Source organism: Panthera tigris, chromosome B4 (assembly GCF_018350195.1).
Source record: "Panthera tigris isolate Pti1 chromosome B4, P.tigris_Pti1_mat1.1, whole genome shotgun sequence".
Lineage (NCBI taxonomy): Eukaryota > Metazoa > Chordata > Mammalia > Carnivora > Felidae > Panthera > Panthera tigris.
In genome coordinates, this window is record NC_056666.1 from 53351319 (window position 1) to 53414731 (window position 63413).

At 35.1% G+C, this 63413-nt stretch overlaps 1 protein-coding gene and 1 pseudogene across 1 annotated transcript; one reads left to right on the forward strand and one right to left on the reverse strand.

The window, feature by feature from the left end:
* Window positions 1-13365: 13365 nt before the first annotated feature.
* SLCO1B3 (solute carrier organic anion transporter family member 1B3) lies at window positions 13366-53359 on the forward strand. The gene is made up of 13 exons (XM_015536116.2): window positions 13366-13507; window positions 17037-17169; window positions 20383-20504; window positions 21854-22000; window positions 22162-22260; window positions 22528-22770; window positions 23817-23981; window positions 25566-25761; window positions 29463-29628; window positions 31725-31909; window positions 37649-37713; window positions 42225-42342; window positions 52812-53359. Exons 1-13 carry the CDS (start codon window positions 13366-13368, stop codon window positions 53017-53019), a joined length of 1989 nt encoding a protein of 662 aa, XP_015391602.2. The 3' UTR covers window positions 53020-53359.
* LOC102971338 lies at window positions 14219-16946 on the reverse strand (annotated as a pseudogene).
* Window positions 53360-63413: the final 10054 nt, after the last annotated feature.

Below are 63413 nucleotides of genomic sequence, written 5' to 3' on the forward strand. Positions count from 1 at the left end.
TCAAAAATAAATAAACATGAAAAAAATAAAAAAAAAATAAGACACAGACCTTTTTTTTTTTTTTAAAGCATAAGGTTGATACTTAATACTGCTTAAATCTTTAGGTATGGGATGCACTGCCCAATTTATGCATCAGACAAGTGCTTTATAATTTTTTGGTCTATAATATACATCTTTCTAACTCAGTTATAGTATATCTTATAGAGCTTGTAGGCAGGGTCTTGACAGTCAACACTATTCCTATTCTTCTCCCACTGCCAAGAACAATTAATATAAACAGAGAGTGTGAATGGAGTGAAGTTTCAGAAACAGGTCTTATATTCATAAATAGAGAAAAAGGATAAATCAATAAAGGGCTTCCAAATTTCATACATGTTTGGTGTACTGACAAACGTTCACAAACATTTCCATGAATTCAGGAACATAATTTCCTTTCAAACTGAGAGTACTTCTATGAAATAAGTTAAAAGTTATATATTATTCTTGTATGTATGAGGCAACTGAAGTTCAGTGTAACATTTCCATCTTTGTTAGGTTATTAAGTGGGAAAAGGGGCATCTGGATCTAGACTTTGTCATTGCAAAGTAGATTTTGTTTTCTTGCATCACATGCACACCAAGTCCATGGATAGTTTTCTTCTTTTGCCAATAAGAAAACAATGCAAAGAGAAAGAGGTATAAGGAAAAAGAAGGGGGAAAATATGAGATATAGAATCCAGATATGAAATAAAATGAGGTGAAGAGAGAAAGAATGTATCTGAAGCCTAATTTTTCTGAAACACATCAGTATATTGTCCTCGAATCCTAATTGGAAATAGTGTATTAAATTTATAATATTTACATTCAATTCTAAATTAAATTAAAACTTATGGAAGTTGAGAGCTAACAACAAAGACGTTCACAAAGCATTCTAACTAGAAATTCTTTTGCACAGCATGAAGATGAGAGAAAAATAAATTTATTTCACTAAAGCAAATAGCATAATAATTTTACATTATAAATATTTTTGAATTAAGATTAATTTAAAAGCTGTATACCTTGACCTTAAAAGGCAGGAAAAACATTAGATGTAGTTTTCAAGAGATAACTAAAAACAAAAAAAATCAAATAATAATTTGTAGATTTCAACCATGAAAATTTTGGTTTTCAGTAAAACATGCTAAGAGTGCCTTATATCACCGTATTAACATGGAAAATAAACAAGTTTTGAAACATAAGAAATCTAAGAATAAAAATGAAAACATTGAAGGATTAAATTTCAACAAAGATTTAATGAGTGTATACAATCACCCTATTTTCCAATTTTCCACCCCTCCCCCCACCATCCCACCACCTACCTTCTCTGGATCTCTTTATAAGAATCTCCCCCTAACTTTTAGGTGACTGTGGTTAAACTAAACTCTTCTTTCTCATTCTTCAGATTAAAAGGACTATAGGTTTTCAAAAAGAGTTTTAGCTTTGAGGTACTGTGACCTCACCTCAAAGCCATAAGAATGAGAAACTAACCTTAACCATTTTCTTCTTCTAAGTATCATCTCCCATCCAGAATCTGACTGCTTTTGTTTGCCCTCCCCTGTGTTCCTCCAGGTGATTTTGTTTTCCCCTTTGACTTTATAATTGTTATTTGTTGGAGGATTAGGTTAGTGGGAATTTACTGAGGTCTTTTAGAAATGGAAATGGTTATACATATTTAAAAATCACCCTGGCTGTAGTGTGAAAAGAATAACAATGAGGAATGAGAAATACTGCTTAGAAAAGGTGGTAATCTGGGTGAAAGATGATGGTCATTTAAGTAGAAATATAAAGTGAAGTATGTTGAAAAGAGATATTTATAAGGTTACGTTTTTAGCTTTGGGATATTGATTGGAGGTAATCAATAAGAGAGTAGCTCTGGCCTGGGCAGCAGGTTGAATGTGGTGATCCAGGAAAAGGAGGTGAAAAATGAGGAAGAAGACAGTGAGATCTGTGCATAACAATGAAGAGCCTGAATGGAGTTCAAATGTAGGCACTTTGGAAAAGCAATCTAAAACTCAGCAAAAGCAATCTTGGCTCAAGATATAGATTTGGTAATCATCAGCATCTAGGTGGTAACAAAAACAATGGCAATTGTGGAGCTTTCCTAGAGAGAGTATGTGGAGTTAAAAAAAAAAGAGAGAGCCTGAAACAAAACCCTGAAAAAACAAATTGAAAAGTGAGAATAATATAGCCTGCTAAGGATACTTGAGAAGTGATGCAAAAAATAAGATTTGATTTATGCAAATGTAAACAACTCTCACTTTGTAGTGGAAAGGACAGGAATATTTTTAAAAAGGGTATGAGATTTTTTAATGGAATTGATGAAGTTTTGGGGTGATGGTGGGTGGGGTGGTCTGGAGCCCAGAGACAAGAAAGAATTCTTGAAGACATCTTTGGTGCAAAAAGGTCATTTTATTAAAACATGGGAAAAGGCCCTGTGGGCAAGAAGAACTGCGCTGGGGTAGTGACAGGTAACTCATTATATACCCTCAGTTTGGGAGGGGGTTAGGGGTAAAGTAAGTCTCTAAGATATTTTGGAAGCAAGGTTTCCAGGACCTTGAGGGGCTAGGTGTTGCTAGGAAAATGCCATTTATTACCTTTTAATAAAACGTCAATCATGAGACCCTTCAGATGTATATCAGGGGGTCGTAAGTTTGGAGTATGATTGCCAGCACATACCTTGGGACAGTAGAGATACAGGAAGTAGACTTACAAGATACTCAAGGTTGGGATAATGTTAAACTAAGATTCTCTTTTGCCCCTACCAAAGTGTCATCCTTGAAGCAGCTGAGATCCTAGAGGGAGGTCATTCTGAGGGTTTCAAGGACTTGTCATTGGGTTATAGGCAGTAAGGGAATTTAATCTTTTCATTTTTCTTAGTTTTCCACATTACTATGGCAAGCACTTAAACCCCTTTCCTTTGTTTTTGGGTAGCCAGAAGTGTCCGAGGAATATCACACACATTCCACCTGGGGGAGGGTGGTAATGTTAGCCTATGTTTTGCCCTCAGCTTGCCGCAGCGTCCCTCATCAGAATAAACTTGAAAATGGATTATATAGCTATTCCCTAGTAAATCTGCAAAGGACCTCCAGACAAAACTCTCTCTTGAGCCCCAAACCTGCCAGATGTGTCTACTTGATGTATGTTTATTTTTAGGAATCTCAAACTTGATTTGTGACTTCATTGTTTTTAACCCCAAAACCTCTCTTTTTCTCATCCCAAATAGCAATAATAGTTATTTGCTCATAACTATTGCTCATAACATACAGTTATCCAAACTAGAAACCTAGAAAACAAGATCAGAAAACTCATTTTCTATTATTCCCACATCTTATTGATTCTCCTCTTAAACTCCAAAGTGTCTGTGATTTTTTGTTTCCTTCTTTCCAACTCATCTTTATTTTCTGAAATCAGCTTTCAAATAAATTTGTCGTTAAGTACATATTCCACAGGGATATCAGAATTGGCCCTCTAAAATTTGATCTCCTTATGTTACATTTAAAAATACAATTTCATCTCCCAGTGTCTGTGTATTTCTATTTTTATGTTCCACCTAACCGATATTCTTTTTGTTTTTCAAATGATCTGTGTTCTTCCACTGCTCAGATTTTTCATGTGTTTCCTTTTTTGTTTTAAATGTGTTTCTTCTTCAATTTATAAGTTACTATTATCTCTTTTTAAAAAAATTAATGTTTGTTTATTTTTGAGAAAGAGAGAGAGCATGAGCAGGGGAGGGGCAGAAAGAGAGGGAGACACAGAATCTGAAGCAGACTCCAGACTCTGAGCTGTCAGCACAGAGCTCAATGCGGGGCTTATACCCATGAACTGCGAGATCATCACCTGAGCTGAAGTCCTACATTTAACTGACTGAACAACCCAGGCACCCCAGTTTCTATTATCTCCTAAAGACTTAGTTCACATGTCACCACACCTATAGAAACTTTAACCATTATAGACAGAATTAATCATCTTTTCTATGTATTCATAACATTATAAATTTATAGTACTCATTACATTATTATGCTGGAATTATTTATTGTTTTTGTCCCAGGAAATTACTACTTCATTTGGGACATTGATTTCATCTAGTTTTTTCTGCCCTTCTTACTCTGCACCTGTCTCAACTCCAAGATGTAGCAGAGTAATTGCTGTATTGGAGTTGCTCAATAAATGCTAAGTAAATGAATTGAGGTTCAGATGAGTTAGCAGAGTTAATCTTGGCTGTACTTGTAACCAATTGGAAACTTGGAACTGTCTTCATACTTCAGTTCCAGAACTCTTGCCAAAAAGCTAAAGGACTGACTTGCCATGATTGCAGGTAAATATCAACTTGATCTCTTATCTGCATGCCAGTTGTCTCTTTTTATCTGTGATACTTTAAATTCTATTTGATAATTGTGAACATTTATATCTCTATTTTGAAATCTTTCAATCTTAAATTCTCTACCTAATGGCACAGGTGTTTATATGTTTTTCACTCAAGATTTCAGCTTTCTTATTCCTTTTGATTTTTTTTTTTTAAGTTCTAAGAAAATCATCGTGTCATTCTTTCTCTGAACCTCAGTTCTGTGTTAGGAATAGGGTTAAAAATGCCCATCTTATAGGGTTATAGATTAAAAGAAAACCCAATTTGGGGCAACTGGGTGGCTCAGTTAAATGTCCAATTTTGGCTCAGGTCATCATCTCACCATTCATGAATTCAAGCCCTGTATCAAGCTCTGTGCAAACAGCTCAAAGCCTGGAGCCTACTTCGGATTTTGTGTCTCCCTGTCTCTCTGCCCCTCCCCTGTTTATGCTCTCTCGCTCACTCTCGCTCTCGCTCTGTCAAAAATAAATAAACATTAAAAAAATTTTAAAGCTCATTTATAAATCTATCTATATTCATTTCATATCCTTCTAAAATCCCAGCTCGTTGGAGAGATTCTATGATGGCTATGTATTTCCATCTATTACCTTTTTCTTATTTGTAAAAGTAATTTAGAATTATACTGTGAGATTTTTACTTTTTTAGGTCCCTCTCTTATCTTGAGCTAATTTTCCTTTTAAGATTGGAGACATGGACTATACAAAAGTTTTCTCTGAACTTTTAGAAATTCCTTCTTCTACAGGACAGAGTTTGTATTTAGTTATACTTACATATGCTTTAATGATATGTTCCATTACTTTTCTGAAATTTTCTTCTCTGATTTCACAAATGAGAGCTTGACGGTCAGCATTTAAATGAGAGTTCACTTTTGTATTTCTTAAATAATCAATAAATCATATTGTCAATATGCTCATTATTGATTCTGCAGTGCCTATAATAGTGTATGGCATGAAACTGTATTTAGCTAAATGATCATAAATCCTGTTTTGGTCTAAATGAACTTAAACCTAAAAACTGGTTGATGGTAGTTTGCAATGGTAATAAAAACACACTTGTGAGTGCTTTCTGTGTGGCTAGCACTTTCTGCAAGTCAAAAATTTTATGTATGTCTTTTCAATTAATCCTCATTGTTTATTATAATAAACATGTTGTAATAATTGCCATCTAAGAACTGAGGAAACCAAGAAATGAGAGGTTTCATTACATGTTGACCATGTACCAGATTTATAATCTGAATTGGAGGAATAATAATTTTTTCAACAACCCAAAAACATTTATTGAGTATTTGCTCATTATGTGTCAGGCATCTGAGTTTGATGGAGAGCCTGATGACATTTTTTCTATTTATTCATTAGAAGAGAGCTCTAACTTGAAGCTTTCCAGTTCTTCATAGCAGGCTAAGAATAATAAGGCAGAAGCCACCTCTTCCTCCCTCCAATTTTAATAAATAGTCTAAAAGGTATTAAAAGCAACTCATAACTGTGTTAGAAAACAAGAGATATATTCTGTAAATCAGAAACCATGAGGGTTTTCTGAAAGATAATTAGTAAAAAGAATTAGAAAAAAATCCTAGTCTAAGACTTGTGCAGGAGAAGAAAACTGAAAAGCATGGAAGTGGCTCCAAGGGTGCTTCAAGCCACAACACACTGGTGAGAGGTCCCAGGGAAAACTCACAGGTGGTTAGTTAGGGTATCCCACTCAATACATGAAAACATACATCTTTCCTTGTTTAACATGCCTCTCTTTATCATCAACATACCCCCACTTAGTAGGTTGCACATTTTAACTTTGGGTAATACGGACCTTTTAACAATAGCACATCTTCCAGTCTGCTAGCACAGATGTCCCATTTATTTGATCTTTGATTTCTTTAGCAATGTTTTGTAGTTGTCAGTGTACAAGGCTTTCACCATCTTTGTTAAGTGTATTCTTAAATATTTTATTACTTTGATGCTATCATAAATGGTATTCTTTTCTCAATTTTCTCTTCAGATTGATTATTTTCAGTGTATAGAAACACAACTGATTTTTGAGTGTTAATTTTTTATCCTGTATCTTTGTTGTACTTGCTTATTAGTGCTAATAGTTTTTTGTGTGTAGAATCTTTATAGATTCTTACATATAAGATCATGTCATCTGTGAGCAAATAGTAGTAACAGTATAAATTATATAAATTATAAATAAGTAGGAAGTATAATTATAAATAAATAATATAGTAAAAATATGATTTTACTTCTTCTCCAGTTTATATGCCCTTAATTTTTTTTTTCTTGTCTGATTGGTCTGGCTAGACTTTCCAGTATGGCATTGAATAGTAGTGGCTAGAGTTGGCATTCTTGCCTTGTACCTAATCTCAGAGGAAAAGTTTTCAATATTTCCCCATTGAGTCTGTTAGATATGGGCTTTTTATATACAGCTTTCATTCTGTTGAGTTAGTTTGCTTCTATTCCTAGTTTGTTGAGTGCTTTTATCATAAGAGTGTTGAATTTTGTGAAATGCTTTTTCTGTATCTATTGAGATGATTGTGGTTTTATTCTTCATTTTGTTAATGTGATGTATTACATTGATTGATTTTCATATGTTGAGTCAGACTTGCATTCTAATTGTAAATTCCACTTGTTTATGATGTACGATCCTCTTAATGTGCTATTGGACACTGTTTACTAGTATTTTGTTGAGAATTTTTATATCAATATTCTTCAGGGATATTGGTCTGTAGTTTTCTTTCCTTGTGATGTCTTTGTCTGACATTGATATCAGGTAATGTGGCCTCATTTAATGAATTTGTGCCCTCTTCAATTCTTTGGAAGAATCTGAGAAGGATTAGCATTAATTCTTTAAATGTTTGGTAGAATTCTCCAGTGAAACTGTCCTGGGCTTTCTATGTTGGGAGGTTTTTAATTACAGCTTCAGTCTCATCACTAGATATAGGTCTGTTAAAGATTTTTTTTATTTATTCATTATTCAATCCTGGTAAATTGTTTCTCTAATAACTTATCCATTTCTTCTAGGCTACCCAATTTGTTGGCATATAACTGTTCATAGCAGTGTCTTATAATTTATTTTATTCCTGTGATACTATTTGTAATGTCTTCTCTTTTATTTCTAATTTTAGTTATTTGAGCCTCCTCTTTTTTTTTTTTCAGTTAATCTAAGAGTTTGTCAATTTTGGTGATTTCTTCAGAATCCAACTCGTAGTTCCATTGATTTTTTTCTATTGTTTTTCTATTCCTTTTTTCATTTATCTTTCCTCTAATCCTGATTATTTACTTATTTTTGATAACTTTGGGCTTATTTCTTTTTCTAGACCATTGAGGTATAAGTATAGGTTGTTGATTTGAGATCTTTCTGTTTTTTTAATGTTATCATTTATCACTATACACTTATATTTTAGCAGTGCTTTTACTACATCCCGTATGTTTTGGTATGTTGTGTTTTCATTTTCATTTGTCTCCAGATTTTTTCTAAATTCTCTAGTGATTTCTTCTTTGATCTGTTGGTGATGTTGTTTAATTTCTACATATTTATGGATTTTCCTGGTTTCCTTCTGCTATTATTTTTTAATGTCACTCCATGCAGTCAGTGAGAATATATTGTATGATTTCAATTTTATTAAATTTGTTAAGACTGCTTCATTAGCTAACATATGGTCTGTCTTGAAAAATGTTTCATGTACACTTGAGGAGAATGTATATTCTGACAGATGGAGTGTTCTATAAATGTCTGGGTGCAATTGAGTCTAATTGGCTTATGGTGTTGTTCAAGTCTTCTGTTTCCCTGTTGGTTTTTGTCTGGTTGTACTATTGAAAGTGGGGTATTGAATCTCTTATTCTTAATATGTTTCTGTTTCTACTATTAGTTCTGTCAGCGTTTATGTATTTGAGTGCCCTAATGTTAGACACATATTTATAATTGTTATATCTTCCTGATGATTGACCCTTTTCTCATTATATTGTCCTTCTTTGTCTCTTGCAATACTTTTTGGCTTAAAGACTATTTTGTCAGCTAAAAGTATGGTCATCCCTGTTTTCTTTAGGTTTTGTTTGCATAAAATATTGTTTCTCACCTGTGGGGTAACTATAACCAAAAAATCATAGACTGGGTGGCTTAAATAATAATAACTTATTTCTCCTAGTTTTGGAGGTTGGGAAATCCGAGTCTGAGGTATTAGCAGATTAGGTTACTGGAGATGGCTTTTTCCTGATTCACAGATGGCTGTTTTCTCATTGTGTCTTCATATCATGGAAAAAGGGCATGAGAGTCCCCCTGGGGTCTCTTTTTTTAAGGACAGTAATCCTATTCATGGGGGCTCTGCCCTTATGACATAATAACCTCCCAAAGGCCACACTTCTTTATACCATCACTTTGGAGATTAGATTTTCAATATGAATTTTCAAGGGATAGAAACATCCAGGTTATTACAGACCCTTTCATTTTTAGCCTTTTGGTATCCTGGATTGAAAGTGAATCTCTTATAGACAGTATATGGTTGAATCTTATTTTTTAAATAAGTTCAGACATCCTATGTCTTTTAATTGATGCACTTAATCAAGTTACATTTAAAGTAATTGTGGATAGAAAAGAACTATTGCCACTTTGTCAATTGTTTTTCTTCCTTTCTTAAATTTTTTGTTCTCATTTCCTCTCTTGCTGATTTTCTTTCTCTTTCTTTCTTTCTTTCTTTCTTTCTTTCTTTCTTTTTTTGTAATGGCATGTTTTGATTCTCTTCTCATTTCCCTTTATGTATATTCTATAGACATGTTCTTTGTGGGTACCATTGCAACTACGTAAAACAAGTTAAAGTTATAACCATCTGTTTTATTTTTTTAAAATTCTTTTTTACATTTACTTATTTTTGAGAGACAGTGAGGCAGAGCGTGAGCAGAGGAGGGACAGAGAGGGAAGAAGACACAGAATCTGAAGCAGGCTCCAGGCTCTGAGCAATCATTCAGGACAGAGTCCAATATGGGCTCGAGCCATGAGATCGTGACCTGAGCCAAAGTCAGACACTTAACCAACTGAGCCACCCAGGCACCCCATTTTAAAATTTTTTTTTTAATGTTTATTCATTTTCGAGAGACAGAGACAGCATGAATGGGGCAAGGGCAGGGAGAGAGGGAGACAGAATCCAAAGCAGGCTCCAGGCTCTGAGCTATCAGCGCAGAGCCTGATGCAGGGCTCAAACTTGCAGATGGCAAGATCATGACCTGAGCTGAAGTTGGTCGCTTAACCGACTGAGTCACCCAGTTCTCTATTTTAAACTGAGAACAACTGAACTTCAACTGCATATGAAAATTACACTTTTATGTATTTGCCTCCATCCCACTTTGTTGTTAATGACACAATTATCCTTTTTATATTGCATGTCCATTAACATAAATTTACAATGACTCTTTATGCTTTTAAAAATCTAAATTAGATTTATAAGTGATTTACTCACCTACATTACAATAATACGGGAATTTATATTTCCTTTACTAGGGAATATTTCATTTGATATCATTTTGTGTTGCTATTCATCACCCATTCACTTCAACTTGTAGAACCTTCAGTGTTTCTTGTAGGGCATATCCAGTGTGATGAATTCCCTCAGCTTTGACTTATCTGGGTAAGTCTTGATTTCTCCTTGCTCTTAAAGGACAATTTCGCCAGATACAGTATTCTTGGTTGGCAGTCTTTTACTTTCAATATTTTGAATATTATATTATATTCTTTTCTAGACTGAAAGGTTGTTTTGCTGAAAAATCTGACAATAATCTAATGGAAATTGCCTTGTGTGTGATGAGTTACTTTTCTCCTATTCCTTTCAAGATTTTCTTTTTGTCTGTGACTTTTGACAATTTGATTGTGATGTGTCTTGGTGTAGGTCTCATTATATTTTATCCTAGATGAACTTCTTTAAATTCCTAAAATTTCTTCACTGAGATTAGGAAAATTTGGGTCCATTGTCGTCAAATAATTTTCTGCCTCTTTCTCTTTCTTCTTCTGGCATTCTCATAATGCATATACTGTTCTGCTTCATGATGGTGTACCATAGGTCTTTTATATTCTTCATTTTTATTAATTTTTTTCCCCTTGGGTCAGTCTTTGAATTTGTTGATTCTTTTCTGTTTAATTTTGAATCTCTCTAGTGAAGTTTCCATTCAGGCAATATCTTCTTCAGTTCCAGAACTTCTCTTAGGTTCTTCTTTCTAGTTTCTATTTCTTCATTAATAATTTCACTTTGCTTACGCATTGTTTTTCTGATTTCATTTAGAGGTATATTTATTCTGTATTTTAATCCATTGAATATCCCTTTGATGGTAAATTTGAATTCATTTTCTGGCAATTCATATATCTCCATTTCTTTAGGAACAATTTCTGGAGATTTAATTTCTTCTTTTAAATGTGTTGTGGTCCCCTGTTTCTTTATATGTCTTATTATTTCTTGTTGGAATTTTGGCATTTGAAGAATCAGCCAATTCTCTGTGGTTTTGTACAGGGATAAGTTTCACTACTTAGCCAGACTAGAGATTCTCTAGACCTCTCAACTTTTTTCTGGGTGTGTTTCCTCCCTGGGCTATTTGAAGAAGTTTGCTGGTGTCTACTTAGAAGTTCTTCCTGGTGTCTGAGATACTGCAGCCTCCCTGTGTTAGTAAACTACAGTACTGGTTCTCCACCTAGTGTCTATCCATGGTACTGCATGATTCTGGTGCATGGTTTATTGTCTTTGTTCCCAGAGCCTCAAATCTGGCCATCTACTCTTGTCAGTACTTGGATACAAACTGGTCCCTCATGCAGCCCCCTTACAAGTCAGAACATTGGATATAAGTTCTGCTTTAAGTCCCCATAGAGAAGATAGGAGTTGGGGGTTTTGTCCCAATTAGCAAGAAAGTTGACAGTGTCAGATTTTCCTACTGGGCTTGCATGGTTGGCTTTACACTCTCTAGGATGCAAAAATGCTTTAAGTGGGTTCTGGATTTCTCATAGAGATATTTGTTCAGTTGTTGTTGTTAAATCTATGTATCCATGGGGGAAGGTGGGTTGGGGGCTCCTCTGTCATCTTGCTGACATCATTCACATCTACATTTCTTAATTTCTGATGTCAGTAACATGATTATTTTTGGGAAATGATTAGAACCTGAAAATTTTAATTTCTCTTTTACAATGTAAAGACAGTAAATAATTCTACAAGAATTCCTAATTGGCGTTCCTTGAAGAAAATATTCATACAATTTTTTTCTAATCCTGCTCGACAAATTTAATATCTTTGTCCTGTGAGTCTTGTTGTTCCCTTCACCAATTTAGTAAAATTGATTTTGATATCATTCCACCTTTTGTGTTTCACTCTTGGATGACTTCCTATATCTTATATAAGAACACTTAATTATTTCTAATAAGTGGTAACATTTACAACTTTTCTCAAGTCTTTTCAACTTCATCAAAATTCCATATGCAGAATGAAAGTACACACATCTTTCCAGCCATGGAACGGCTGTATTGGGCCTTTTATCTCTTTTTCCAAGCATGACCTCATGCAAGACACATACTAGGTTGTAGTTAGACAAAAGATCAACACAGTTTCATTGAGCAAAACCCTCAAGGATGTGAGGTAGTGAGTGATAGGGACATAACTATGGGGAAGAGTTTTCCTTGTAGGAATAAAAGCAAGAACAAATAACCTGAGGCAAAATAATAAGCCTGGGATGCTCAAGGTACAAGAAGAAGACTAGTGTGGATGGAGAGGAATGAGTAAGAAGTAGAGTAACGGAAGATGAGATCAGAAGAGTAAGAGGGAATACTTGTGGGGAACAGATAGTTGGGGTGGGGAGGACAGATCATTTAGGGTCTTGTAGGCCATTGGAAAAACTAGATATTACTAAGAGTGAGATGGGAAAACAGGGAGTAATGGCATGATCCAATTTTTATTTTGAAAGAATTTTTGTAGTTACCGTGTTGAGAGGGAGGATGAGAGCAGAAGCAGAAAGATTTAATAGGCTGAACATGATGGTGGCTACCCGCAGTGGTGTAGAAGGCAATGAGAAAGACCTGTCTGAATCAGCTTGGGTTACTATAAAGAATATACCACAGACAAGGTGGCTTAAACAACAGAAATTATTTCTCATAGTTCTGGGGGCTGAAAGTCTTAAGATCTGGATACCAGCATTGTTGGGTTCTGGTGGGACACTCTTCCTCATTTTCAGATAGTACCTTCTTGTGTCCTCACAGAGCAGAAAGAGAAAGTAAGCTCTTATAAGGACACTAATCTTATCATGAGGGCTCTACCTTTATGACTTAATTCCTAAAGAACCCATCTCCAAATATTATCACATTAGGGATTAGGATTTTAGCATTTGAATTTGGTGGTGACACAAACATCCAGTCAATAACAAAATAATATTTTAATGCTAGATTTAAAAGGAATTTGCTTATGGGTAAATCAACAAATTTTGTTAAAATTAATTTGAAAATAAAACACCTATAACCACTAGAGTTAAAGTATTTTTTTTAGAACATTGAATACTTTGTTGTTTTCATTTTAATTTGTTCTCCAATAATAGTGATGATTTATAAATTAAAAAAAAAGTTCCATTTCTAGCTGAATTCCTAGAAATGCCACCTTTGAGAATGTCTAGCCACTTCCCTCTCAGTTAGTCTATACTGTTCATGAAGGAATAAAGAATAGCTTATCACCATGGCCATCTCAGACATCATCTAGAAATCTTTAATAATATTAAATAAAAAATAACAGCCTTGACTGTCCTGCTCTAATTACCTGATGTTGTAACCAAATTAGAAAATGATGTTTATCACTGTAGCGATGGTAATGTTAAAGGACTAGGTAATGTTAAAGTACCAATTGGTATAGAGGAAAGGTGGGTATGCTTTTTGTGATAAAAATAATGTTTTTAAGTAAATAAGATAAGCCATTTTTAATTCTATGCATACATAAGCATTATAGTCTTTTTATTAATCATTTTAACTTTTCTTTCTGCTTTTTCATAGATGTTCTTAGTAGCCCTGTCACTCAGCTTTATGTGTAAGGCACTCGGTGGAGTTGTTATGAAAAGTTCCATCACTCAGATAGAAAAGAGATTTGACATATCATCTTCTGTTTCTGGCTTAATTGATGGAGGCTTTGAAATTGGTAATTTTCATTTCTATTTTTATTATTACTTAGTAACCAGATTTGTTGAGGTAAAACTGTTCATAAAAGCTCTACACCATTGATTCTTAGGAGTAAATTCTATCCCGCCCCGGGGGCAATTTGATGATACCTGATGTCACTTTTGGTTGTCATAACTGGGGGGAGGGAGATTGTTATAGACATCTAGTAGTAGAGGGTAAGAGTGCCACTAAAAATCCTACAATGCACAGGACAATCCCCACAAAAAAGAATTAATCTAACTTAGAATGTCAATAATGTAGAGGTTGAGAAATGCTGATTTATACAAACTCATTGCTTGCAGCTAATACTTTTTAGGGCTGTACCTTTCCTCTCTCAAGGTGCCCTAGTGAAAAAAAAAAAATTTTTTTTTTTAAAGTTGGGAGAGAGGATTATGATTCTGATGATTTGAGGAAGGAGGAACAGCTTTGGAGCAACCTCTGTTCTACTGTTTTACTGGGTATAAAATTTGGGGTGAAAGTTTTTTTTTATAGAACATTGAATGTATTGCTTTGTTTTCTTTAATTCAGATATCTCTAATAACAGTGAGGTTTTATATTATTACTGGACAATATTTTCTCTTACTTTGTGAATTCATAGCTTATTACCTTTGTCTTCCTCCCTTCAGAATTTTTTTCATTTTAAATAATATCCAAGTTTATTGAGCAAATATTAAAAAGTATTATAAAATGTTTAACTTTCATCAGCTTCAAGGTTTATGTTGCTCTCGAATTTTGCATGTAATTGAATCTGCTAACACCCACTGAATTAATTCCGTTCCGGATTTTAAGGCATTAGTTTACTTTTGCAAATTTTTCTTTGCTTCTCCTAACATGTCCTGTGTTTCTTCTTGAGGATGACTGGTGAAAATATCACCGATTTGATAAGATATGATTAAGTGGTCATCACCTTATAAGCGTGATGTCCTCACAACAACTTGTAAATTTTACAGTTGTATCTTTTTCACATCTTATTTCTTCCTTCAGCTCTGTGGTTCTACTTGCATTCTGTGCATGTTTGCTCATCTTTTTATTGGTCTTCAAAAGTAACATTGACATCTTCTGCATCCCCCTTCTTCGTGGTGGCCACCGTTTTGGTCCCTTTTTAGACTTCTTAATGATTTGAGGGGACTCAAAAATTATGTATGCTTTATTAATTACAAATATTTTCTATAAGTTTGCTGTTTATCTTTTAAGTTAATTTAAAGTGTATTTAGCTATTGAATAAAGCTATTGTATAAAGAAAGACCCATCTATATTTTTATTATGAATTCCGCTTTTTCATGATTAAGAGGTTATCGACACCTTGCATCCTTCACTCTTCACCTCTGAGATTTAATGAAACCATCTAGAATTTTAGTTTTGGATTATTATTAACTTTAAATTGTAATTTTCTGTGTGTCTCTTTTTATTGAGGAATGGATTCTTAATATTTTTGTTAAACTTTGTAGCTATTCGACAGCAATTATGTGGGCATGGTTTTAGATTTTCCTGGTTTCTTTGCTTACCACTGTTACTTGAATCTTATGACTTCAAATCTCATCTTTAGTTTTTCTGGAGTAGATCTTTAAGTTGTTATTTTTTCCCAGAAATAATTGAACACATAACATATTTCCCAAGCTCTTGCTTGTTGGAAAATGTATTTACCATTGTATTCAAGTAATAATTTGAGTATGGAATTTAAATTTCAAAATCTTTTCCTTGGTACATTTAAAATATTTACCTACTGCCTTTTAACACCCAATATTACATATAAGACATCATTATAAATATCATTGTCATGCACTGATGAGTACCTCCTCTTTATCTCTGAATTTAAGAAATTTTACTAACATATATCAGGGCTGTTTTTTTTTTTTTTATATTACTTCTGGAGAAATGTATCTGAGGGGTTAACTTTAACTGAAGGTCTCCCTTTAACTCAGGGAATTTATTTTCTATTTTTAGATGTGTATCTTTCTCTCTATTATTTATTTTCTTCTGGAACATATATAAGACAGATATTAAATTTCCTCACAGTTTGGTTCCTTTAACTTTTTCTGTCTAAAATTATCTTTGTTTGGAACACCTGGGTGGCTCATTCAGTTAAGCGACCGACTTTAGCATAGGTCATGATATCGCGTTCATAGGTTGGAGCCCCCATGCCAGGGTCTGCATTGAGAGCTCAGAGCCTGGAGCCTGCTTTGGTTTCTGTCTCTCTCTCTGTTCATCCCCCACTTGCTTGTGCGCGCTCTCTCTCTCTCTCTCAAAAATAAATAAGCATTAAAATTCTACTTGTATTGACTTTATTTTCCATCAATCTCTGATGCTGTCTTCTATCTTATTAGGTCCCAATATGTACATTTCTCTATACTATTTAAAATTTTTTTTAATGTTTATTTTTTTGAAGGGGGAGGAGCAGAGAGAGAGAGAGAGAGAGAGATAATCTGAAACAGGCTCTAGGCTCTGAGATGTCAGCACAGAGCCTGACTTGGGGCTCAGACTCACTAGCCGTGAGATCATTACCTGAGCTGAAGTTGGACACTTAACCAATGTAGTTACCCAGACATCCCTTACTATTTTTGATTTACAAAAATTCTTATTATTCTCTATTTTTAGTCTGCCAGTTCTTATTTTATGGATGCACCATACCATAGTACCTCTAGAGATACTAACTGGATTTTTTCAGTTCCTCCTCTTTTTAGTTTCCTTATTTAACTGTTTCTCCATAAGTTACTTTATCTACCAGTTCATTTTGGCACTTTTATTTAATTTTTTTCCCTATCAACTGCTTTAGCAATTCTTGATTTGTGTCTATTTGCTGTTATACATGTAGCTCCAGATAGATTAGGCTGGTCATGACTTCCTCTACTTGGAATACTCTTCTTCCCCTTTTTTAATCTAAATAATTTATACTAGACATTAAATCTCAAATGGCCTCACCTCCAGGAAACTTTCTTGTAACCCCTACTTAATTTAAGCTCTTCTTTTCTGTGATCTAATACCACCTCTGTTCATCTATTTATTTTTATCACTGGTATATATGTTCCTGGAGGACAAATACTATCGTTTATTCCTTTTTTTTTTTTTTTAATTTCTAGCTCTTAACACTATGGCAGGTACTTAATAGGAATTTAAAAAATTATAGGAGTGAATCAATAAATCCCTGAATGAACACCTTTCTCTCAGGTCAGGAAGATTTTATGCATTTTTTTCCAGCCAAAAACAATTCAAACCAATCTAAATTCTTCAGTAAAATTTTATGTCACTAATATTACCTGGTCATTCAAGTGATTTCTTTCCTATCTAAAACTCATTCTTCTTCTTATTAATAACATATAATTTTACAGTGAGTGATTTAATATAAGTGGGTTTCATCTTCTCAATTGAATTACATGACCTTTGGGGGAAGGTACTATGTCTTATGATTTACTTGTATTCATTCTGGGGCTTTCCATTCTACTGGACACACAATTGGACTGTCAGTGTTTGCTATGATTAATCATGTCGAAATAATTTTATTCTCTTTCTAGGAAATTTGTTTGTGATTGTATTTGTGAGTTACTTTGGATCCAAACTACACAGACCAAAGATAATTGGAATTGGTTGCTTCATTATGGGAACTGGAAGTATTTTGACTGCTTTACCACATTTTTTTATGGGCTAGTAAGTGTTAAACAGTTCTGTCCTTAATTATCATTTAACTATAAATTAATGGTAGAATTTCATCTTTTTTCCTTTTAAACAAGCAGTCATCTTTTAAGAGGAATACCCAGTAAGCATGTGTAGAAATGAAGTATATTTTGTATAAGTAACTTATTGCTTTATCAGCCATGGCTTTCATTGACTTTCAGATATGAATAGCACTAAAGAAGGTATACATTTTCATAGGAAGTAAATGAACTTTTTATGGCCTTTTGATACGACATACACTGCATGTATTTGCTTACAAGTTTTTTTTTAATGCTCAATAAGAGTTTATCACCTAACCCACTACCATATCCATTGAGAGTATTCTTCTTAAGGTCATTGTATCATTATGATTAGAGTCAAATACTAATGACAGCAAACCTAAAATAGTGATGGCTTAAATAAGATAGAAACTTATTTTCCACATAAAAAATTAATGTAGCCAGACTAGGCATAATAGATTCATGCTTCTTTTTTATCATATTGCTCTGCCTTTTTTAAAAAAAAATGTTTATTTATTTTGAGAGAGGGAGAAAGACAGCATGAGTGGGTGGGGGCAGAGAGAGAGGGAAAGAGAGAATCCAAAGCAGACTCCGTGCTGTCAGCATAGAGCCTGATGCAGGACTTGATCCCATGAACCCTGAGATCTGACCTGAGCCAAAATCAAGAGTCAGACACTTAACCAACTGAGGCACCCAGGTGCCCCAATATTTCTCTGCCTTGCATGGTGTTAACCTCATGCTCCAAATTGGCAATGTTGTTCCAGGCAACAAGATGAAAGAAGGGAAGAAGAACCAGAAGAAACAGTGCGTGCTGGCTGGGGCTTAAGAAATATTTTCAGAAGTATAACACTTCTCCTAACTTCACATTGGGCAGAACTTTGTTACATTTCATATCCAGATATAAAGACATTGGAAAAAGTAGACTTTATTCCAGGCTACCATGCTCCTAGCTAAAAATCCCACTTACTATTACAATGGAAAGAGAGAAGAATAGATATTGAGAGTTAATGAACAATTTCTGCTAAAGATATTACTTATTCATTGTCAACACAAACAGTCATGTCTTTTGGCATACTAATTCCTTTCCCCACCTTTATTTGACTGTCATAAGAATTGTCTTCTTCCTGGTGCTGCTGCTTCTTATTTTCATTATATTTCTGTTTCTTGATTTATTTTCTATATATGTGGTTTCTTCATCATGCCCATACTTTTATTCTCTTGCTGACACCATAATGTCAGTATCCCCTAACCTCCCTTTTCAGTCTTCTTCATTTTTCATTCTGGATTTTTTGTATGAAGTGTGTGCATTATACGTATCAATCACATATATACATTAATTTTTTCTTACACTTAGTCTCTATATAGTCAACCACTTCATGGGTATCTCCAGCCTAACATCCGATAAGAATTTCCCATTCATATATTCAAAACTAAATTCATCCTTGTGTCAAAACCAGTTCAGATTTTTCACATTCACTCTCTCAATAATGATTAATTTAACCACAGTGGAACTCAAACCAAAGTCAAGGGGCTCATTCTAGATTCTCTATTTTGACACAGATGACAAGTGGCCACCAAATCTTCCTTATTCTACTTCCAATGTGTCAGATTGTCTCCTTCTTTCATCCCTATTTTTCCTAACCTAACTTAAGCTTCCCACATCTCGGGCCTAGAGTTTTTGCCTTCAGTCTCAACTCCATTATAACTCATATTCCATACTATTCATTTTCAAACACAAATCTATTTATTTTATTCCTGCTTAAAATTCCCAATTTCCTACAGCAGTGTTTTTCAAGCTTCAGATTCTGACCCACTAGGGGACCAATTCAGATTATCGAAACCAACAACTTTTGAGAGGATTGGATAGAATAAAATAGAAGAATATACAGTATGAAAACAAATATTGTTCTATGAAACTTTTATTTTGATTGTGTGTGTGTATATATATATATATATATATATATATTTGTGTGTATGTGTGTGCACGCACGCATATGTATATGTTGTTGTGATGCAAAATGTGTTTCTTACTGTTGGTCATAGTTGAAAATGTTGAATGCCTCTTGCCTATGGATTAATATCCAAACTCATTTATATATAACCTGACTATCTTTCTAGCTTCATCTTACACTGCTCCCCAGAGTGGAGAATCATACTCAAGGCTTGTGGTGTTCCCCCATGTGTCATGCATGATAATGTTATACCTTTGTGCATGGTGTTTCTATAGCCTTGCATAATCTTCCTTCTTTGTCTAACTGTTGAGCCCCTATCCTTTTTTAAGGTTTATCTTGCATGTCCTCTTCATTGTGAATTCTTCTTTAGTTTACCACCTTCCCCAATTCAGAGGAAAGATGATTATCCCCTTTTCCTTTATGACAACTCAGGACCTATTATATTAAAATTATCATGTCTTTTATTGTATATGTTTATCTTATAGAGAATAAAATGCCCTCGGTACAAAAGCTGTGTGTTTTATTTCTAGTTCCCTGGAGCTGAGCATAAAGCCCGGCCTGCAGTAGGCTGCCCTTGGAGCTCACAGGACACCTCAGTATTTTGGGATCAACACTGTCCCTATACTAGCTCCATCTCTGTTGTTCTTATTAAGTTCTTCCTCACTCAATTGAAATAGACTAGAATTTTTTAAAACTAAGTTTTGTAGTCAGACATTTGAGTGTGTGGGGGGGAGATGGGGGTACGAATATCTGTGACAGAAGATCAGACAGGTATTGATAAAATATATAGATGAACTGGTATGCATTATAGATTGACTTATAAAACACTAAAGTTTATTAAATGTTATCATAAAGTTTACCAGGAGGTTTAGATTGGGGCCACTTGAGGATAATTCAAATGGGTGGATAGGTATAGTTAGCAGGGGATTTTTTTGTTTCGTTTTTTAACAAAGCATGAAACCAAGATATTGTACCTCTTGAACAGAATACAAGCACTCCTAGAATGATAATCCTCCTTTCCTGGGGAGTATTGAATAATAATTCTTAGTGGGCATTCCCATTCATTTGTACCCATTTCTTCTCCTAAAATACAAGCTGGGAAATTCACAAAAGGGATTCTGATAACTTAGAGAAAAAAACTGTGCAAATAAAGTGGGAAAATTTATCTGTATTTCTGGGGAAGTGAAACTATTCAGTAGATAAGCAAAGCTTTAAATCTGCTGATATTCTTACAGTTACAGGTATTCTACAGAAAGTCTTGTCAATCCATCAGAAAATTTAACAACAAGCTTTTCAACCTGTTCAATTAGTGAAAATTTGTTACTCAATAGTACATCACCTAAGATAGTAGGAAAAGGTAAGAATTGATAATGTCACTAATTCTATAACTGGTCAATTTAATTATATCTGTGAAAATTATTATGAGATTTATTAGCAAAAGTGGTTAAAAATAGGAAAAGTATTTGCATTATTATGTATATATGACAAAACCATGCTAATATATGTTATATATAAGAAGCTTTTAGAAGTAATAAGAAAAGAAGAATATTTTGGGGCACGTGGGTGACAGTCAGTTGGGCCTCTGACTTCGGCTCAGGTCATGATCTTGCAGTCTGTGAGTTCGAGCCCCACGTCGGGCTCTGTGCTGACAGCTCAGAGCCTGGAGCCTACTTCGGATTCTGTGTCTCCTTCTCTTTCTGCCCCTCTGCCTCTCATGCTCTGTCTCTGTCTCTTTCTCTCACTCAAAAATAAATAAACATTAAAAATTTTTTAAAAAAGAATATTTCAGTAGGAAATTGGCAAAGAATATATACATTTAAATTAGGAAAGTGGTATAAATATGTTAAAAATGCGACTTTACTCCTTAGGAAAAACACAATTATTACACCAATTAAAGATTATTTTTACCTATTAAGACACAAATTGTAAATTATAGTTATAATTTTTTTTGCCTATTGGGTGTTTCTACTTATTAGGAAAACATTTCAAAAAAGATTTTTCTACCTGTTTTTATTAAAAATAAAAAGAAATGATATACAGGGAGAAACATTTATGTATTGCTGGGAGTATATAAATTTCTAGATTTTTGAAAGTTAATTTTCAATATAGTAAAGAGCATACATGCTTAAATCAGCAATTCTACTTTTACTGACTTATCTTAAAGAAATAATCAGGAATGTGACTGGATTTATTTACAGTTCTAGCTACGGCATACCTGTTTAACAGAATGAAAACTTCAAAATATTTTGTGAGTAAAAAGTAAGGGATTAATTAATTACAAAACATATTCAGCACACCACCATGCAGTCATTAAAACCCTGATATAAAAGAAATATGAAAAACATGGGGAAATTGACATAACATGGTGTTAAGTGTAAAAGGAGATTATAATATGATCTGGACATTTAAAAATATAATGTACATAAATATTATGCATATTTTTATGTGAACTGAAAATGTGGAAGATACATACAAACATGAGAAGTAGCTCTCTGCATGTGGTGGGATTATAGATAACTTAGTTTTTACTTGTTTACTTTTTGCTTTCCTATATTGTCAAATTTTGTAAAGTAACTATGAATCAGTCTTATAATTCGAAAAAATAAAAAAAAATCTTAAATGGAATAATTAAGGGGTTAAAGCAGTTGAGTTTCTTATATAAATGCTAAAATTAATATTTAAAATAAAACACTCTCGTCTGCATAGGTTGTGAAAAGGAATCTGGATCATATCTATGGATATATGTACTACTGGGTAATATGCTCCGTGGAATTGGGGAAACCCCCATAGTACCCTTGGGGATTTCTTATATTGATGATTTTGCTGAAACAGGACATTCTTCTTTTTATTTAGGTAATGTACAGAAAATATTAGATTTTATGATTACTTTCCCTGGGTCCACCCTTGAAATAATAGTGTTCCTAAATTCATTTTTTTACTTACTAAAAAATTCTTTGGAGACTTGTATAATGTTGTTATTGGCATCTGATAAAATTGTTTTATAATATTTTTAGGTACTTTGCATGCAATATCAATGATTGGTCCAATCATTGGCTTTATACAGGGATCTCTGTTTGCTAAAATGTACGTGGATATTGGATATGTAGATCTCAGTAAGTATAATAAGAACAAGGTAACATAATAATACTTTTCAAGTACAGGACATCATCCTTCCAAATACTGAATCCACTTTTTCAGTAGTTCTTTACTGACTATATGTGTGATGAAGTGTGAACAAAATTAAAAAAATAGTGTCTCAGAATTGATGTAATAGAGTTTAATTTCTGTATCTACGAAGGGTAGCAGTCATTATTATTGCTCAGAATTTATTGCATTTCAAAATGATTTTTTGACTGGCTACTTATAATTCTTTATTCTAGGCAGTATCAGAATTACTCCTAAGGACTCTCGTTGGGTTGGTGCTTGGTGGCTTGGTTTCCTTGTGGCTGGACTATTATCCATTATGTCCTCCATTCCATTCTTTTTCCTGCCCCAAAATCTGGATAAACCACAGAAAGAAAGTAAAGATTTAGTATCTTCGCATCTCCCCAAAAGAAATGAGAAAAGGAGTCAAATAGCTAATGTGACCAACCGTGGGCAAAATATTAGTGAAAATATGACTGGTAAGTATTTCACATTTATAGTCAATTTGGAATTATTAATTTCAAATGAAAGTAGACGAAACTATTTCTTAGTGGCCACTGGGGAGAAAGCATAGTTCTGACTCTGTTTGATAGAAACTTTTAGAGACCTATAGAGCGAGATGTTTCAAGGTCCACGTCATCCATCTCTAAATAACCATACCTGGTCCTGTCTTGCTAGACTCTAACACTTACTACAATTATTTCTAAGAAAGTCCTTCCACTTTTAACATCCGTTACAATTAGTCACCCCTCTAATTATAGACACAGACCACAAAATTCATGCCATGCACCGAAGTTATGAATTTTTCACACACCTGTTTGTAGGCACAGATTGTTCTACTATTGTTGTAATAATGTCACCTGAGACACAACATCATTATTCTCTTCTTCTCCTTGTACCACAAGAAAGGTGATTTATAATACTATATAGTATTTTAAAGCAGAAAAGTTGCATACCAAGAAACAGATCTGAGTCCTGCATTAAATAGAACTTTATAATTTTTTAACTTTGGTCTTCTCATTTCTGTGAACTTTCTACTTAAAGGTAAAATTCTACTTAATAATTGTATTATTAACATAAAAATTAATACTAAGTGCTAACAAATAAGAGACATTGCATGTCTATTCACTTTTGTTTCTTGAGCACATAGCATATTGCCTGGGACCCAGTTGAAAACCAAATATTTGTTGAATGAATGAATAAATGAATTAATGATACATGCAGTTGTATGATAGTGTACTAAGAATAACCAAATATGAAGTGAACTGAGCAAGTTGCAAAACAGCATGTATGTATGATTTCACTTTGGGGTAAAATAAACTAATTGAATAGATATTAATGAACATATGGAAAAATGAAGGAAAATATAAAAACTGTTGACAGTAGAATTGCAGGGTACTCTGATTTTCTATGTTATATATTTAAGTAATTTTCAATCTTATTTAACTTTTATTATATTTACGAAATTAAGATATTAATGTATACTTAAGCTGCATTGTAATATCTTATCTTTATAATTTTATAGATTTTTTCCAGTCCTTGAAAAGCATCCTTACCAATCCCCTATATGTTATATTACTGTTTTCATCATTGCTACTGGCCAGCAGCCATATTGGTGCTATTACTTATGTCTTCAAATACATAGAGCAACAGTATGGTCAGTCAGCATCTGAGGCTAACGTTTTTCTTGGTAAGACACGTTATTTATGTTTGTTTGATAAGCTATATACTACCAAGTAATTGAGTTTCAAGTGACATTTCGTTGTGAAGGCAATTTTATATTTTAGTAAGTATAATTTCTAATTATTTTTTTGCAAATCTTGTTGAATTTGTCTGTCTCATGGTGTCATCATTGTTCTGCATTTGAAGTCACATATCATGCTATTTTTGAGAAGATGAATTCCTAGAAGAAAAGTTGCACGTGAATGAACTATTTAGATATAGTATCTGCATAATTGAATTTTATAGTTTAGTGTTGAGATCCTGAGACAAATCCTTTTGTAATGTAATCATAATTTCATAATTCATTGACTTTAAATCAGAACTCAGCTACCTACAAAAAATAGGAAAGAGAAAACAAACACATCATTGATGTCTACATAATTCAAACAAGTATCATATTTTATGAGTTATTTTGCTATATCTGTTTCCAGTGACATATTGAGACTTGCTTTTGAAGAAAAGGTTTTCTTATATAATTCTTCCCTCACCACCAGTATAAAATGAGATTATTATTATTTTATTTATTTTTGGAAAGAGAGAGAGAGAGCATGAGTTAGGGAGAGGAGCAGAGAGAGAGAGAGAAAGAATCTTAAGCAGTCTTCATGCTCAGTGCAGAGCCCAACACAGGGCTCAATCCCTCGACCTTGGGGTCATGACCTGAGCTGAAATCAAGAGTCAGACCTCAACTGACTGAACCACCCACGTGCCCCAATATGAGATTTTTAAGAGCAGTACATTACCTAGTACAGTACTCAGCACATTGTAGAAACTCAGTAAATATTTGATAAATTAAACTGAACGTCTCAAGTGGCATGTGAGTGATCATAAATAAACAAGAAAATGATAATTCTGCTCAATACTTTTATTGAACTTAAGGTAAAAGTTTAAATGGTAAAAGTTGAGTTTGACTCCCAGTAAGGTTCCCAGCCTGAATTATGTTGTTGTTGTTGTTGTTGTTGTTGTTGTTGTTGTTTGTTATTGTTAGAGGGATCTTTACCTTTAATAACTCTTGTAGGACAATGACATGGAAAAGTTATAATAGGGGTCATTTTTAATACCATATTTAGGCCTATTTATCATTTTAGGGTATATGTGTGTTGGGATGAATAAAGAAGAGATATTAATTCTAGTATTTAATTTTAAAATGATAGACAAATTTAGAATGAGTTTTTAAGGATTGGAACTCTTCATTTTGAGGAGGAGTAAAGGATTTAGATAGTAGAATGCAAGTCTCATAGGCAGGTGATATTTTGTTGCTGTTTTCCAGAAGAAGAAACTCCCTCACAGAAACCATCTGTTCAGATATTCAAATATTCTCAGTCCCCGACTTTTGCTATAGGGGGACCCAAATCCCCAGCACTGGCATCAAGAAGTTATTTTTGTTTCTCCTATGTGGTACACTGGGTCTCCTACCTCCATGCAGGGCTATCGGCTTTCTACTTAAGTCGTAAGATGGGATACATTTGGTTGATGTACTCTGTGTTTCATATTATAACACATTTCAGAATAACCATATTTATATAACAACAATTTTTTTTTCTCTTATTTCTAGGAACCATAACCTTACCAACTGTTGCAACTGGAATATTTACAGGAGGATATATCATTAAAAAATTCAAACTTAGCTTGCTTGGAATTGCCAAATTATCATTTTATACCAGTGCATTGGCCCTCATATTTCAACAATTCAACTTTGCAGTAATTTGTGAAAGCAAATCAGTTGCTGGCCTAACATTGACCTATGATGGGTTTGTATATGTCAATATATTAATTGCACAATGTATAAACTATACAATGTAAAAGACTATAAGTAAAACAGGGAAGATAACAATCTTAGATAAACTTTTTTAATTGAAATTTCAATTTACAAATTCTTAAAACCTCCACTTCCTAAAATCTCAAAAAGTTCTCCTTTTATTCCTTCCTAAAAGAAAAACTACATAAGTTGTAATAATAATAGTTATCTTTTGGGGCTTGTTTATAATGACTGACAGGTACTTTTACCCTCATTTTATAGATAGGGAAAGCAGGGTGTAGAGAAATACACATATTACAAGACTAGCAATGTTAAGATTCTGACTTAAATTGGGGAGTTTTGACTCCAAAACTTTTAGTCTTAACCACTACAATTTTGGATGCATTATAAGAGGAATATAAATAACATTTTCCAAAAGTGACTGAAAAATTCTTATCTACAGTTAACTGTAATGTTTAACAACTATCTATTTTATTTTAAAGTGATAGACAAATTTAGAATGAGTTTTTAAGGATTGGAACTCTTCATTTTGAGGAGGTGTAAAGGATTTAGATGGTAGAATGCAAGTCTCATAGGCAGGCGATATTTTGTTGCTGTTTTCCAGAAGAAGAAACTCCCTCATAGAAACCATCTGTTCAGATATTCAAATATTCTCAGTCCCCGACTTTTGCTATAGGGGGACCCAAATCCCCAGCACTGGCATCAAGAAGTTATTTTTGTTTCTCCCATGTGGTACACTGGGTCTCCTACCTCCATGCAGGGCTATCGGCTTTCTACTTAAGTCGTAGACTTTCTACTTAAGTCTACTTCCTTACATTGTATTGAATTCTCCTTTTCTGCAAGCTAATACTGTTTCTTATGATATTATCTTTATTAGCAGTAGAATTAATAAATATCCTATATATGATTGTATATTAGACCCTGGAAAACCTTTACTTTGTAGTATTATCAAGTATTGTGAAGTATTCCCAGTATGCCAGTCTCTACCCCAAATTAGGGGCACGATTCTGGAGTAGATTTCTTATAATCTCCAGAATATAGCCAAGAATTTAAGCTTGGAAAGGTTCACATTCAGACAACAAGGAAAGATCTTTGGATTATGCTTGTATAACTATGCTACGTAGTGCTGTTTATTGTTGGCTCTGAGCTTCTAAAGTCTCGATCTCATGAGGTGTCAGTTTGAACGTGTCAAATTTCCCCACAACTGCTTACCTAAACACCATCCTATTCTTAGATACTTGTCAACCTGGTCTTGAATTATCTCTCTGCTTCCTCCTAATCCTGACTGTTGGTAATTACTCCTATCCACCCAGCATTACCCACTCCAGTAAATACAGAGTACTTAGAACTTTGATTTTTTTTTTTATTCCAAGCTAGTTAACATATAGTATAATAATGGTTTCAGGAGTAGAATTTAGTGATTTATCACTTACATGTAGCACCCAATGCTCGTCAGAGTAAGTTGGACCCCCCTAATGCCTATTCACCCATTTAGCCCATCCCCCTACCCAACACCCCCTCCAGCAACCCTCAGTTTGTTCTCTGTATTTAAAAGTCTCTTGTGGTTTGCCTCCCTCTCTGTTTGTATCTTATTTTTCCTTCCCTTCCCCTATGTTAAACTGTTTTGCTTCTTAAATTTCACATGAGTGAAATCATACGATATTTGTCTTTCTGTGACTGATGTATTTCACTCATCATAATACATTCTAGAACATTGAACTTTTGAGGTAAAAGAACCTTAGAGGGGCACCTGGGAGGCTCAGTCAGTTAAGCGTCCGACTTCAGCCCAGGTTGTGATCCCATGCTTTGTGGGTTTGAGCCCTGCATCGGGCTCTGTGCTGACAGCTCATAGCCTGGACCCTGGTTTGGATTCTGTGTGACCCTCTCTCTCTGCCCGCCCCCCCCCCCACTCTGTCTCTCAAAATAAATAAACACTTAAAAAATATTTTAAAAAAAGAACCTTAGAGATCATGAAGCTCAAACCTCTTAAATCCTCTTAATTTATTAGTTGAGACCCAGGGGAACCATAACTTATTTGAAGTCACACAATGACTCCAGACTGATGCTATATCACATCAGTAGTTCTAAGGGCTCCCAAGTTGTCAGATATGCGTTAGCCTAAAGCCAGTTTCCTAAAAGCATGTATACTAACTGTGCTATCTATTCAAAAGAAAGCAGCTAGAATTGTGTGGGATTATTTTCCTTCAGTAATTTTACTGAGTGCCTCCTTAAAGATCAAGAAGATTTATAGGATACATCGCTGCCTTCATGAAAATCATAGTTTAATCATAGTAAATAATAGAATAGATATATTCAACATTTATGAAGTGCTAGTAACAGAACTAACTTTTTAAAATATAAATAAGTGCAGAGTTTCTTTGAATGTGGCCTGAGGGTCAATAGGAGTCCCTGAGACCTTATTGAAGTCTCAGCAGATTCTAAACTATTTTTATAATAATACCAGAATGGTATTTGTCTTTCTTATTCTCATTTTCTCATGAGTGTAAAGTGATATTTTCAAAGGCTACAATAATGTAATGATAACATCAGTCTGGTGGCTAATGATGTGTGCTTGTGTATTCTCATGTATTAAACATTTGTAGTATTAATTTCTAATTAGAGTCTATATATACCAATACCAATACATATAACCCACTTGAACAAAAAATCTTTGGGGTCCTCAATACTATGAAGGGCTACTGAGAATAAAAACTTGAGAACTTCCTTATTATTTTTTTTTCCAAAAAGTCCCTATGCGATTGATGTTATTATCTCTGACTTACAAATGGCAAAACTGTTTTAGGAAGAGTAGTCACAAGTATCTTATTCAAAGATAATTCATCAGTTCTCTGTTATCAAGATTTTTATAAAAACCAAAAGCATAATTTTAAAAATCTATAAGCAGATAATTAAATTATACAAATAATCCATTTTATAATTTTAGCCATGTTATGAAATCATATCTTATAAATACAACCATGTTTTATAGTCCATCATTTTAAAGCATGTTGTCATTGCATTTAAAAATTATATGGAGTTTTTCTTGTCTTTTTCGAGTGATTTTATTATTCTTGATTTTTAAAAATTGATCCTTAGGAGTTCTGCTTTGACCATATTGAATTATTTTCTTATGTAGTTGAAATATAGATTTTAAAATTCAAACTAAGTAACACTAACAGATTCATGGGACTTTATAGTAAGCTGGGGAGAACCTTAGTTTATTGCCTTACTTGAAGAGAAACTGAGTCTGAGAAAAATGAAGTGACTTGTTTAATGAATAATTTCTTGGTAGGATCACAAAGATCTCCTATCTAAGTCTTATTGATCTTTTTTTTTTCTTTACGTTTTACTTTTTCTAGGTCATAAATTATGTCTGGGTGAAGATGGGGGTATGTGTTAAGTTAATAAGCAGTATTAAAATGCCATTTTTGCATCATCATTCATCAAATTTCTCTGGTTAAAGCCCAACTGTTTTCCTTGTTTCTCTTCTGCCCTCCCCTGCTTTCTCCTCCCCTGCCCTCCTCATCCTTCTCCCTCTCCCCTCGTGCCCTCCTCTCTTCCTCCCTTCCCTTTGCTTCCCTTTCCTACTCTACCCTTCCTTTCTCTTCTCTTCTCTCTTCCCTCCTTCTCCTATTTCTCCTTCTTCTTTCTCTCTCGCTCTCTTTTTGATATATGTCTACCTTATATTTCCAGAAATAATCCAGTGGCATCTCACATAAATGTACCACTTTCTTATTGCAACTCAGACTGCAATTGTGATGAAAGTCACTGGGAACCTGTCTGTGGAGCCAATGGAGTAACTTACATGTCACCTTGTCTAGCAGGTTGCAAATCTTCAAGTGGCAATAAAAAGTCTATAGTGAGTATTTGTTTTTACTTTCTCTTCTCTCCTTGATCAAAATCATGTATTTGGTTTACCTATTACTTATCAAATCTTTCTGAAAGTGAAGTCTCCAGTAAAAAGATAAAAGAAAAAGACTCCCAGTATTGTCTGTCATTGTGATAGTTGTGGGGTTGTGTAAACAAAAACCTCCAATAAAATCCTGTTTGAAACACAAATGGGTTTTTCTGTTGCTTGAATTCTCATTGAGATTATTCCTACTTTCCCCCTTGAATTTATGAGAATATGACTGTCTGGAATTTAAATGCATTTAAGATCTCTAGGAAGCACTTCATTTGACTAATTAGATTCAATTAGGGTTACTTTATCCTCTACCCTTCAGAAGTTAGGGGAAAGTCCTGACCCAACAATTTGTCAGTACTTTCTGCCTTTCCAGTACAACAATCTATATGCAAAATTGCCTTTAGGCTCACCACCCTTTTGACTTTCCAAAAAATTAATCAAGGCTTCATGCTCACTTGACTATCCAATTCTTGGCTTCCAATTTTCGTATCTCCAAGGGCAGCACTTCTATCCAGTATAACTTAGTCATTTGCCTACCTATTCCAGACAACTTCCATAGAAATACCATATCCTTTTTCATTTAAAATATTCCCTTCCATGCAAACTATGGGTTCTCCCTAATTCTCTGGGTTAATTTCCAGTAGTTGGGGATCAGATATTCTACTTACAATCTACTGAGTACTCACAAAGTTGGGAGCCATTTTCTTATCACCAACATTAGCAATATCATCAGCTTATAATCAATCATTGCCCTCTTCCACACATTTCTGTCTTTGATTTTCAAACTTTTTCCATCTTTTCCTTGTCCATAACCCTACTAATTGTATTATTGAAGGGTATTGAGAATTTGAAGAATAAAGCACCCAGAGTCTGTGAAGCCAGGCCATAAATTAACATCCAAGGACTATACTTAAAAACCCCTATTTTATATTCATGGCTCTAGTGCTTTTCACTGAAAATGCATGTTTAATCCATGGTCCCACTTGGCCCCTTAGTGAAGGCCTGGAAGAGACATGATGTTAGAATCCTAAAGAGAACTCTGTATACTGTGGAGACATTTTCTTAATACTGGCATGACTATAACATTTGGGGACTACTGGGGAGTTCTTTTACCAAATCCTTAGTAAGAAATCATCCCTTCCTAATTACTCAAAATAATGTCCTTTGTACCTGAGTTTGGTTATATTGGTCAATAGGTTTGATACATAAAGGATTCCTCCATATTATTCCTAGTGAAAAAGTAAAGTTTGATCATCAGATAAGTACTGATTCAAATTCTCTTCCAATTCCTTCTTCAATAAATAGTCTAGAGTACTAAGAAGTTTAAGCTTAAGTGAATTGCTTTTTTTAGCCTAGCCTTGAAACAGGATTTATTTAAGCCACCTATATAAATAAACGTCCTGCCGAATCAAATCTCTAAAATCATTTGTTCCTAAGATTTCTTCCCCTGTGCTCTATTCATTAGGGTATTCTGTTGTGTTGAACCTCCCCGGTAATAACATCATCTATCCTCTAATCTGTCATTATGTTCTTGGATGTTGTGTTTGCTGTACAAAGTAGTTCCAGTATGCCTGCATAGTTCCTATTCCCCTAGATTCTGCCCCATTTCTAATGGGTAGCTCCAGGTTTTGCCCCCCACAAAACTATATTTTCTGGATTCTCTGAGTAGCCTCTCCCCAGAAGATGTTTCTGACACTTAGTAGGATTGTTAAGGAGAGTAACTAGATGTTTTATAGAAAGTAAAATTGACTGGGAGAAAATTATTTAAAAGAATTTATATTAATGAGAAATTATTTACAGTTTCAAACATTAATTTTTCTATTCTTTTCTAATTTTTAAATTAGTAATGAGTTAAATGTTAATAGTGAATTGTTTTTTTTCTAGAGTAATAGAGGAAACAATTTTGCCTTTCATCTATTAAACAACTGTATGTTTTAAAAACTAAACATTTTAGCTTGATGGGTGAGACTTTTTTAGCTATAATGAAATGATTTATAACCCAGTCATAATTTACAAATATATTCTGTAATATCTCAACAACTATTTTTTAGGTGTTTTATAACTGTAGTTGTGTGGAAGTAACTGGTGTCCAGAACAAAAATAATTCAGTGAATTTGGGTGAATGCCCAAGAGACAATCATTGTACAAAAAAATTTTATATTTATGTACTGGTGCAAGTCTTGAATTATTTTTTCTCTTCATTGGGAAGCACCCCAACTATCATGCTGGTTTTTAAGTAAGTATGACTTTTTAATGCACTTTAATGTATATTTAGACAATAAACACACCTAATAATGTACATATTTTCCATAATATATTAGGAACATGAATTTATATTTTGTTACATTTTAATTTTCTAAGAATGCATTTTCTTAGGATTATTGTGATACTCCAATGCCATAATGAATGATAACAAGATTTCATATTTTCTCCTCTTATGAAGAATTTTGTGACATGGAGTGACTGAAAATCACTTCAATTCTGAAAAAAAAATCCATGTTGTAATTCTAAAAGAACTTCTAATTTTGAGATGCCTTACACCAGGATAAGCCTGTCAGAGTGAATCAACCATTGATTTAATTGAAAGAAAACATTTGGGAGCCAGAGTGTGTAATGTAAACCATCTACAATATTCTAAAGTTTTCATATACCATCAAAATTGCTTTTGACTTGGTCTCTCAATTACCCTCATAGATAAGAAAAAAATATATGAGCAGAATTCATTCCTTTTTTCACTCATTAGACTAATACTTACACCATGCTTAAAGAATATTCCATGGTGAATAAAACAGATACACATTAGATTATTACAGGAAATAATGATGTAAGAAAAATAAGTTTAAAAATATATACATAATTAGAAACTGTCATTAGTACTAGTAAGGAAAAAGAACAACATTAAAGAAAATAAAGAGGAAAACCTAATTGAGGATTGAAGTGAAGAGCAGTGAGAAGAGGACTCAGAGACTTCTCAAAAAAAGCAACATTGAATCCTAAAGTCTAAAGAATAGGTTAACATTAGCCAAATGAAGAACTTTATAGAAAAAGAGCATCAGTGCCAATTCTTCCAGACCAGAAAGAACTGGAGTGTTTGAGTTGGTTGGAACATCATGAGTGAGAGGTCTATGACATAAGATAAGATTGGAGAGTTAGGAAGGGAGAAGATCACACAGACCATGTTGATGAGGTTAATTGTTCAGTTACCTAAAACTGAAAACATATTAAAACTTGCATGCATATCTCAAAAATATACAGGTGTAAATATGGTAACCTGGGTTAACATCCAAATTATACTTTTAGGACCTAGGTAGTTAACCACAAGTTCACTGTCAGCCAACAACATGACATGGAAGGGAAAGAAAACAAATGTGATAAGTTGTGTTAAAATGAATATACATGAGCAGACAGAGTCTATAATTGTTTAAATTTTATTCTTACTCCAAATCTTGTTAAATTATTTATGCTAATTTATTCTACAGCTATGTCTCCACCTTAATATAAAATGTCTACTCAAAAACAGAACTCTTCCATATTTGCCAAATTACACATTAATAATCAGAAAAAAAAAAACTCCCTCAAAATTCTGCATTAGCTTTATCTAAGTCTTAGCTTTTTTAAAAAAATGTTTTAGTACTTTATTTTTTATTTTTTAAAAAATGTTTATTTATTTTGCAGAGAGAGAAAGAGCAGGGGGAGGGGCAGAGAGAGAGGGAGACACAGAATCTGAAGCAGGCTCCAGGCGCTGAGCTGTCAGCACAGAGCCTGATGCGGGGCTCTAACCCACGAACCATGAGATCATGACCTGAGCTGAAGTCGGACACTTAACTGACTGAGCCACCCAGGTGCCCCTAAGTCTTAGCTTTTTAATTTAAAATATTTGCAGAGTGAATAGAGGGTTTTAGAGAACACTGTTTCATCATTGATGACATTTATATTTTACCTTATTAAGTGGTTAAGATAAACATTACCATCAAAAACATTTACTGATCTCTCACCAGCCTTTAATTTTAATGAAAGAAAACTTTTGTGAAGCAGACTATAGAATAAAAATATGAACTTCAGTCTATTAATGATTTTCCAATGCTTACATCATAAGGCTATTATTAAAACTAGACTAAGCAGGAATGATGATACTCACTCATTCATTATATTCATTTTATGTGTCAGACACAATTCTAGGAGCTGAGACAGAACTATGAACATAAGTGATAAAGTCTCCTCTTTTACTAGCTTCCAGTGAGGGTGAAAGACTGGATGAGCATAAAAGAAGAAACAATAAATAAGCAAGTAAATATGTAAAATAGAAGTATTAAGCACTAGGAAGAAAAATAACTCAGACTAAGAATATAGAAGTGGGGCAAATAAATGATAATAATTCAAATATTGTGCATTGGAAGTCACTTGATAAGAGAGCGCAATAAAAAATGAGGGTATAAGCTATGCTGATCTGGGTACAAGGGAAGAGCATGGTCCAGATAAAACATACCCTGTGGGTCACAGAAACAACTTTGGAATTTATTCTAATTGTATTAAGAAGCCAGCAGAGCCATTAGGCATTAAAATTATATACCTGACTTATCCAATTGTAAGATGACTCTGGCTGTTGTGTGGAGATCAAGTTTTTGGGACTCAAGGATGGAATCAGGGAGAATGGAAGGCTTTGATAGTTCTTCACAGGATGGGAATTTGATTGAGGATAGTGATGGTAAAGGAATTAGAAAGTGATATGAGTTTGTCTTTGATCTGTTTTTAAAACCAAGTCAATAGTATTTGCTGATGGATTGAATGTGGCATGTAAGAAGAAAAATCTAAGGATGATTTCAAGGTTCTGGCTCAGCTCTGAGAAGATGGTACTTTCAACAAACTGAGGCAGACTAAGGAAGGGTAGTTGAAGATAGTGGATAAGCAAGAATTTGTTCTATCCCTGTAAGTCTGAGATGCCTATTGATGAAATATTGGAGCAGGAGACATTAAATTTGGAATGAATAACACACAGATGTTATTTACAATCTTGGCAATGTTGAGACCTTCTAAAGATTGAATACAGATAGAAATAAGATTTTAGAACCAAGACCCAGGCACTCTAATCTCATAAACCAAGAATAGGAGGAGAATCCATTGAAGGAAACTAGGAAAGAGATTCCATGAGATTGGAGAGAAACCAAGAAGGTGTATCATGGCAGTTAAAGATTAGGGAGTAATTGTTGGATTTCATTATGTACTTGTCACTAGATTTAACAAAAGTAATGCATAAAGATGGGAGGAAAGAAGGGCTGTTTTGCAAAGAACCAAGAGAAAATGCAAGAAGGGGAAGTGAAGATACTCAGGGAAAATCCTTCATATTAGTAATGTTATATAAAAAATCAGAGAAGAGATGTGGTAAGTTAGCAAGGGTGTGGTGTCAAGATTTCTGTTTATGTTAGATATTATAGCATGCTTGTGTACTGATGAGAATTATCCAGTAGAGTTTAAGGAAATTGATGGTACAGGAAAGAAAGGGAACATGACAGGGGAAGGTGAAAGGGGATATGAACAAGTGCATGGAGTTTATTCTATAACAGAAAGGAATGTCTTCTATGTGAGTAAAAAAAAAAGAGTTACATGTTTAGCTTTACTCATACAAGTGTATTGAAAGTCTGTTCTGATTGCTTCTACTTTTTCTGCTAAATAAAATGCAAGGCAATCAACTAAGAGAGAGGAGGAAAAAGAAGTGGCTTGAAATGAGATCAGAAAGTGGGAACTAATAATCTTTAAGGTTGGGAGAATAAACTGGGAAAGTGGGCTAGTAAAATACAGTAGGATTGTACCAGAGGCCCTTGGGGGTTGTACTTATGAATTTAAAATGAGCTTAGTCAGAATGTTTGAATGATTTCCTCAAGTCAGCACAGCTCTGGAGGGGTCTAATGAAAAAGGTAGGGGTTGGATGAAAGCATTTTTGCTTGCCTGGGACAATAATGGATGAGAGGGACATGAAGTTTAAGGTATATGAAAGGAAGGATGGTAATGAGAGAACATGGTAGGAAAGAAATGAGGTGGTGAAAACGGAGATGGGTGGGGACAAGGTGGAGGGTGGCAAGGTCCTGAAGAGCCCTGTGGGTCTGAACTTTGTTGGAGATGGTTTAGTGGATACAGTGAAGTTAAGAGGTGTTATGAAGAAGGGAGCTCAAAGCTGATAATTAGGGAAGTATGTACTGATTAGCATGACCATGCAGTGGGTGAGATAACCCCAAATGGGTGAAGAGGTCAAGAAACATGTAGGCCAGAGCTTTGAGAGGATGGTTTACATGGATTATTAAAATAACTATGAAGAGTGGCAGATATAGTTTTGGGAAAAAAATCACAGCCTAGTACTAAAATTGCCAAGGAATGATGGGGGGGGGGGCAGGGAGTGTTGTGCTAGTCCATAGATATTTCAGCAAGTTAGAGAATGATATATTAGAATGGCACAATACTTGAGGGAAGTTAGAGGTCTTTCAGAGGAGGCACTAGGGTCTGCAGGTAGTAAAAAAATAAGTAAAGGAAAAGGCAAGAAGGACATCTATTCTTGAGGCCCAGTGAGACTGCAGGCTATGGGAGAAAAACAGCCCCCACTTGAAAGATTTGCATAGAAAGAGAACCATCAGGGGGAAGCCAGGCTTTGTTAGAACAAGAAAGTGAAAACTTTCCTAAGAACATATGATCTAAAGATTTTCCTGGTAACAAGGGATATAATGGAAGAGTTTGAGTGCTGTAAGAACAAGAGACTGGGTGTGATTAAAGAATGAACTAAACCATGTAGGAACCCAGGGACTCAGGAATATGGAAACTGATACTAAGAGAGGTTACATGATTTCTCCAAGTCACTTATTCAATATGAACCACCATTATTTCCTTATTCAAGAACAAGAACTAGCATGGAATGTCATAGGAGACACTTAGACATCTGTTGAATGACTAAATCTGCTTATCTCTATGAACAAATACAGTCATCCAAACAGTTCAAATAAAAAAAAAAACACCTTTGTATTAGTTAATCAAGTATTTCCATAGAAATGTTCCATAGAAACAGTCAACTCCTCCCTATCCTGCCATTACTGCTGGATAATTCATTTCACTTGAAATGTATTAGGCTATCACAGGTATGGTAGTGTCATCATCTCATTGGACACAGAAAAATGGAATGGTGGAAAGAAATTTCTAAATGGAAGAGTGAGTTAATTTCTAAAAGAGAGGATACAAATGTGCTTGCTCCCTTTAAAATGCCATTTACATACATTAGACACTAGAATACACAGGAATCTTTTTTGACCCTCTTGGTTATATTCCATGGTTTATGAATCATATTAGTGAACTTTGCTTTTAGCAGAAATGACAGAAATAGGATGGTAAAAGAGTTCTCCTCACACCAAGACCTCAATAAAAGCATCTGCTGTATCACGTGGCCTGTGTCAACTGAATGGGTCACAGGAGATCTGTTTCTTTGTAGGCATAATAAAGTCTGTTCCAATCACAAACTGATAGGATTTCAAAGGATCAAATGTGAAAATGCTAAACTGTCTTGAAATCTCAACATATTGAAAAATAAGAGAATAATAATTGTTATCACTCATATGTTCCCATTTTAAAACAACTGAAAGACAACTTGAAATGTCAGCCATTCACTTGAGGGTTTTCATTTGATCATGAAGAACAATGCCACTGAGTGTTTGTTTGTTTGTTTGTTTGTTTGTTTGTTTATGAAAGAGTAAATAGGGGCAGAGAGAGAGAGGAAGGGAGGGAGGAAGGGAGGGGAAGAATCTTAAGCAGGCTCCATGCTCACCATGGAGCCTGATGCGGGGCTTGATCCCATGTCCCTGGGGTCACGACCTGAGCTGAAATCAAGAGTCAGATGCTTAACTCACTGAGCCACCCAGGAGCCCCAAGAAATGTTTAAGTATTGAACTTGGTTTGGTATTTTGGAGATGTTTAATGTTTCTTTGCCCTTATTTTATTTCAGAAATGTTCAACCTCAGCTGAAATCCCTTGCAGTGGGTTTCCATTCACTAACTATACGAGCATTAGGTATGCTAAATATAGAGATTAAAAATTTAAGATACAAATTTTCATGCCAAAGCTCACAGACTGAATATAATTAATTTCCAATTATAAGAAATGTTTAGAAGTTACAATTCAAAATAATTTCTATTTTTGTTGTAAATAAAAAATGAGAGGAAAACTAAGTAACTTAAAAGAGAATTTCTTTTTTTTTTAATATATGAAATTTATTGTCAAGTTGGTTTCCATACAACACCCAGTGCTCATCCCAAAAGGTGCCCTCCTCAATACCCATCACCCATCCTCCCCTCCCTCCCACCCCCCATCAACCATCAGTTTGTTCTCAGTTTTTAACAGTCTCTTATGCTTTGGCTCTCTCCCACTCTAACCTCTTTTTTTTTTCCTTCCCCTCCCCCATGGGTTTCTGTTAAGTTTCTCAGGATCCACATAAGAGTGAAACCATATGGTATCTGTCTTTCTCTGTATGGCTTATTTCACTTAGCATCACACTCTCCAGTTCCACCCACGTTGCTACAAAGGGCCATATTTCACTCTTTCTCATTGCCACGTAGTATTCCATTGTGTATATAAACCACAATTTCTTTATCCATTCATCAGTTGATGGACATTTAGGCTCTTTCCATAATTTGGCTATTGTTGAGAGTGCTGCTATAAACATTGGGGTACAAGTGCCCCTCTGCATCAGTACTCCTGTATCCCTTGGATAAATTCCTAGCAGTGCTATTGCTGGGCCATAGGGTAGGTCTATTTTTAATTTTCTGAGGAACCTCCACACTGCTTTCCACAGCGGCTGCACCAGTTTGCATTCCCACCAACAGTGCAAGAGGGTTCCCGTTTCTCCACATCCTCTCCAGCATCTATAGTCTCCTGATTTCTTCATTTTGGCCACTCTGACTGGCGTGAGGTGATATCTGAGTGTGGTTTTGATTTGTATTTCCCTGATAAGGAGTGACGTTGAACATCTTTTCATGTGCCTGTTGGCCATCCGGATGTCTTCTTTAGAGAAGTGTCTCTTCATGTTTTCTGCCCATTTCTTCACTGGGTTATTTGTTTTTCGGGTGTGGAGTTTGGTGAGCTCTTTCCAGACTTTAGCCTCTACTACAAAGCTGTAATCATCAAGACAGCATGGTATTGGCACAAAAACAGACACATAGACCAATGGAATAGAATAGAAACCCCAGAACTAGACCCACAAACATATGGCCAACTCATCTTTGACAAAGCAGGAAAGAACATCCAATGGAAAAAAGACAGTCTCTTTAACAAATGGTGCTGGGAGAACTGGAGAGCAACATGCAGAAGGTTGAAACTAGACCACTTTCTCACACCATTCACAAAAATAAACTCAAAATGGATAAAGGACCTGAATGTGAGACAGGAAACCATCAAAAGCTTAGAGGAGAAAGCAGGAAAAGACCTCTCTGACCTCAGCCGTAGCAATCTCTTACTCGACACATCCCCAAAGGCAAGGGAATTAAAAGCAAAAGTGAATTACTGGGACCTTATGAAGGTAAAAAGCTTCTGCACAGCAAAGGAAACAACCAACAAAACTAAAAGGCAACCAACGGAATGGGAAAAGATATTTCCAAATGACATATTGGACAAAGGGCTAGTATCCAAAATCTATTAAAAGAGAATTTGATTGTTCATTCTAGTTAACGTCAAGGTTTAACTAGAACAAAGAGTCATCATATTTGTTTTATACTCTTTTTAACACAAAGATAAGTGATCCTCCAAGTTTCTCTACTTTTAGAATTAGGAATATTACTTCCCATAGGCAAAGTGGAGGGCCTTCCTTCTACACAAAGACGTTAATGCCCAAAACAGCTTGGAAGTACTGGGTATCCGGTCAGGCTGAGATTGTGTGAAACAACAGGAGCAGACTTTTTGCTGTCCCTCTTCTCTAAGGCTGGGGACCCTAACCTTTATCAGAAGTTAAAAATGAGAGAGGAAATGGGAACTAAATGGTAGGACTGAACATCTGGGACTAAAGGAGTGTTCTGAACGAAAGAAAGCTCAGGAAGTAATGTTTTATGTTGTTAAAGAGTAGGGCTGTAGACTCCAGAGGTTAGAGTCCTATTTCTAAATATTCGAATGCGGTGATTAGTACAAGATATAGGATATCGCCCTTTTTCCCTTGTTGTCATTTGCCATTTATACCACACAGATTTCCCTTGCTAGCTCAACAACTCCTAACTTAACTCCTGTGCAAGCCCCTTTGTAAGATGTATTAACATAGTATGCTTATTCCTGGGAAGTAGGAAAAGAGCACCATTCCTGTAGGGATTGGGGTAGAAGACTGACCAGGCCTGGAGGCAGCCACTGATGGCAGAAGGAAAAGTAAGCGAGAGGGGCCAGTCCCTGGGATCCGTGCAAGCAAAAGGAAGAAACATAACTCTATGGCTAATTGCACTGGAGAAGTTGTACAGGAAGTATATTTGAGAAGGCCACAGATCCTTAAAGGTAGAAAGAGGAAATACAAAACACATGGAGAGAAGAAGATGGAGGTGCTGCAGGATTCCACTTAGTTCTCGACCCAGCCTTCCTTCTGTTCTTCTCTAATCTCACAGCTCTGTCTGTCCTAGAAGCTTCCTGCCTCCAGATATGATGGAGATGCCTCACTCCTAGAAGCTAAGCCATAGAAGCTAGCAGATGAAATAGAATGTGGAAGCAAGCACTCCTCCTTAGATTCTGAAATAAGATTGAGACTAGAGGAAATTATTCTAATGCCATAAAACAGAAAGCAAGGAATTTTACCATCCTAATTGAGCACATTATTTTGATGTGTCCGATATATGGTGCATAGAACCTAACTGCTTTTATGGGGAGAAAAAAAGTGCATCCTGAGTAGTGAACTTTCACAAATAATTTTCTTGAATACAAAATATGTGTAAATTGTGAGGAGTCCATAGAGAATCATTAAACTGAAAAGGATAATCAAAAAATAATTTGAAGTTTTAAAATTCTAGTAATGACTTAAGACCAAGGTTGTTACCTAAAACATTTAATGCATTAAGTTTGGTCAGTTTGGTCAGACTGGTGGTATTATATGGGGAAAATAAATTATTGGCATGCATTTTTCATTTTTCAAAGGGTGGCTGTGATTTGTGGAAAGCTGCAAATTTTTCACCCATTTTCTCAGTACCAGTTTTCCTCAGATATGTTTAGCCCAGACACCAGACTTTTGTCATGTCCAATTTTTCACTCTCAGAAAATTGAGACTAATTAAAAGTAAATGGAATTAATAAAATTTGTGAAATATGAATCACTACCACTTTTATGTAACAAAATAAAAATTGTCAGCCACTCATCAAAATACAAAAAGAACAAAGTAAAAACATGGCCACTTCAGTTCCACCATATGCAATATAGATCTCTACTGGCATGTCCCTAAAATTTTATTCAAATTACTAGTCCTTTGAACTAGGAGTTTATCTCAGAGTTTATTAAAATAGCAGTAGGAATAGATGGGCACTTCTTCTATAAGGCAGCATATGTATTTCTAAAAAGCTTTACATTCTGTAAAACTGTACACTACAAATAAAACCTGGGTTAGGCACAGACCACTAGACACCTAGGCATCATTTTCATCAGAACATTAACAGAAACAAAATTCAGCCACCAGCCCTAACTTGAACAGCCCATGCTCCTTCAGGAGATTTTAAAAATGTGCACAATCAATGGAGAGAAAATGCAGGATTGTGGGCTTTAATGACACCAACAAAGTGGAAGGGGAGCTCTAAGCCAAGAAAGGACAACCTGCCAAGATGCCTAGAATTCTGTGAAGCTGAGCCTGTGCTTGTCTGTGGAGGAAGAGCTAGTGTTGGCATTTACCTTCTAATTTTTTGTTTGTTTATTTCGTTTTGAGAAATTGAGCATGAGCCGTGGAGGTACAGAGAGAAAGAGAGAAAGAATCCCAAGCAGGCTCTACACTCTGTGCGGAGCCTGACACAGGGCTTGAATTGTGAGATCATGATCTGAGCAGAAATCAAGAGCTGGACGCTCAACTAATTGAGCCACCCAGGTGCCCCTACCTTCTAATTTTCTTAAAAATAGCGTACAAGACTCTCCTGACTTTGCAGTAATTGAGTTGAGAACATTTACATTTCCCTGTGAAGTTATAATTCTACTCCCATCCCTCAGCTTTCCTTGCCTAAGAAAAATTATGTACGAACCAACGTAACTTTCATGTTTTACTCACAACATTCTCCTTTTCACCAGTCAGGCTTAAGTTACTTGGGAATCATAAGAACAGAGTGTACATGCGTTTAATGTTCCATCTTCTCTTCCCTATGTGTGGCGGGTGAGGTAGATAACAGATATATGCTATTATATGTGATTTGAGCCTTTGAGATTCCTAACAGTCTCAATTATTGAGTAAATTTAGGTCAAAACAATGGAAGAGTGCTTTAAAATTTTTAACTTTTACTTAATCTAAAATGTATCAGTGTGGAATATCACATAGTTATGTTTGAAACATGTTCCTTGAATTGACCTTTTCTCATCTCATGTTGCAGGAGGAATTCCAGCTCCTATATATTTTGGGGCTCTGATTGATAAAGCATGTATGAAGTGGTCTACCAGCAGCTGTGGGAAACGAGGGTTTTGCAGGTTGTATAACTCCAGATTATATGGGTAAGATGTCATAAATATATTTCTTGAATTGATTTTTTCCTTTGACTATATTAATGCCTAAAAGATGACATGTCATTTTCGGTATAATAATGATTATAAACACCATTTAATGAACTTTGTATTCATGTTGTATCAGGCAGCATGGTATCTCATTTTAATACTCTTAGCAACTGTAGGAAATGGATTTTTTTCCTTTTTCCTTAAATATGAAGAAATAAAGACTCAAAAAGAATAAGTAATTTGTTCAAAATCATACAGTAAATAACAATAAGATCTGGGATTTGTACTCAGGTTTTTGTTGTTGTTGTTTCTAAAATCTCTCCTAATACTAAAGAAAACTATTTTCAGTGACATTCTGGCTTCTCTAAGATGATATAAAATTATCAGCTGGAGCTCTGGTCATAGGTCTGGAAAAAAAAGGAAAAATGTTGTTTCTACAATCTTCTACTCATGGGGAAACAACTGGATGGTCATCTAGAAAAAAAATAGTTGCAATAGTACTTTAACCTTACATAAAAAATAAATGCACATTAATCAAACACATATATTTACAATATGAAACTACAAGTATTAGAAAAAAAACTCTGGTAGAAATACTTTTAATTATCTAGGAAGCAGGAATGTGTTGCTCAGTATGATCCTAGCCCCTAAAACCACAGTAGAAAAAACAAAACAAAACTCTGTGTCCCAAAACTGAAGCAAAGTTCAAAGACAAAAGGTAAATTGGAAAAAGAAGGTGTAACTTATAACCAGACACAAGGCAAATGTCCTGAATATATAAAGAGCTCCTAAAAAATAAAAAATAAACAGTTCCAAATGCTGGCAAAGATATGGAACAATGGGAAATCTTTTGCTTTGCTGGTGGAAATGCAAAATGGTACAGACACTTTAGAAGAGTCTGACAGTTTCTTTTAAAGCTAAACATAGGCTTGCTATATGGTCAGGTAATTGTGCTTCTAAGGTATTTACCCAAATAAGCTGAAAACTTACACTCATACAAAATCTGTATGCAAATATTTATGGCAGTTTCATTCATAATTGACAAAAAAAAAATGAAGCAACTAAGATGGTCTTCCATGGTAAATGGATAAACAAACTATGGCACATTCATGCAACAGAATACTGTTCAACCATAAGAAGAAATGAGCTATTAAGCTACAGAAAGGCAAGGCAGAATCTTTTGCCCAGTGTGGAGCCCCACAGAGACTTGAACTCATCACCTTGAGATCAAGACCTGAACTGAAATCAAGAGTCAGACGCTTAACTAACTGAGCCACCCAGGTACCCTGAGACAGGAAGGATCTTTTTTTTTTTTGATGGAAAAGATTTTTATTTTTATTTTCTTATGAATATATTTTCAAATTGGCTTACATACAACACCCAGCGCTCATCCCAACAAGTGCCCTCCTCAGTGCCCATCACCCATTTTCCCTCTCTCCCATCCCCCCATCCACCCTTAGTTTGTTCTCTGTATTTAATAGTCTCTTGTGGTTTGTCTCCCTTCCTCTCTGTATCCATTTTTCCCCCTTCCCCTTCCCCCATGGTCTTCTGTTCAGTTTCTCAAGATCTACATATGAGTGAAAGCATATAATATCTGTCCTTCTTTGACTTATTTCACTCAGCATAATACCTTCCAGTTCCATCCACGTTGCTGCAAATGGCACGATTTCATTCTTTCTCATTGCCAAGTAGTATTCCATCGAATATATAAACCACATCTTTATCCATTCATCAGTTGATGGACATTTAGGCTCTTTCCATAATTCGGCTATTGTTGAAAGTGCTTCTATAAACATTGGGGTACAAGTGCCCCTATGCATCAGCACTCTGTATCCCTTGGGTAAATTCCTAGTAGTGCTATTGCTGGGCCATAGGGTAGATCTATTTTTAATTTTTTGAAGAACCTCCACACTGGTTTCCAGAGAGGCTGCACCAGTTTGCATTCCCACCAACAGTGCAAGAGGGTTCCCGTTTCTCCACATCCTCTCCAGCATCTATAATCTCCTGATTTGTTCATTTTGGCCACTCTGACTGGCGTGAGGTGATATCTGAGTGTGGTTTTGATTTGTATTTCCCTGATGAGGAGTGACATTGAGCATCTTTTCATGTGTCTGTTGGCCATCTGGATATCTCCTTTGGAAAAGTGTCTATTCATGTTTTCTGCCCATTTCTTCACTGGATTTCTTGTTTTTTGGGTGTTAAGTTTGGTAAGTTCTTTATAGATTTTTGATACTAGCCCTTTACCCGATGTCATTTGCAAATATCTTTTCCCATTCTGTCGGTTGCCTTGTAGTTTTGTTGGTTGTTTCCTTTGCAGTGCAAAAGCTTCTTATCTTGATGAGGTCCCAATAGTTCATTTTTACTAGTAATTTAATTCCCTTGCCTTTGGAGATGTGTCAAGTAAGAAATTGCTGCAGCTGAGGTCAAAGAGGTTGTTCCCTGCTTTTTCCTCTAGGGTTTTAATGGTTTCCTGTCTCACATTCAGGTCTTTCATCCATTTTGAGTTTATTTTTGTGTATGGTGTAAGAAGGTGGTCTAGTTTCAATCTTCTGCATGTTGCTGTCCATTGTCCCAGCACCATTTGCTAAAGAGACTGTCTTTTTTCCATTGGATGCTCTTTCTTGCCTTGTAAAAGATTAGTTGGCCATACATTTTTTGGTCCAATTCTGGGTTCTCTATTCTATTCCAATGGTTTATGTGTCTGTTTTTGTACCAATACCATACTGTCTTGATTACACCTTTGTAGTAGAGGGTAAAGTCTGGGATTGTGATGCCTCCTGCTTTGGTCTTCTTCTTCAATATTACTTTGGGTATTCAGGGTCTTTTGTGGTTCCATAACAATTTTAGGATCATTTGTTCTAGGTTTGAGAAGAATGCTGGTGCAATTTTGACTGGCATTGCATTGAATGTATAGATTGCTTTGGGTACTATCGACATTTTAACAATGTTTGTTCTTCCAATCCATAAGCAGGAAATCTTTTTCCATTTCTTTGTGTCTTCTTCAAATTCCTTCATAAGCTTTCTATAGTTTTCAGCATACAGGTCTTTTATATCTTTGGTTAGGTTTATTCCTAGGTATTTTATGGTTTTTGGTGCAATTGTAAGTGGGATCAGTTTCTTTATTTCTCTTTCTGTTGCTTCATTATTGGTGTACAGAAATGCAACTGATTTCTGTACATTGATTTTGTACCCTGCAGCTTTGCTGAATTCATGTATCAGTTCTAGGAGTCTTTTGGTGAAGTCTTTTTGGGTTTTCCTATGTAGAGTATCATGTGGTCTGTGAAAAGTGAAAGTTTGACTTCTTCTTTGCTGATTTTGATGGATTTTATTTCATTTTGTTGTCTGATTGCTAATGCTAAGACTTCCAACACTATGTTAAACAACAGTGTTGAGAGTGGACATTCCTGTCGTGTACCTGATCTCAGGGGGGAAGCTCTCAGTTTTTCCCCATTGAGGATGATATTAGCTGAGGGCTTTTCATATATGGCTTTTATGATGTTTAAGTATGTTCCTTCTATCCCAACTTTTTTAGGGTTTTTATTAAGAAACCATGCTGTATTTTGTCAAATGCATTTTCTGCATCTATTGACAGGATCGTATGGTTCTTATCATTTCTTTTATTAATGTGATATATCACATTGATTGATTTGTGAATATTGAACCAGCCCTGCAGCCCTGGAAAGAATCCCACTTGATCATGGTGAATAATATTTTTTATATGCTGTTGAATTCAGTTTGATAGTATCTTGTTGGGAATTTTTGCATCTATGTTCATCGGGGGTATTGGCCTGTAGTTCTCCTTTTTTGTGGGGTCTCTGTCTGGTTTAGGCATTAAGGTAACAGTGGCTTCATATAATGAGTCCGGAAGTTTTCTTTCTATTTCCATTTTCTGGAACAGCTTGAGAAGGATAGGTATTAACTCTGTTTTAAATATCTGGTAGAATTCCCCAGGGAATCCATCTGGTCCAGGACTCTTATTTTCTGGGAGATTTTTGATAACTGATTCAATTGCTTCACTAGTTATGGGTCTGTTCAAATTTTATGTTTCTTCCCATATGAGTTTTGGTAGTGTGTGGGTGTCTAGGAAATTGTCCATTTCTTCCAGGTTTTCCTATTTGTTGGCATATAGCTTTTCATAGTATTCTCTGATAATTCCTCATATTTCTGAGGGATTGGTTGTGATAAATCCATTTTCATTCATGATTTTATCTATTTGGGTCTTCTCTCTTTTCTTTTTAGAACTCTGGCAAGGGGTTTATCAATTTTGCTTATTTTTCTTTTTAAAAAATTTTTAAAATGTTTTTATATTTTTGAGACACAGAGACAGAGCATGAGCAGGAAGGGGCAGAGAGAGAGGGAGACATAGAATCCGAAGCAGGCTCCAGGCTCTGAGCTGTCAGCACAGAGACTGATGCAGGGCTTGAACTCATGGACTGGTAGATCATGACCTGAGCTGAAGTCGAATGCTTAACCGACTGAGCCACCCAGGTGCCCCGCTTATTTTTTTTAAAAAAAACAACTGTTTCATTGATCTGTTCTACAGTTTTTTGGGTTTTTTTTTGGATTCCGTATTGTTTATTTCTGCTCTGATCTTTATTATTTCTCTTTTTCTATTGGGTTTGGGGTTTCTTTGTTGTTCTGCTTCTAGTTCCTTTAGGTATGCTGTTAGATTTTGTATTTGGGATTTTTCTTGTTTCTTGAGATAGGCCTGGATTGCAATGTATTTTCCTCTTAGGACTGCCTTAGTTGCATCCCAAAGGGTTTGGATTGTTTTGTTTTCATTTTCATTTGTTTCCATATATTTTTAAATTTCTTCTTTAATTGCCTTGTTGACCCATTCATTCTTTAGTAGGATGTTGTTTAACCTCCATGCATTTGGAGGTTTTCCAAACTTTTTCCTGTGGTTAATTTCAAGTTTCGTAGCATTGTCATCTGAAAGTGTGCATGGTATGATCTCAATTATTTTATATTTACTGAGGGCTGTTTTGTGACCCACTATGTAATCTATCTTGGAAAATGTTCCATGTGCACTTGAGAAGAATGTATATTCTGCTGCTTTAGGATGAAAAGTTCTATATATATCCGTCAAGTCCATCTGGTCCAGTGTACTAGTCAGGGACATTGTTTATTCACTGATTCTCTGTAGAGATGATCTGCCCATTGTTGTAAATGGAATATTAAAGTCCCTGCAATTACCACATTCTTACCAATAAGGTTGCTTATGTTTGTGATTAATTGTTTTATATATTTGGGTGCTCCTGTATTCCGTGCATAAACATTTATAATTGTTAGCTCTTCTTGATGGATAGACCCTGTAATTATGATATAATGCCCTTTTTCCTCTCTTGTTAGAGTCTTTAGTTTAAAATCTATTTTTTTTCAGATATAAGTATGACTATTCTAGCTTTCTTTTGACTTGCAATAGCATGATAGATGGTTCTTCATCCCCTCACTTTCAATATGAAGATGTCCTCAGGTCTAAAATGGGTCTCTTGTAGACAGTAATTAGATGGGTCTTTTTTTTATCCATTCTGATACCCTGTGTTTTTTGATTAGAGCATTTAGTCCATTTACATTCAGTGTTATTATTGAAAGATTGGGTTTAGAGTCATTGTGTTATCTGTAGGTTTCATGCTTATAGTGATGTCTCTGGTGCTTTACAGTCTTTACAACACTCACAGAGCCCCCCTTAAGATCTCTTGTAGTGCTGGTTTAGTGGTGATGAATTCCTTCAGGTTTGTTTGTTAGGGAAAACCTTTATCTGTCCTTCTATTCTGAATGACAGACTTGCTGAATAAAGGATTCTTGGCTGCATATTTTTCCTATTCAGCACATTGAAAATTTCCTGCCACTCCTTTCTGGCCTGCCAAGTTTCAGTAGATAGGTCTGCTACTACCCTTATGTGTCTATCCTTGTAGGTTAACGCCTGTTTATCCTTAGCTGCTTTCAGAATTCTTTCTTCATCTTTGTATTTTGCCAGTTTCACCATGATATGTCATGCAGAAGATCAATTCAAGTTATGTCTGAAGGTAGTTCTCTGTGCCTCCTGGATTTCAGTGTCTGTTTCCTTCCCCTGATTGGGGAAGTTCTCAGCTATGATTTGTTCAAGCACACCTTTGGCCCCTTTCTCTCTCTTCCTCTTCTGGAACTCCTATGATACATATATTGTTCCATTTCATTGAATCCCTTAGTTCTCTAATTCTCCCCTTGTGATCCAGAATTTTTTTATATCTCTTTTTCTCAGCTTCATCTTTTTCCATAATTTTATCTTCTATTTCACCAGTCTCCCCCTCTGCCTCTTCAATTCTCGCTGTCATCACCTCTAGTTTATTTTGCACCACATTTACAGCATTTTTAATTCATCATGACTATTTTTTAGTTCCTTGATCTCTGCAGCAATAGATTCTCTGCTGTCTTCTATGCTTTTTTCAAGTCCAGAGATTAATCTTATGACTGTTTTTCTAAATTATTATTCAGTTATACTGTTTACATCTGTTTTGAGCAATTCTTTAGCTGTCCTTTCTTCCTGGAATTTCTTTTGAGGAGAATTCTTCTGTTTCATCATTTTGGCTAGTTTTATGTCCCTTATGTGTTTTAAAAGCTTGTTATGTGTCTTGTGCCTCTGAGAACTACTATATTAAAGAGGGGTAATACACTGTCCAGGGCCTGGCCCTTCAGGAGGTGTTTTTTGGAGAGTGTACTTGCTGTCTTTTGTTGTGAGTTTGGTTACTTTATCTCCCTACTCATAGTGATGTTTTGAACTCTTCACTAGGTGTGCTTTGATTTGTTCCTTGAAGTATCCCCAGAAAGGAAAACAAACAAACAAAAAAACACACAGAAAACAAAAACACTCAAACACACGCATAAACAAAAAAACAAAAACAAAAAAAACCAAACATGAGCTACAAGTAAATAAAAGGGTGGAGGAGGTACTGATGGAAGAGGCCTTATCCCATACAAAGAGAGAAATGACAGGGGAGGGGAAAAATAAAGAATAAAAATTGACCAGAAAAACTATATGGCTTAATCCAGAGAGAAAGAGTAAGAAAAATAAAGAAGGAGTAAAGGAAAAAGAAAAAGAAAATAAAGTTATCCATACAAAGAAACTGTAGGGCTTAATCCAGAGAGAGAGAAAGGAGAATAAAGAAAGAGATGTGGAACATGTATCAAGAGAATGGATTAAATATGTCTGTTTAAACAAGCCCACAACCAGAGTAACCAGCTAGAGGAGGGAAGAGATAAGAAGGAGAAAAGGAAAGAAGAATGTATCTATATAATAAGAATTGTCTGAGAATTAAATCAGGCAATGTGACAGCGCTGGTCTGGAGTAGGGGCCATCTGCTTCATCAGTATCAATCTCACTCCAGTAGATACACAGTTATCAGGTGCAGAGGGGCGTGGCATGGTGTGCACTGGCCTTGCCTCCACTGTGCCCCACCCCCGGGTCTCCGTTGCTGAAGTCCCACCTTGTTGGTGATGAGGAGAAAATGGTGACACCCCAGTCTCTCCTCCATGGGCCAGGTGTCCCAAACCACTCTGTTTGAGCTGTCCTCACTGTGCTTCGGCTGCAAATGAGGCGGTTTGTCTTGCTCCGCCAACTCCAGTGTCCTGGTGCTTGGCTGGAATTCAAACTCCCACTCTCTGCGCCCAGTACTGGGGAAGCAGCACTCCATGCTGCCCAATAGGTGGTTCCTAACTGGTGGGCACAGGCCAGGCAGCTGACCCCAGTCCCAGTCCGGAGAAAGCCCCTCAGTTAGAGATTGCCTCTTTCTCTGTCCCAGTCTGTGATTTTTCTTGTCTAGATACAGACCTATGCTTCCCCAGCTGCTTCTTCTCTTCCCTTTGTCTCTCTGCAGAAGGGGATCCCTCCCCTCGGTTCATTTTGTCTCTTCCAGTTCACAGTCACACACCTATGACCCATCAGGTTGTCCTGGTGGGTCCCTGGAAGCCACAGTCTCTTTTCCTTCTGGACTATTGGAGTTCAAAGTCCTTTAGCTTCAACACTACTTTGTGAGACGAGGGACCTTTGGATCCCCCTACTTCTCCACAATGTTGGCCCCCCCTCCTAGGAAGAATCTTAAATGCACATTGCCAAGTGAAAGAAGGCAGTCTAAGAAAGCTACTACTTTCTGTCATGAAGTTTGCAATATTGCAACCAGCTGGAGATAACTAACCCTCTTTAGAACTCTTAACACTTTGAAGCTCACTCAAGGGCCTTATCACTTTCCTTTTGGTCAGTTGTGTTCATTGCCTAAAGTACTTTGAAAAGTACTGCCTAGACATTGTCTAAAGTGGAATTTTAAAAAAGCAGTGTGTTCCCCAGTGAAGAAACAGCAAAACCTAGTCACCTTATGATTTTTTTTGGATTTAATATTTGAGGTAACCAGATAATGTTCATTCATTTTATCTAGCATAAAAATAATGTAAACAATTCCTACTCCAAGAAGTAGAAATCTACATTATGATATCAATCCCTAACCTAAACCCAGTTTACTCAAGTTTTCTTAGCAACAGTTACATAACCAGAAACACATAGTAATTTTTCTCAGTAACAATAGAAATTCTGAAAAGTTTAACATTGTTGTAGAACTACTTGACATAACCCAAGGATGAGACAAATATATTTGAAGGTTTAAAATATTTCTTTTGTTATATGTGGGACACCACAACATTCTATTGTAATTTTAATAAATTTAAGCTTATATGGCTCAAAATTCTATAAATCCATTCAGCTTCAATTAAGCCTAATAATTGTTCAAATATTTTTTGTGTGTAAAGCTTGTCAATTAGTTAACAATGTCATGAGGCCAGTGAGTGTTTCCTAACCTACTAGGTCAGTGACAATCAGTCTTTCTTGTTCATTATAATCACCTGAGGAGCTTTAAAAACTGCAAATATCTGTGTCCCATCTTCAGAAATTTTTATTTAATTGTTCAGGGACTGTGGCATGGGCATGGGATTTAAAAAAATCTCCTGGTATAATTCTAATGTGCAACCAAAGCTGAGAATCATAAGAATCGACCATGTGTGCAAGATAATTTAATGTAGCTTTGTTAAAAACTTCCAGTAGGTGGGCTAGATTCCAAAATCTATAAAGAACTCACTAAACTCCACATCCAAAAAACAAATAATCCAGTGAAGAAATGGGCAGAAAACACGAATAGACACTTCTCTAAAGAAGATATCCAGATGGCCAACAGGCACATGAGAAGATGCGCCACGTCACTCCTCATCAGGGAAATACAAATCAAAACCATAATGAAATGTCACCTCATGCCAGTCAGGGTGGCTAAAATGAACAAATCAGGAAACTATAGATACTGGGGAGGATGTGGAGAAACGGGAACCCTCTTGCACTGTTGGTGGGAATGCAAACTGGTGCAGCTGCTCTGGAAACCAGTGCGGAGGTTCCTCAAAAAATTAAAAATAGACCTACCCTATGGCCCAGCAATAGCACTGCTAGGAATTTACCCAAGGGATACAGGAGTGCTGATGCATAGGGGCACTTGTACCCCAATGTTTATAGCAGCACTCTCAACAATAGCCAAATTATGGAAAGAGCCTAAATGTCCATCAACTGATGAATGGATAAAGAAATTGTGGTTCATATACACAATGGAATACTACTTGGCAATGAGAAAGAATAAAATCTGACCATTTGTATCAACATGGATGGAACTGGAAAGTGTTATGCTAAGTGAAATAAGTCAGGCAGAGAAAGACAGATACCATATGTTTTCACTCTTATGTGGATCCTGAGAAATGTAACAGAAGACCATGGGGGAGGGGAAGGCAAAAAAAAAGAGAGAGGGAGAGAGCCAAACCATAAGAGTCTCTTAAAAACTGGGAATAAACTGAGGGTTGATGTGGGAGGGAGGGGAAAGTGGGTGATGGGTATTGAGGAGGGCACCTGTTGGGATGAGCACTGGCGTTGTATGGAAACCAATTTGACAACAAATTTCAAATAAATAAATAAATAAATAAATAAATAAAACTAAAACTAAACAAACAAACAAAAAAAACCACTTCCACTAGGCCATACAGCATGGGCTGTGGACTGCATTTAGCCTATAAACTAAACTTTGGCTCCTGGTTCAATCTAAATGAATTCAATTTGATGATCTGTTAGTTAATTCATTTCCTTCATAGTCTCTTTCCATTACACATGAACTAATCCATCTTTGAGAAAGCTAAACATTCCAAGTATACCTTACTTTTATGGAAAGCATTTAGGTAGATCATTAATCATGCTTAGTTTCTGTGGCTTATATATTCCTTTTAAAATAATTTTAAAAACCCTCCTATGTATCAGTAAAAATAACCACTAGAATTGCTGACTGAATATTCTTATGTATAATTTCAAATCCCATTTCTTTTTCCTCTTGAGGTCTTCTGCATACTGGAGAACAACACTGTAAATTGTTTTAAATGACTGAAAATGGAAATTCAATTTTTTTCTCTTTTAACAGAAATACCTACTTGGGCTTGATTGTGAGCTTAAGATTTTCAGCACTTATTCTGCTTGTTGTATTAATTTTCACTATGAAGAAAATATATCAAGGAAAAAATACCAGGGCGTCAGAAAATGGAAGAAAAGATATGAATGAAGCAAACTTAGAACCCTTAAATAATGATGGATATTTTGTACCTTCTGCAGACAATGAAGCACATATGTAAGGGGAAGAAAAAAATATGTTGCTGTGTTTTACACTAACATTGTATTAAAGTAGTAGGATGTTATTTTGAGCAGTTCTTGGTCTTTTCACTGAGAGTCCTCACACTCTTCCCTTATGAAAGTACAGCAAATCACCTATGAATTTGTCATAATGAACCAGACTATATATAAAAAGGAATGAGAGTACTCTTTGTTCAGGGTATGACTATGCATTTTAGGTGAACATTAATGCAGATGATCCATACAAATTTATAGTGAGAGGTATGGTTAGTATGTAATAAAAAATTTTTGCCCAGGTAATTGTAACTCAATAAAACCAGTGACTAGAAAATAGAAGTAAAAAGGAAGGAGAAAAATAAATAACCTTAAAAAAAAGCCTAATACTTTTTTTTTTTAAACCAGTTTGGCCCATGTTACTCAAACATGAAGTTAATGTGATGGAGGCTTTATACTATGATGACATCTGTCATTCATGTATTAAGTCATGTATTTCACAGACCTCATTAATTTATAATTTGAAATTGCATTTGACCATGAACCCCTGATGTATCCTCTTCCAACTTTCCATTAAAATACTAGTGAAGAAGTAGACATAATTGAGAATTTGCAAGCTATGATTGTCAGACAGCATATTACAGAATGTGTTAAGTTTCTTTCAGGCCCATGGAAGTGGATTAAGAAAACTGACATTAACTTGAGAAACCAAAGCCCATTACAAGATGTATCTTCATTCCATTTGCTCCCTGGAAGACATGGAGTTTGTACCAGATAACTTACCAGCTGTTTCTCAATTACGTGTGTGTGTGTGTTTGTGTGTGTGTGTGTGTGTATGTGTGTCTGTGTGTGTTTGTTTGTTTTTGGTGCACCAAGAGACAGCTTTCACAAATAAGATAAGGGTGGATGAGAACAAATGTTTGAATATTGTGTTTGTTAAGTGACAACAGCTTTATACTGACTGCTAAAAATTTGTAGTTTTTATACTCAATAAGGTTAAAGGACAATTTTTGGCATTAGAATAACCTGTAAAACTTTTTTTAAAAGAAACCAGTTATGTACCCACCCCCAGAGATTCTGATTCAAAACAATTTTTCATGTATCCTAGACATCTCCTTTAAAAAAAAAAGTCTAGGGGCACCTGGGTGGCTCAGTCGGTTAAGCGTCCGACTTCGGCTCAGGTGGTGATCTCGCGGTCCATGAGTTCGAGCCCTGCGTCGGGCTCTGTGCTGACAGCTCAGAGCCTGGGGCCTGTTTCAGACTCTGTGCCTCCCTCTCTCTGACCCTCCCCCGTTCATGCTCTGTCTCTCTCTGTCTTAAAAATAAATAAATGTTAAAAAAAATAAAAAAAAATATTAAAAAAAAGTCTACATAGAGTCCCTGATAAAGAGATACAGAAAACCACAGGATAGGAGAAGGTATTCCCGAGTATGACAAAGTCACATAATATGATGCTTGCTAGAATCTGAGAATTAGCCTACAAGTTATGTATATTCAACTATTCTCAAACTGTAGCCCTGAGAAGATTTATTCCTCCCACAAACAGAGATTTGGAAAAACCACCAACATGCTCAGTTACTATGTTACAAGTCTGGTGTGACCTTGTCTCAAAAAATAGAGAAAATTATGAAGCTGTTTTTTAAAGCATTATAAAAAAATTAAAGGCAACATCTTGAATATTTATTCCACAATTTTTGAGTGTCAAATATATTTCAAGTATAAAATATCTGTCAAGCAAAATGAAATATAATAGTAAACAAAACAAAACAAAACAAAACAAAGGACCCTATCTTGTGGAGCTTATACTTTAAAGGAAACAAACATTACCAATGTTATAAAATTAACTGTTATAAAATTATAAAATGATATAAATTAAAAGAATAAATTTATGTTTATAAATGTGATATGTGCAGTGAAGGAAAAGAATATTAAAATATGCCTCAGATTATTTGATCTAGTTCAGAATCCAAGAATCCAGAATATTAATCCTTAATTCAATGACATTTATTAAACAGGAATACAAATCCTAGGGGAAAGCAGAGGGGAGTGGGAATTCTACAAAAATATGAATAAGGAAAGTTTGCAAGGACGCAAAATAATGCAAGAGTGTAATTAAGACATACATTGGATAAGGTTAAAAGAAGACAATGGCCAAAAAACCTTATCAATGATGAAGTTGAATTTGAAAATTTGTGAAAATGTGGAGGAAAAAGATAAAAAAGCAAATTATGGAAAAAAGGTAGGTGATTTAGAAGTCAGATGGCAATTTAGAGGACAAACTAAAGCACCAACCTAGGAAATTTGATATATTTGAAGAGGAAATCAGATCTAGAAAAGAAACATTAAAAATTTAGTGGCAGAATGCCTTTCTGCTGTGAAGAGAGACTTCAGTATACAGCCTAAGACTTTTTATTTGCACCCTGTCTTTACAATCCCATCCATTTTCATGCAGGGGGAACTTTTACTATGATATTTTTTTCCTTCTGAATTTTTTTCCACTTAATTAACTGCGTCTCAGCATTCAGATCTAGGCTCAATCACCATTCCTTTAGTGTCTCTGACTTCTCTGCTTAAAAGTCCTCCAATTATATTTGTAGCAACATAGGACTTAAAAAAATAGTGATTTTACATGTATTTATGATTTGTTAACTGTCTCCCTCACAGTCATAAGCTCTAGGAAGGTAGAAATTAAACTCATTTTACCTATTTTATTTCCAGCATTCAGCTCAGTGTCCTACACATAGCAGGTGCTTCATCAATTATTTTTGAATGAAGGAATAAGTGAATGAATAAATGAACTCCAAAAATGCCACTCATAAAAACAATATGCAAACATTTTAAAGCTCCATTAAGGTCATTGGATAGGGAGTGGGGACTTTAGATGTTTTGAAATTTTTCTTTAATATTTTTAAATGAAAAAATAAAATTTTAAAACATTTATTTTCTTATTTTGAAAGAGAGAGAGAGAGAGAGAGAGAATGATCAGGGGAGGGGCAGAGAGAGAGAGGTTGAGAGAGAATCCCAAACAGGCTCTGCACTGTCATCACAGAGCCTGACATGGGGCTCAATCCCACAAACCATGGGATCATGATCTGAGCTGAAATCAAGAGTTTGACACTTAACCAACTGAGCCACCCAGGTGTCCCTAAGAAATACTTTTCAAAATGTTAAAAATATCTTTTGACTGCCATCTACATGCTAAGCACATGTAACAAAAACATTTATGAAACAGTCTTTGCCCTATGGGAGCCCACAAAAGAGTTGGAGAAACAGGCATGTAAACATATGATAATATACACTATAATAAATACTATTCTAGAATAAACATGTCCTTGTCTCTCATTCACAGGGACCATTCTCATCTCTGTTTCGATTTCAACATAGGTATTTTTGGATATTTTACCAAAAATTGAGAATTAATAATAAAAAAATTCCAGTGAGAGCACTATGCAAGTGGAGCATTTTCAGCAACACTGTGGAGCACTCCTGCCCCTAAGTCATAGATGGATCTTTGACCCCAAACCAATCTCCATTGTTAAACCTGATGTTGCCCCAAGTTCCATCATTAGAAGTTTATTCTTTTGAATTAACACTTGGTCTTCACTTAAATTGGAAGGGATCACGAATTATTAGTCATGTAATAGTGTGAGTGAGATTCCAATCTTTTCTCTAGAAGCAGGTTTGTGATAATGGGAATGGAGAACATGAGGATATTCTGAAAATAAGAGAAAAGGTCACAGAAAAGTGAGATTATAAACACCAAAATATCCTTTGTCTATTTTTAGGATTGATACTAATGATAGAGTCCTATACATTTTAAACCTACAAAAATGTTCCATTGAGTCACATTCACTTAAATAAATGTCTTCATTTGTCTAATGAATTTGTCTAATCATTTGTCTCATAATCTGTTTAATATCTGAGCTTGATTCTGATGATTTGTCTATTCAGACAGTGTGTTTTATTGTTTTTTTGTGTGTCTTATACTTTTTTGTTGAAGTCCATAAATGTATTATAGGACAGTCAATACTGAGGTGAATATCTTCTTTATTTGTAGATGAGTCCATCTTTCTTCTGCCAGGACTGTATTGTGGGGTTTGTTGCAGAAGTAGAGCTGGGTTTGGAGTTTGTTTTTGCTATAGATACCCTCAGTGTACCTAGGGCTTCAGATTCCTCCAGGGAAACCTTGTGTTTAGAGTTCTACTCCCTATATGGATTTGCTTCTCCCTTTTGTTTTGTTACCCAGAAATAATCTGTGTCTTCTAGCTCTCCCACTGTATTCCACTCTTATTCTTACTAGATGCTTGCTACTATCGTGGGTTTACAGGTATGGAGGAGGGAGACTGAAACAAACTCTGTGAACCTAGGTCTTGGGAGTGAAACTTTTCTTTCTTGCTTCCCTTCCCAATTGTAGTAGTTTTCACCAGTAACCCTGAGCTACAGTTTTTGTTGCTATTCCCCACTGGAAAGAAAGGCTGTTGTTACTTAGTGGAAAGAGGGGGTACTGGTCTGTGTAGAATTTGAGCAGTGCCTGCTGTTTTCTCTCCCCCAGCCAGCATTAATAGTGCTTTTACAAGATTCTCTCAATGTTCCCTGAGGATGCCTGGTTGGGCTCATGGAGGAATCACCTGCAAGAGGTGTAAAACCCTTCTCTTTGCCACCTTCAGGACCTTCACATGCCAACCCACATATGGTCTTTAGGTACTCATTAAAAATTTCTAGCTGAATCGTTTTACTAACTTATACGGCATTGAGTGGCTTCTGCCCTAAGTGAGTAAATGTTCAAATTCTGTTTCTCCCTGCAGAAGCCTCTCCTTCTTCAGCTTTCTAGTTAGCTGCTTGCACACTAATATCAATTCACTGATGGGTTTGAGAAAAGTTATAATTTGCATTTTCTTAGTGTAAAGTTGTAGGTGCAACAATCCTTCCTGCTCTGTGCATGCCTGAACTGAAACCGGAAATCTCACTCTTATTCCTTTAATGAAAAAGAAAATGTGTTTCAATTAACTATGAATTTGCAAGACCATTTTAGAGAACTAGAGAGTAGTTCTCTTCCTTTCCCTCATTTGATTCTAGTCAGTAGATTCTCCAATAACTAGTATCTTATCTATTTGGTAAACAGATCTTAGTACACATATCATTTCTAAAGTAACTCATTCTATAAGCTCAAGTCATCAGGCAAGAAGGCTTTTAATTTTTTTTATTGAGTTCCATCTATCTTCTCAGTTAATTTTTTCTTTTAAAGATTGGATTTTTTAAATTAGAGTCTATTTTTATTAACTCAAAAAATTATCCCTAGCAACTGTGCATAAATAGTTCTAGTGATGTTCTTCTAGCAATATTTCCCATACTCTTAATATGATCTTTTCATTAATATGAAGTCTCTAAACAAACTGATAAGGAAAAGCACAAATAATGCCATTAAGGATGAAGGTAGAAGAAAAGGCGTAATCTTGCAAATACACCTGATATTTGGAATGCCTGCACAAACATATCCAATGTGGTGAACTTGTTAGAAGTCATTAGGTATATATTACACCAGGTCTATAAGTTATTTTTCTCACATGTTTTAGGAAAATATACAGAATTATGAAAACAATGAGGTTTTCCCATCATGTGAAAGCCAACTAAATATCTTTTCTGTATATTAGCCTATTCTAAGAAACTTAGCACATTAGGTATATATGTACTGTTTGGAAGAATGTATCTCTTTCTCTCTCCCCAGCAACATCCTTTCCTCCCTTTCAAGTAACTTACACTACTGTCATTTACTTATAAAAAATGATATTGGTGAAAGATGTCTTTTGAATTTACCAAGTTGACATATCATTGGGACCAAATTATAATCTTATTTGGAAATTGACTGCAACAAGAATTATATCCCTCTCAGTGCTACTGTGATTTTCTTTTCTTTTAAGTAACATTTGTTTAAATTTTTATTAAGACCAAATGCAAAAAAGAATATCACTGTTTCTAACAAAGTTCTGGGCACTATTGTCCGGTATGAGTTGTATATATACATGTATTAACCAGGCTATAACACAGAAAAAGTAAAAGTAAAGTAAACTTATTGTTTAACAACATAAAAACAATCTACTGAGATAGTTGTTTGTTGGATCCACAAATCTCTTGAGCAATAAATTTAAGAAGTAGATACATGAGTCATAAATTTTAAAATCACTTCCAGGATTTCCTATGCTCACTGTATGGTTCAACAAACTGAAAAACATTTTAAATAGTCAATAAAACTCTTTGTTTCTATTCTAGAGCAGGAGATAATATGAAATCAACTTAAGTTTCAAGACCACAGTATTGTGTAGAAGCATTTATTAATCTAACCCTGGACGTAAGTGAGCTTAGTGTGAAAATATAATTAGCAACATGCATCTACTTTCTAGATATTTATCAATTTTAATAAAATTTATCAATATTTTAATTGTGTTTTTCCCCTTCTTCTCTCTCTCTCCTTTTTTCTTTCCTTTCCTTAGTCTTGTCTTTCTTTTCCCTAAACTGAATAATTCAATCCTGAGCCATTAGATGGAGTCAAAAAAGTAAGCATGTAGGTAGATAGGAAACGTTAGCTATTGAGGGAACTACAGGGAACTGAGTGGCATGTAAAAGCTCAAGGGTTCAAGCAATGCTAGGAGAGTGTCCATAAGAGGGATGGACCAACATGGGTGCCAGAACCTGAGGAAATGCATATTGGTCAGGGTTTTCTAGAGGAACAAAATCAATACTATAGATAGATAGATAGATAGATAGATAGATAGATAGATATAGATATAGATATTAGGCAAGCAATTTTGAGACATAGGGAAGAGTTTATGTTGCACTTTGAGTCCAGAGACAGTCTGCTGGCAGAATTTCCTCTTCTTCAGGAGACGGTAGTCTTTTTTTGATTAAGGCCTTCAACTGTTAGGTTGAGGCTCACCCTCACTATGGAAAGTAATCTACTTTAGTCAAAGTCTACTGGTTTAGATGTTAATCTCATCTAAAAAAAATACCTTCATAGAAACATCTAGAATAATGCTTGGCTTACTATGTGGGTATTATGACCTTGCGAAGTTGACATATAACATTAACCATCACAGGAGTTAAGAGGACAATAACACATGGGCATTCTGGTATGGGTGACAAAATCTAAATAGAGGTAGACATCCCTGTAGGAGGAAGCAGGACAGAGGTATGATGTGAGGTGTTGGAACTTCAGTAGAGTGAGAAAGATTTCCAGGTAGGAGAGCAATTACAGTACATAGTGTTGGACTCTGAGTGAAGAGGGCATCTGCAAGGGAGAGAGAGTGGCACCAGAAGTGGAAGATTGGGTGGCACCCAGGATGGGGGATTGTTTGCCAATGCCACATTGCCTTAATTATTTTAGTTTTATAGGTTTTAGTATCTGGTGGTGGGCTTCTCCAACTTCATTCTTCTTCAAGATTGCATTGACCCTTTATATTTCCATGTAAAAGCCAAATAATCTTGTCAGTGTCTGCATTTCAAAAAGTACTGGGATTTTGTTTAAGATTTCACTGAATCTGTAGATAAATTTTGGAAAGACTGACATCCTTACAGTATTAAATGTTTTAACCAATAAATATGATATAGATATTCATTTCTCTGGATACTCTCTTGTAGCTTTGAGGGTAGAGGTCTTGGATACCTGCCATGAGATTTATCCCTAAGATTTCAATGTGGTGGGTTTTTTTTTTTGATACTATACTACAGAGTATGCTTTACTAATATCATTTCCTAATTGCTATTGATACTTGAAAATCTGTGTTTGATTTTGTGTATCCAGATTTGTTAAAATTCACTTATTTGGACAGTTTATGTCTAGTAACTTTTGGATTTTCTGCTTACACAACATGTCACTGATGATTTTATTTTTTCTTTTCCTATCCTTACAAATTTTCATTCATTCTTTTCCCCTCCTGTTTCTCTGGCTGGGAAATTGGGCATAATGTTAAATGGAAATGATGACAGCAAGTGTTTTCTTCTCACACTCATCCTCAGCAGGAAAGCTTTTAATATTTCTCATTAAACTAATATTTGCAGTAAGTTTTTTTGTTGTTGTCATTTTTTATCATGATTGTGTCCTGAAGCATATTACATGGAATTTGTTGTGGGTTTTTTCTCATCTTAAATATTCACTTTTAACCTTATTTTGTATTCATTTAATTTTTTCTTATATAGGCTCTCCTCTCTATAAGCTTATATTATAAGCTTTCTTATATAGGCTGTCTTCTATATAAACTCTACATTATAACCTTAATATTCCACAAAACTTAGCCCTGACCCTGCTGGTGCAGATTTTCAGCACTACATCAGGTGGCCAGGCTCTGGCTGTCTTCCTGCTCCAACTTCCTCAAATGTTGGTCTCCATTCTTATGCCTGTTGTCTGGTTGCAAGGTGGCTCTTGCTCCTCAAGGCCTAATATCCACAGTTCAGGTAGGAAGGAAGAAAGACCACACAATATATTCTCAGAAAGTTTTGTCTTTTTATTTTGGAAAAAAAAATTACCAATTAGCAAGTTTCTGCCAATAACTCATATCTGTAGTTAAAGGAGATAGTCTTCATTCCCTTCAATCATTCCTTCAATTAGGACTGGATTTTTTTTCTTTTTCTATCAATCTGGAGTCATCATTTCCCACCAAGACCTGAATGGCGAGCTTATGCAAAAACTCCGATTACTCAGTGACCCATTACACATTCACAGTGTTGGAAATTACATTGTGCTATTATTTGTTGTTCTATAATTGTTTTCTGTGTTTATTTATTCACCTAATAAAATGGCGCCAACTTTCATTCTACTTAAATTCTACAGACTACACTTAGTTAGTTCACATCACTGTCAGGGCCTCTAGGACCATATATCCTCTAGGACCAACAAATGCAAAAGTAGTTCTTCAATAAACACCCATTGAAAAACCTCAACAACTCTTCAAACTGGAAGACTCAGTTTGTCCCTTTCTGTAAAATGCATCATCTTATTTCTTTTATTATTATTATTGTTTTTGCTGATGTGTTATTATTCTTCATGAAGTACTATTTTTTAACCATGATTTATATGCACAGGGGGAAAATTCAGAGTGCAAAATGAACTAAAATGAAGGACATATATATTATTTTTTCTTCTCCTCCTGATAGTCCAGTGCTGCAGAGGCAACCATTTTAAGCAGTTCTAATAATATGTGTATGCTAATTTTATGTTAATCTATCAAGTTTAAAATATTTGTTAACTTCGTGTTATGAAATATGAAGAATAGTTATTCCCTCTCTTTCCCTTTACATATATATTCCCAACTTTTATATTTTCTTAAGTTCTTATTTTTTGGTTCTTGTAAGCATTGATTATAGTTAGAATTATAAATAACACATTAAATTACTATTTCTATTTCCATTAACTTAGACTCTCCACAATATTAATTAAGAAAGTAAGTGATCCTAGGCTTCCCTCTATCTATCTTCTCCTTTTCTCTTCTCCACTTTTATCTGCTATGACATTACGTCTACCCTATCATGAAGAAGTTTAAGTGTTCAGAGCAAGAACTGACCTCCACAGATCTCCTAGATCACAAAGCACTCCAACTACTTTCTCCAATTTTCTTTCCTCCACCAAGAAATGTCAAGAGAGAACCCTATGCTCTCAGGGTAAAATGCCGTCTGCCAGGAGGAGATAAGAATGAGCCCAAAGCACTGGGTCCAAAACCATGTCTCTTTTTTTCTAGGTAGTCAAATTTGTTGGCATATATTTTTCATACTATTCTAATTGTTTGTATTTCTGTGGTGTTGGTTGTTATTTCTACTCTCTCATTTGTGATTTTATTTATTTGGGTCCTTTGTCTTTTCTGTTTGATAAATATGGCTGAAAGTTTATCAATTTTATTATTTTTTTTCAAAGAGAACCAGTTTCTGATTTCATTGATCTGTTCTATTGTTGGGTGTTTTTTTTTTGTTTTCTCTTTGCTTGTCTTTTGTTGTTTTTTGTTTTTTATATTGTTTGTTTTAGTTTCTACATCATTAATTTCTGCTCTAATCTTTATTATTTCCTTTCTTCTGCTGGCTTTAGGGTTCATTTGTTGTTCTTTTTCTAGCTCCTTTAGATATAAGGCTAGGTTGTTTATTTGAGATTTTTCTTGCTTCTTGAGATAGGCCTATACTGCTCTTTACTTTTTAGAGTGCTTTTGCCTCATCCCAAAGGTTTTGGAGTGTTATCTTTTCATTTTCATTTGTTTCCATGTATTGTTTTACCTTTATTCTTTGACTTCCTGGTTGACCCACTTGTTGTTTAGTAGCTTGTTGTTTAGCCTCAATGTACTTGTGGTCTTTCGAAGTTTGTTTGCTTTTTTTTTTTCTTTTTTTTTTTTTGTTTTTGTGGTTGACTTCTAGTTTCATAGCTTGCGGT

Coding starts and splice junctions, on each gene's coding strand:
- SLCO1B3 (XM_015536116.2), top strand. CDS start 13,366: ATGTTCTTAGTAGCCCTGTCACTCAGCTTTATGTGTAAGGCACTCGGT. Junction 17,170..20,382: donor CCACATTTTTTTATGGGCTA/GTAAGTGTTAAA, acceptor ATATTCTTACAG/TTACAGGTATTCTACAGAAA. Junction 20,505..21,853: donor ACCTAAGATAGTAGGAAAAG/GTAAGAATTGAT, acceptor TCGTCTGCATAG/GTTGTGAAAAGGAATCTGGA.